The sequence below is a fragment of the Phaethon aethereus genome (genome assembly GCF_964289735.1).
Source record: "Phaethon aethereus genome assembly, chromosome: 21".
Taxonomy (NCBI): Eukaryota; Metazoa; Chordata; class Aves; order Phaethontiformes; family Phaethontidae; genus Phaethon; species Phaethon aethereus.
This window is the reverse complement of record NC_138597.1, coordinates 210,808-282,896: the sequence shown is the minus strand read 5'-3', so window position 1 is coordinate 282,896 and position 72,089 is coordinate 210,808. Positions and strand designations below refer to the sequence as shown.

At 42.8% G+C, this 72,089-nt stretch overlaps 1 protein-coding gene across 1 annotated transcript; it reads right to left on the bottom strand.

Annotated features, from left to right (window-relative positions):
• Positions 1-37,802: 37,802 nt before the first annotated feature.
• On the bottom strand, positions 37,803-40,924 carry GUCA2A (guanylate cyclase activator 2A; the record flags this gene model as incomplete). The annotated part of the gene is made up of 3 exons (XM_082009313.1): positions 37,803-37,870; positions 38,755-38,944; positions 40,850-40,924. 3 exons carry the CDS (start codon positions 40,922-40,924, stop codon positions 37,803-37,805), a joined length of 333 nt encoding a protein of 110 aa, XP_081865439.1.
• Between the last annotated feature and the right edge of the window lie 31,165 nt (positions 40,925-72,089).

The following is a 72,089-nucleotide window of genomic DNA, read 5'->3' as shown; positions in this document are numbered from 1 at the left end:
GTCCTTGACTTAGTATAAGCACTACAACTACCAGCCACAACTAAAACTTCAGTGTGTTATGAACATTATTCTCATATCAACTCCAAAGCACAGCACTATACCAACTATTGGGAAGAAAAAAAACAACTCCATCCCAGCTGAAACCAGGACAGGTGTGGAATAGATTAGACAATCCCAAGGCAGTTTTTAGGACCACCAAGGTGTAGCTGATCGCCTCTTTGTAGTAAGCACAAAATAAGGAATAGCAGTAATGACCCTGAGCTAAAATTACATTTCATTTTTATTTAGCAAGACGTTATAATCTCAACAAATGAACACATCTATGTGCAGTACATCTGCTCCAAAAAGTACAACTTGACAAAGTGGAGTGGTATCTCATCCTAAATTAAGGATTACTTGAAGCCACTGTGATGGGTTCATAAACAGACCATTTCCAGGTTATGCATATTCAACCCATTACCTTTTATGACAAACCATTTCTCCAGGTCCCCAAAGGTGAGAACAATTTCAGAGTTCTCAGCATTTCTGAAAATGTACTCAGACCTCTTTCTTTTTGAGAAGAGGCTACTGGGAATGATAATGATGGCACAGAAGCCAAAAAACAATGAGATGGCAATAGCTGTTTAATAGTATTTTATCATGCAAATAAAGTCAAGCTCTGCATCAAGAACTGAAAGTTCTAGACTATGTAACCGAATGTGCTGGAAAGGGAGCAATATCATCCAGCTTACCAATAACACTGTCTCCATGAAAATAGTAGCCAGATGGGATGGGAACCCTCTTCTGAAGTAGAAGGAGTGAAATTAATATTATTCTTCTGTACCCACTACATTCATATGATTGTACAGTGAAACGTGAAGGATTTCTATGTCATAGAATCATAGAATCTCTGGGTTGGAAGGGACATTTTAAGGTCATCTAGTCCAACTCCCCTGCAACGAGCAGGGACATCTTCAACTAGACCAGGTTGCTCAGAGCCCCATCCAAACTGGCCTTGAATGTTTCCAAGGATGGGATGTCTACTATCTCTCTGGGCAACCTGTGTCAGTGCTTCACCACCCTCATTGCAAAAAATTTCTTCCTTGTATCTAGTCTAAATCGCCCCTCTTTTAGTTTAAAACCACTACCCTTTGTCCTATTGCTAAAAAATGTCTCCCCATCTTTCTCAGAAGCCCCCTTTAAGTACTGGAAGGCTGCAGTAAGATTTCCACAAAGCCTTCTCTTCTCCAGGCTGAACAATCCCAACTCTCAGCCTTTCCTCATAGGAGAGGTGTTCCAACCCTCTGATCATTTTGGTGTCCCTCCTCTGGACCCTTTCCAACAGGTCCATTTCTTTCCTGTGCTGAGGGGTCTAGAGCTGGATGCAGTGATCTAGTGGGGTATCACCAGAGGAGAGTAGTGGGGCAGAATCATGTCCCTCAACCTGCTGGCCATGCTACTTTGGGTGCAGCCCAGGACACGGTTGGCCTTTTGGGCTATGAGTGCACATTGCCGGCTCATGTCCAGCTTTTCACCCACCAGAACCCCCAAGTCCTTCTCAGCAGGGCTGCTCTCCATCTCTTCATCCTCCAGCCTCTACTGATACAGGGGGTTCCCCAACCCAGGTGCAGGACTCTCCACTTGGCCTTGTTGAACCTCAGGAGGTTCACACAGGCCCATTCCTTGAGCTTGTCCAGGTCCCCCTGGATGGCATCCTGTCCCTGAGGCGTGTTAACCACACCACTCAGCTTGGTGTCGTCTGCAAACTTGCTGAGGGAGCCCTTGATCACACTGTCTATGTCATTGATGAAGATATTAAACAGTTCTGGTCCCCATACAGACCCCTGAGGGACACTGCTCATCACTGATCTCCATGTGGACATGAAGCCGTTGACCACTACCCTCTGGATGCGACTATCCAACCAATTCTTCATCCACCCAACAGTCCACCCATCAAATCCGTCTCTCTCCAATTTAGAGAGAAGGATGTTGTGGGGGACCGTGTCAAAGGCCTTACAGAAGTCCACATAGACAACATCAGTAGCTCTTCCCTTGTCCACCGCTGTGGTCACTCCATCATAAAAGGCCACTAGGTTGATCAGGCAGGACTTGCCCTTGGTGAAGCCATACTGACAGTCTCAAATAACCTCCCTGTCTTCCATGCACCTTAGCATAGCTTCTAGGAGAATCTGTTCCATGATCTTCCCAGGCACAGAGGAGAGGTTGATGGGTCAGTAGTTTGCAGGGTCCTCCTTGCTACCCTTTCTAAAAATAGGTGCAATGTTTCCCTTTTTCCAGTCACCAGGGACTTCGCCGTGACTTTTCAAATATCATGGAGAGTGGCTTGGCAACTACATCAGCCAATTCTCTCAGGACTCTGGGATGCATCTCATCAGGTCCCATCAACTTGTGCATGTTCAGATTCCTCAGGTGATCTTGAACCTGATCTTCTCTTACAGTGGGAGGGACTGTGCTCCTTCAGTCTCTGTCTTGAGTCAATCCCCTAGAGATGTGTGGGAGGAGACACTGCCAGTGAAGACTGAGGCAAAGAAGTCATTGAGTACCTCAGCCTTCTCCTGATCTGTTCTAACCAGTTTGCCAGTCGTGTTCATCATGGTGGTATGCTTTCTTTGACCTTCTTTTTCTGGATGACATACCTGTAGAACCCCTTATTATTCTTTGTATCCCTTGCCAAATTGAGCTCCAGCTGCACCTTAGTCCCCCTGACGTCATCCCTACAAAACCAGACAGTGTCCCTGTACTCTTCCCAGTACACTGCCTCTGCATTTCCTTTTTGCCCTTTGGTTTGCCCATCACATCTCCTCTCAGCCGTGCTGGTGTCTTGCCTTCCTTTCCTGATTTCTTACACCTGGGGATCAAGAGCTCTCGTGCTCTGTGGAAAGCATCCTTAAAGACCTGCCAGCTCTGTTCTGCTCCCTTGTCCCTGAGAGCAGTTTCCCAAGGGGTCCTATTGACCAACTCCCTGAAGAGCTGGCAGTTTGCTTTCCTAGGAGTCAGGGTCCTGACTTTACTCTTTGCCTGCCCCATATTCCCTCAGTCCTGCGAACTCCATCAGTGCATGATCACTGCAGCCCAGGCTGCCTCCAGTCTTGAGGTCGCCAATTAGCTCACATGCATTGGTGACCAACAGGTCCAGTGTGGCATCCCCTCTGGTAGGGATGTCTATTACCTGGCTTAGGAATTTATCCTCCATACACTCCAAGAGTCTCCTGGATTGCCTACAACTCACCGTGCTACTTTTCCAGAAGATGTTGGGGTGGTTGAAGTCCCCTATTAGGACAAGAGCCTGCGGGTGCAATGCCTCCTATAGCTGGGGTGAGAAGTCTTCATCAATAGACTTCCCTTGATCAGGCAGCCTGTAGTAGACACCAACCACAAGGTTTCCGTTGTTGCCTCGGTCCCTGATTCTTACTCATAAGCTTTTGACCTGCTTATGGCTATTCCTCAGAAAAAAACTCTTCACACTCTATCCATTTCTTGGTGTACATGGCAATGCCTCCACCCTTCCTTCCTCACCTGTCCCGTCTGAATGGTCTGTAGCCATTGATAACGACACTGCAGTCGTGGGAGTCTTCCCACCAAGTTTCAGTAATGGTGAACAGGTCATAGCTTTAAAGCAGCATGGTGGTTTCCAGCTCCTTCTTTTTGTTGCCCATGCTCCATGCATTGGTGTAGAGAATCCCCTTTACTTCCTTTGATGTCTTTCTCTGGTGCAACAAGCTGAGGGGCCTCGCCTTGTCCCTCTAACCTTGGTGTGTCTATGCACAGCTTATCATGGATGAGACTGGTATTATCACCCTCCCACTTCGAGTCTAGTTTAAAGCCCTGTCAATAAACCCAGCTGGCTTGTGAGCAAAGACCCTCTTCCCGCTTTGAGAAAGGTTGATCCCACCTGATGCCAGTGAGCCAGGTGTGGTGTAGGCCACACCACTATCAAAAAACCTGAAATTGTGGCAGTGGCAACATCATGGAGCCATGCTTTAATAGACTGAACCCATCTGCTTCTTCCTGTGTTTCTTCCCACAACTGGAAGGAGGGAGAAAAAAAACCCTGTGCTGCAGATTCCCTTGCCAACCATATATGGTTGGTATATGATGGTGAAGATGTCCTGGTTTCAGCTGGGTTAATTTTCTTCATAGTAGCTAGAATGGGGCTATGTTTTGGATTTGTGCTGAAAGCAGTGTTGATAATTCAGGGATGTTTTCAGTTGTTGCTAAGCAATCAAGGACTGTTCAGCTTCTCGTGCTGGCCTGCCAGCAGGTAGGCTGGGAGTGCACAGTTGGGAGGGGACACAGCTGGGACAGCTGACACCAACTGACCAAAGGAATATTCTGTACCATATGACGTGCTCAGCATCTAAAGCTGGGGGAAGAAGCAGGAAGGGGAGGACATTCAGAGTTACAGTGTTTGTCTTCCCAGGTAACCATAATGTGTGATGGAGCCCTGCTTTCCTGGAGATGGCTGAACACCTGCCTGCTGAGGGGAAGTGGTGAATTAACTCCTTGTTTTGCTTTGTTTACATGTGCAGCTTTTGCTTTACCTATTAAACTGTCTTTAACTCACCTCACAAGTTTTCTCACTTCTATTCTTCTGATTCTTTCCCCCATCCCGCCACAGGGGGAGTGAGCGAGGGGCTGCGTGGTGCTTGGTTGCTGGCTGGGGTTAGACCACAACAGAAGAGAACGTGGTGCCGTGGTTGGAACTGTTCCCTCAGCATGCTCGGCTAAAAAACACAAGCTGAAAGATCTCAGGCAACTAAAAGGGACTCTTGGTTGAAAGATAGCAATTCCATCTCACTCGGCCAGAAAAGAAAATAAATGAATCCTCGTAAAGCTGATGCAGTCCATATGGCACCTGACATAATACAGTTGGCAGCCCTGCTATAAGATGTCATCTATTTGCAGAAAAGGCAGCGTGACACACCAAGAGTCTCATCCAGATAGATCGTGAACTATTGTTAACTTTGGTAATACAGCTAATCATCCCAAAGGATCTTTTTATATCAATACAGCTTTCTTTCAAAACAAATGAGAGAAAGACAATGTGCTAAACAAATACCTGCTGGAGTGGTCCAATTTAAAGAATGTTTCTTACAACACCCCCTGCTTTCACAAGAGGATATTATGGTGGTGCTAAAATAACTTCGTAACATACCTCATAAGATCACTCATGTCCCAGCACCCACACCAGCTCCTGTTTCCATTTCCACATCTTTATGCCACATCCTTGAGCTTGTACTGATTTAGTCCCCTCTTGAATTGAAACAGAAGCTTTTCCTAAGATATTTAGACATACCAAGGCAAGAGATATTTAGGACACAAGTCCTAACATGGACAGAGCACTTTGAGGTCCCATGCCCACCACATACCTTTGCTTCTGAGGCATCTTCACTGACTTACTTGCACTAACAAAGGTCATGTCCTGATTCAAACTGGTTTTAGTAACAGTTACCTTCATTAGCAAGTTACAGGAAATGAGCAAGAAGAAACAATGTACTGTAATGCTTGTCTCACAGAAACCTTTTCTAGAAACAAAATTTTGTTCAGCTGGTGAACTATGCTGTTCTATACCAACAGATCTGAAAACCTAGACTGAAGGAAAAGAGCTTTTCTGCTCACAGTTAACACTGCCTTCTTCTCTAATACACTTAAGAATGTTAGTCACATTTAGGATTTAATTCTGTATTTCATAAACAAAAGTCTGTTAGGCAGAACCTGAGAAATAGGGATTCCTTCTGTCTCTTCAGGGACAGGCAGATATTTTGTTACTAATGCTTTTACACATCAAATCTTCCATTCTGTTTTCCTTTGTAATCCTGGAGAATTTATTGTTATTTTTTGTTCTGGCTTCATTCTTGATTGAAGCTAAACCTCACTTTAGACTGAACTATCTGAAAATATGCCATTTCTGTGCCTGCAACTTACATGGTTTGTATATATGCTGGTAAATCCATGAGTGCTTCTGAGCCTCTGGTCTTGCACTCCCTCTTCTCCCAGCCTTACATGTAGATAAGACCCAGAGAGTACATTATCATTCCTTATGTGTTTCTTTTCCAGTTGAGAAAAAGTATTTTCAAAGCAGATTTTAAAAGACCTATTTCTTAGAAGATGGTCATCCTTGGCTCTCATGGTTTTAGTCTATTCTCTGCAAAGATTCATTTCGGGGAAAGGCTCATGGTCTAGGTCATTAGATGGTGATTTTTACTTACCAGCTTAGTCCCTGGGAATTTTTTTGTGCCTGCATCATTTATGGATCTAAAGCTTTTGTTTTGCTTTCAGTGTAATTACATATATCTCAAATTATGCTCTTGTAACTTCATCTGAATAAGAACAAATGTACTTATGGCCAGAAACTCCTGTCCTTGGACCCTGGACTCTGGAGGGTGTGCTTGTTTATGATCTGCTTTGTTATTTACCTAGCTTTCATTCTATGTTGTCAGTCCCCATGCAAAACCAAGGTAACGATTGCAGCAGATTTCTCAACAGACAGAATTAAAGTTTTGTGAGTGTCATGGGAACAGGTCTGCACTTCATTCACTGGCAGTCTCTCCACTGCTGGTGAGTCTGAACTGCCTCTCAGAAACACAAAACAACTGTTTTGCAGCAGAGGGGTGGATTGCCAATCAGATATCAATACAGTCTTTCCAGTGGGATTCTTCCAGACAGTGCCATCACAATATAGTCCATCTGGAGAAAGAAGATAGTAACCAGGATGTTGAAAAACATTGTGGAAGTGGGGATGTGTTTGGTTAAGACATTTGAAAAGCAAACTGATGCATAAAGAAATGGAAAAAATAGGGCAAACATCCAGTGTTGTTCCTGTGATAACTCTGACAACAGAGTATGCATTTTGCTCAGTAGCATTCCGTGGACTGATCTTCCATGAGCTTTTTCATTCATTTTTTAAACTCATGTAAATATTTTCCATGCGTTGCTGCATGTGACAAGGAGGTCCACATGCCTTAATTATGCCTTGTGGGAAGAGAGAAACTCTTTTGCTTGTGTTCTGAACCTGCCACCCTGTAGTTTTATGTGGTGTTTCTTAGTTCTGTGTTAGAAGTGACATTGAGGTATTAAATCCTATCAGCCTTCTCCATACTGCACATTACTTTTCCTCCCTCTTTTCTATATCCCTTGGTCTTCTCTGTTCCAGGATGATGAGTCATTTCTTTAACTGTTTTGCAGAATTGCAGTAGGAAGGGACCTCTGGAGTCTCTGATCCAACCTCATGCTTGGAGCAGGACAATCTCAAACACTAGATCACAGAAGTCATGGCTTTGCTTAGGCCCATCTTGGAAAAATTCAAAGTCCATCAATCCACCACCACTCTGTTAATATGTCTCAGGGCTGCACCACCTTGTTGACTTACTTTTGTTGTTATTTTTCCTTTAGAAGTGAGCAAGCATGGATGCTACCTAAGACTTATCGCTTACATTAAAGCTTATCTTCTATCTGTCATCTGTTGCAACAGATTAATTCTGAAGTCAAAGCCAGAAATATCTCCTTGCTTCATCAGTTCCTTCATCAATCATCCCTGTATCAGCTGACATGCTATCTCTAGAACATACAGGGATCCTGTCTCTATAGTTCTCCAGCTCTGTTTTATCCCATTTATTGGGCATATAGATGGTGCTCACCTATCAAAACAAAAAGAAAGGTGGGTTATGGGGACAGAGTTCTAAGAATTAGTTGAAGTTTGGACACTTTACCTTAAGAATCTGTCTTTCATTTACTCAGGTGAATATTACGAAGTCAAAAGTCTTCACTGGGAGGTATTTCTAATAGGTGAGATTTCTTCAAAGCATCAGGAAAAAAAGTAAATGTTTGGTAAGTGGTTAAAAATTAATCTAAGCTTATTTATTCTATAAAGAATGTGAACAAAGGAAGATAACAGTGTACTTAGGGCACTTAGAGACATTTTTGTATTCTTACAAAAGAATACAAAAAAGTTGGTCCATTTGACATTGGAACAACTGATCGTGGATCACGGAATGCTCCTAGTTTAAATCACAGTTAAGCTTCTCTTTTACAGCACCTCAATTTAGCCATAAGTTTTTACTGAAGAGGGGAGTGACTGGGAAATATGCCTTCATTTTTGTATTATCTGGCAGGCCAGGTGGAAGGTCAGACCAGCAGAAGTAATCTGTTCATCTGTCTTTCTTCCCCCCAACATTTGACTATTCTGGTTCATTTCACCAGGAAAAGGTCTCACTGATGAGCTCCTATGAATTACCTCAAAATCAAAGGGAAACTGTAAAGACAGAATTTGTGTGCAACAAATCTATGGGGGAGTTTCAGAGAAAATTCATACCGTTTCAGACAACAGAAATTTATGTGCAAAGGAGACATTGAAAATTTCCTTGTCTGTGTAAGACAAGTCTTATGCAGAGCCCATTCTTCCTAGGCACAGGACAGGCATGGGAAAGCCCTGCATGAGAAACACCAGAGGAAGCATTAGCCAAAGCTCTACTTTCATGATGTATCAAGATTCATATTCTGGCTTTTAGTCTGAAGATTATGTTTTCTGTTTGTGTTTGGAGATGTAGCCATAGGCAACATTCCCTTTACAGCTTTTATTTCTATGCAACCTTAAGGACAAAAGAAAAACACAGATGCCCAGCCGGTTCCAAATAACTGCATGGAAGAACTTCATATCAATTTCAACTTTGCAGCTTTTAGTGGGCAATCTCCTTCTCCCTGGGAGAAGACTCTAGCTTATATACAGAGGTATTTCTATAATTCCCAGTCCATTTTCTGCATTGCATTATTGCACATCACATGTGTCTAGTGGAATGGGCATTTGGTGAATCAGCAGGTGATGGACTGTTTAGTTTCTTTCTTCCCAGTCTGTTGTATGTTACAGGATGTGCCTGAAAAGCCCAGTTCACCATCCTTCCAGTACCCACCCAAGCAGTTACCACCTTTGCTTTTTGAGGCACTGGGGAACTTGCAGGTGGTTCTGAATTTCACATTAACAGAGGCACATGTTCCAGCCCTAGATGGCTGCAAGTCAATTACTCTGAGAGAAGCTGATGCTTTAAAACTGACCTTTCCCAAAGGTCCCTATGTGCCATAAGAAGAGCTGACAGGGAAGGCGACCGGCCTGGCTGAACAGGGAGATTTTGGTGGGACTCAGGAGAAAAAGGAGAGTTTATCACCTCTGGAAGAAATGGAAGGAAGGCAACTCATGAAGAATACAAGGATCTCATTAGGTCAAGCAGGGACAAAATTAGAAAGGCAAAAGCCCAGCTAGAGCTCAGTCTGGCCACGGCCATAAAGAATAATAAAAAATGCTTCTACAAATATATTGACAACAAAAAGAGAGGCAAGGAGAATCTCCATCCCTTATTGGATGGGGGGGGGAACATTGTCACCAAGGACAAGGACAAGGTTGAGGTACTTAATGCCTTCTTTGCCTCAGTGTTTAATAGCCGGAACAGGTATCCACAGGGTATTCAGCCCTCTGAGCTGGAAGACAGGGACGGAAAGCAGAATAAACTCCCCATAATCCAGGAGGAAGCAGTTATGGACCTGTTAAGCCACCTGGACACCCACAAGTCTATGGGGCCTGATGGGATCCACCCGAGAGTACTGAGAGAGCTGGTGGAGGAGCTTGCCAAGCCACTCTCCATCATTTATCAGCAGTCCTGGCTAACAGGGGAGGTCCCAGAAGACTGGAGGCTTGCCAATGTGACACCCATCTACAGGAAAGGCCAGAAGGAGGATTCTGGGAACTACAGGACTGTCAGCCTGACCTCTGTACCGGGGAAGATTATGGAGCGGTTGGTCTTGAGAGTGCTCACAGGGCATGTGCAGGACAACCAAGGGATCAGGCCCAGCCAGCATGGGTTCATGAAAGGCAGGTCCTGCTTGACCAACCTTATTTCCTTCTATGACCAGGTGACCTGCCTAGTGGATGAGGGAAAGGCTGTGGATGTTGTCTACTTGGACGTTAGCAAAGCCTTTGACAGTGTCTCCCACAGCATTCTCCTGGAGAAACTGGCGGCTCGTGGCTTAGGCAGGTTTACTCTTCGCTGGGTAAAGAACTGGCTGGATGGCCAAGCCAGAGAGTCGTGGTGAATGGCGTTAAATCTGGCTGGCGGCTGGTCACAAGCGGTGTTCCCCAGGGTCTCAGTTCTGGGGTCGGTCTTTTTCAATATCTTTATCGGTGATCTGGATGAGGGAATTGAGTGCTCCCTCAGTAAGTTTGCAGATGACACCAAGCTGAGTGGGAGTGTTGATCTGCTGGAGGGTAGGAGGGCTCTGCAGAGGGATCTGGACAGGCTGGATCGATGGGCGGAGGTCAACTGTGTGAGGTTTAATAAGGCCAAGTGCTGGGTCCTGCACTTGGGTCACAACAACCCCATGCAACGCTACAGGCTTGGGGAGGAGTGGCTGGAGAGCTGCCTGGCGGAAAAGGACCTCAGGGTGCTGGTTGACAGCCGGCTGAACATGAGCCAGCAGTGTGCCCAGGTGGCCAAGAAGGCCAACAGCATCCTGGCCTGTATCAGAAATAGTGTGGCCAGCAGGAGCAGGGCAGGGATCGTGCCCCTGTACTCAGCACTGGTGAGGCTGTACCTTGAATATTGTGTTCAGTTTTGGGCCCCTCACTACAAGAAGGATGCTGAGGTGCTGGAGCGTGTCCAACGAAGGGCAACGAAGCTGGTGAGGGATCTGGAGCACAGGTCTTATGAGGAGTGGCTGAGGGAACTGGGATTGTTTAGTCTGGAGAAAAGGAGACTGAGGGAAGACCTTATTGCTCTTTACAACTACCTGAAAGGGGGTTGTGGCAACATGGGTGTTGGTCTCTTCTCCCAACTAACTAGTGATAGGACAAGAGGAAATGGCCTCAAGTTGTGCCAGGGGAGGTTTAGGTTGGGTATTAGGAAAAATTTCTTCACCAAGAGGGTGATCAAGCATTGGAACAGGCTGCCCAGGGAGGTGCTGGAGTCACCATCACTGGAAGTGTTCAAAAAACCTGTGGATGTGGCGCTTCAGGACATGGTTTAGGGGACACGGTGGCACTGGATTAATGGTTGGACTTGATGATCTTGTAGGTTCTTTCCAACCTTAGTGATTCTGTGATTCTGTGATTTTAGATTAAATCTTTCTTTAATTCATATTGAAGGAAGTAAGAAGACAGCAGTGAAAAACAAAAAAGTACAATAAGAGCACAAAGTCTTCTTCCTCCAGACTCCTGTGGTACACAAGTTGGCAGGTGCTTCTTGTCCCAGTATCTCTTTGTGCCAGTTTGCCCTTAGATGCCCCCTTGCTGTGCCAGCCTGTACAACAGATGGGAGCGCACTGTGCCCGTGCACAAAGCAGATTAAAAAAGTCTCATGAACATGCTGAGCAATACACAGAGCCTGTGCTAATTCACTTTCCTGGGAGGCAGAACAGATTAGTTTGATCTTCTCTACTCATGGTTTCCAGCTGGCCTATGTTGTGGCAGAGTGAGTTTGTGCCTGCCCAAAGTACCACACAAAAATGCGATCTCAGTGCTGGTGATTTAACCAGTAGCAATGTTTTTATCAATGCTTGTTTTGTGATTGCATCTTCCTCTTTTTTCTCTTCCTGAGCGATTATTTAAAATGTATTACTAGCCACACAGCTCAAGTTTTAATCTCCAAATGCTGAGTTATATTCCTGTCTGCCACTCCTGAAGACCCAAAGGATACTTGGGAAGCAGTCCCCTGGATCATCTGATTAAAGCCAGAGCATCATTGCAATGCAGAGGAGAGCAGCTAAGGGAAGGATAAAGAAAAGCAAGTCATGTGGTAGGCACAGTTACTTTATGCTCAGGAGTCTAAGGACTACAGGTGAAATCCTTTATAACTCTCACCAACCACTGCCCATTTGAAAGATTTCTTCCTGCTCTGGCAGTGTTTCTTTTTCTTACCCTATCAAAACTGGGTTTCAATGTGTTTTTGAAGGGACTCCGGATCAGGGGCAGGATGGGCGGTTCCTCATAGAGCTGATTTTCTCTCTGTCACCAAAGACCTGACAGTACACTTCTTTAAGAGCATTGAGACTACAGTCTCTGACTATGGAGGTACTTCTTTCTCTGTGGGCTCTCATACAAGTCGTGTCCTATAGAAAGAATACCCCCAGTGTGCCTCTTCTTCATGTAGGAACTGAGCCTCTCTTTGCTGCCCTGTCAATGGAGTGGGGTAACAATATTTTTGGCAGTAATATTAATTAGAACCTCTCACGTTATATCGTGGCACAGAGCTCACTTAATAGTTAAAGATACGAGTGCATTGAACCAGATGCTCAATGGCTGCTGGCAGTTGTTGCAACTGCAGGACTTCAACATAAGTTTCTGAGCTGAGTGTTTCCTTTGCACTTCGATGGCCTCAGGATCCTGTGATGAGCCTCTGCTTTAGACCCACTATGAACAATATCCAGGTTACCCACTTTAAAACCAGTGGTCTGCTTGTCTCAGTTTCTTTCCCAGCAGTAGCTGGGATTGAGACTTGAGTGTCAATCTCCAGTGTCACCAGACCTTACTTTATTCCCAGAGGTAGACTTAGCACTGTTTACTTTTGACTGAAACATGCTAAAGAAATCCTTTTCCAGGAGGTGAATTCTGCTTGTTCTCTGCATTCACTGTTCATGGTGAGAAGCGTATATTGCTCAGCTCAGTACTTACACCTGAAAAGATTTGTTTAGTTGGAACTTGGTGAGGCTTATAAGATGAAAGAAGCCACCAATTGCATTTGCTTGCTGGAAATAGGCTATTACAGGCTGCATTTACTGTCACAGAGGCTGGAAGTTTTAATTTGTTAAATCTCTGTGGCACAATAGGATTGTTTACCCCTTTTAACTCTGCCTGCTCTTGTAAAGATTGTTGTGAAGCACTTGCTGAAGAATGAGACATACAGAACAGCTGAACTGTAAGGTTTCTTGATACATACCAGAACTAAACTTGGGCCCATTTGTACTTAGGTCTCAGCAGATTTAGGCTCCATTGACACCGTCTTCTAGGTAGGAAATAATTGTTTTCATCATTCAATGGCTTCTGAAAAGAAAATGAGCCTGTGTATGAAATCTTTTTATTTCATAGTGTCAAAGGACATGGAAAAGACTGAGGTACTTAATGTTTTCATGCCTCCCTCAGTTTTCCCTGCTGAAATCTGCCCTGAAACAGTCCTGGCAGAATCTGTGTGAGTACAAGCAGAGTTCTGCAAGTTCCTCGCAGCAGAGAAAGATACAGTTAGGGATCTCTTCTGCTTGTTGGCCACACACAGGTCCATGAGATGGGAAGGGATGCACCCAAAGGCACAGAGAGAGCTGGCTGAAATTATTGCAAGACTGTTTTCTATCATCCCTGAAAGATCATGGTGAAGAAGGAGGTTCCTGATGCCTGGGAAAAAAACCCCAAACATCTCGCCCATCTTCCAGAGGAAAAAAAAGGGGAGTTTTGGGAATTACAAGCCAGTCAGCTTCACCTCAGTCCCTGGAAAGGTCATGGAAAAAAATCCACATGAAAGCTATTTCTAGCCATATGAAGGAACAGACTGGGAACAGACATCAGGAATTTATTAAGGGCAGATCATACCTAAGTAACCCAATTGCCTTCTATGATGAGATGACGGGTTCTATGAACATTGCATACCTTAGATTTAGCAAGGTCTTTGACATCGTCCCCTGTAACATCCTTAGAGCTAGATTAATGATATATGAACTGCACAGAAGGACTATTAAGTTAGGTGGAAAATTCACTGGCCTGTCAAACTCAGAAGGTGTTGATGAGTGGTACAAAATCCAACTGCCATCCAGCCACCAGTGGTGTCCCAATATTGAGGCCAATGCCATTAAATGCCTGTTATAATAATCTGGATGATGGGACAGAGCACACTTTCAGAAAATTCGCAGATTATACCAAAGTGGGCAGGGGGCACAGTCAATACACTGTAGTTAAGAGCTACAATTTGGAGGGTTCAGAACAGACTGGAAAAATAGGCTGACAGGAACAGCATGAAGTTCAATAAAGGCAAATACAAAGCACTGCATCTGATACAGAATAATCCTGTATTAGCTGCAAGTCAGGTAGGCAGCCATCTAGCTAGGAAGTAGCTTTGCAGAAAAGGAGCTTGGGGTTCCGGCTGACAACAAATTGAATTAAAGCCATCAGTGTGCCCTTACAGTGAAGAAGGGGAGCCACATCCTCAGCTGTATTAGCAGTAGCACTGCTGTCAGGGTGAGGAAAAGGATCGTCTTCATCTGTTTGGCACTTCTGAGATGATACCTGAATACCAAGTCCAGTTGGAGACTTCCCAATATAAGAAAGGCATTAGTACACTGGAGCAAGTTCAGCTGAAGACCACCAAGGTGACTGGGAGTTGGAGCACATGATGGGGAGAAGCTGAGGGAACTGGGGTTGTTCAGCCTGGAGAAGACAGGTACAAATACCTGGTGGAACAGTGTAGGAGAAGACAGAAGAGGGACTCCTCTCAGGGTGCATAGCACCCAGGGCTGGGATAAGAGGGAATAAGCACAATCTGGAAGAAGGAAATTTCAACTCAATTTAAGGAAAACCTTTTGTGTCATGAGCATGGTCAAATACTGGCACAGGGACCTTGAGAGGTGGCAGGGAAGGGTGGAAATCCTTTGAGTTGAAATTTCAATATGATTTGGGGTTGAAATGTGTGTGAGACAGCACAGTCAAATAAAAAAGATAAAAATGGAAGTCTGTTAGCATACAGTAAATGATACATTAAGTAAAATCTCTTGGAAGCATCTGTTACACACAAAGATATCTGGTCTCGGGGTGTTGTGCTAAGATCAACATCTGAGGTACAGAAGTAGAAAGGTTAAACCAGCTTTTAGGCCTGTGATTGTCAGCCTTCCCACTCTCACCAGCCCTCTCAGCATTTTTTTTCTGTTATGTTTATTATATTACCCTGACTCACCTCGGTTATGAGAACTGACATGGGCTTCTCATTGCTCACTGCTAAGACAGGGCAAGTCATTGCCCTACCAGTACACTTTTAAAGAAGGGAAAATTGTAACAAACACCTTTTGTTAGTACTTTCTTTCCAACTTTAACTTAAGTTCTGTCCTTTAATATATCTCAGTCGAAGAGGACTCTTTCTCTTTGTGCTCTCTGCTAGGAAATAGGAAATTGCTGTTCCTTAACCTTTGCCAGAGACCTCATTTCCCACAAATGACAGTATAAGGTTGCCCTCGTGTGGTTAACGAGAGAAATAAAGGCCGGAGGAGTGGGGAGGCAAACTAGTTTGGGAAAAAGAGGTTACTGCTGTCATTCTTATAGCCACTGTATCTTCCCAGCTCGTTTCAAAATGTGCAAAAAACCAGCTCGTCCTGAAGGATGTGTGCACTCTTCAGCCCTGCACATACATATGCCTAATGGTCCCTTAGCTTGCAGCATGCTTTATCTTAATTTAAGTATGTGTACTCTTGTTTTGGACCTTCAGATCTTCTTTGATTGCTCATATTCACAACTGAGACTGATGTACTCATAGTGGGACACGAGCTGGACATGAGCCAGCCAGGTCACTGTGTATGGAAAACAGCAAGAACAGCCTAGGATGTGAAGAATCATGACCCACAGAGTGTGTGGATTAACCTTTTACATTCATTTGGAGTTCTGCACTTCAGAGAAGATGTGGGCCAGTTAGTGTAACAGACACTGGCAGTCTTGGCAAAATATTATCTGAAAGTCAAGGTCATAATTATAAACTTCCAAACAAAATGTCACAGTCGGTCTGTTCTCACATAGCTGTTGCAGTTACAAAAAATTTCACAGACAAGTCCCATAAAGCATAAAATTCAAAGCTGAATCCTCAACAAGTCAAGACAATGTATAAAATGTTTCTGGAGCAAAAGCAGCTCTACCATGACTGAATAAAAGAAAAAGGCATAACCTGGGGATTTTGGGACCCATTCAATGCTGGAAGGCTAAATTAAAATTAAAGGAAACTGGGTACACAGACAGTATTTCAGGAAATACTAAAAATATCAATTATACTATTCTGTTGGAGATTATAACTTACAGGGCACATTCAGATTTTCACACCAGGTTTCATTCAGGTGCAAAATCCAAGGTCTGAGAATGAAAAGCATTCACTGAGCATGGCAGCTGGGATGTGAAATGTTGGAACTGGGATGTGCAGGAAACAAGCAGCACTTGTTGCATCCATTTTTCTTTTTACAATGGATATGTGTCTTTGTGGTCTCTGTCTGATTCTCTGCTCTAGCTCCTTCCTGCATCTCTTTAATCCTTCCTAGAGATAGTCACCTCCAGCTCTTTTTGGTGGACCATGGAACTCAAAGAGCTTCTTCTGTTCACTGTGTAGGCATCACGGCCTCTATGCAGTTTCTTGTCTGCAGAAACGTACAGAAATTTGATCCCTTCAGACCTCTAACTGATTCAAATTTTTTTCAATTTCAATTTACCAAGCTAAAAAGGTACGTAACATGGATAAATGGTGAGAGAATGTATGAATGGGTCTTTAGGAAGCCAGGGAAAAAATACAGTGTTGGATTAAAACTACAAAGCTCCATTGAGTCTCCTCCCTTGATATACAATGCCATTTTTGTTTGGTGCTGAATGTTTTAGTTTCCCAGCAGGTATTTGCCTGAATATTTCCATTTGTTAGAAAGGGCAATCTTGCAGTAAAGGCTGTGAATTATTATCTAGAGATCTATGAACAGCCCTTGGCTCTGAATATCAAAGCACTGGTGTCTATACAGAAATGACACCCTGCAAGCCCTTGAAAGATAAAGCTGTGCTGCCAAGTTAAAGAGCTGTGAGAGGAGGTGGGAAGCCTGCATATTATCAAGAAAGACGCAAAAAGTATTGGCTAGCTCTTTACTGATAACCAGAAGAGATAGGACCCTGAACCCTCCACTGGGATGAAGGATCAGCCAGAGTCTATGCTCAGCTGTGGGGCAAATGGAGACTCCCAAGACAGGGAAGACTGGAAGCTTGTTACTTCTGGCAATGGGAGGACGGGGCCTTTACCTGCAAAATAGGTTCAGGGCCCCGGTTACAAAAGCTATGTCTTGGGAAGCATCAGAGGCAGTTGGGCCTGAGCCATGAATCTACACATAGAAAAAGCAAGTGGTAGTGGTGGAAGGTGACCAGCTGCTGAGCTGAGTTACCATGTAGGGAGGTTTGTTGCCTGCTAGGGACTCAGGTGTGGCACACTGCAGAGATACTGCTTGAGGCTTGTCTGGGCCTTGGACTGCGACCACCGGCTCCTCATCTGCATGTGTATAAAAGAGAAGGTGCTGTGGAAGAGCCTGAATGCATCAGGAGTGACTACAGGGCTCTGGGAGTGAGAATTGAGGGTACGATCAACACCTTGTGCAGCTGCTGGTATTGTCAAGGTTTCAGCTTTTGCAACCATGGAACCTTCTTTTAGGAACAAGGATTGCTGTAGAAAGAGAAGATCCACCTCACAGAAAAGCAACTCTGCCAGCAGGTTGGCCATTATGGTGAGGAGATCTTTATACTAGGAATGACTGGGGATGGAGACTACAATCAAAGGGGAAGAGGGATAAAAAGCAGGGGATGCAGGTTGGTAGATACAAGACACCTTAGGAGTGATACAACAGGGCAAAAGGGGGCCTCTCTGAAGCGTCACAGACCTTGGGAGTTGAGCTGGAAGAACTAGAGTTCCAGCTGCAGTCACAGAGCTACAACATTATCGCAATAACTGGTGGCATTCGTAGCTCATGCAACTGGAGTGCTGCAACAGACGGATACAAGCCCTTAAGGAAAGAGGCATGGAAGACAGGCAGGAGAGGGTGCTGCCTTTTCAGGATAGTTTGTAGAGTCTTTGACACCTACATTTTCTTCAGGGAGAGGTAGCACTGATGTACACTCATGTCCAAAGTGGCAGGCTGCAGCCCTCTCTCAGTTCCTTCCAAACTTCCCCAGATATTCTCCACTTTCTATTTAGGTGTTCCCTACATAGGTCACCTCAGAGCTTTTGGGCATCTTTCTATGAAAAAGTATGACCTCTTTTATGTCTTGACCCCCTCACACACCCCAAATGATGATTTTGTAAGAAATTAGTGTAACAGGAACTCAGTGTGGTACCTTATGGAAGGGGAAAGTAATACTAATTTCCAAAATTTCTAAGGGAGGTGATTTAATTAAAACATATTCTCACATCCACATATTCACAAGAACCAAAATGCGTGTACCCCAGAGGTCTGGCCAAGACCACTTGGATGTAGCATTGATGATAAAGGACACAGGCTGTTGAGTTGCCATCACATCTCTAAGGCTTTTCTTGACTGGCAAAGACAAAGCAGGTTTTGGTCATATTTTCATTATGCTTCAGGTGTCCACTGTTACTATGGGACAGTCCTTTGGCAGAATCTGTCTTCTTGCTGGTCTCTAACAGAAAAAGGAATAGCATGCGTGATGGTCTATAAATGCATTGCTTTCCACTGATATTATCTATACTGTGAACTTATCAGGCTTCAGGCCTTCTGGGATTTCCAAAACCAGTATGTTCATCAGTTTTATTGCTGGAACCAGCACCCTCTGTTATCAGTACAAGCCGGTCTTTTGAGTGTTGTTCTGCTGTTCCTTTGTGTGCTTACTCAACCACATCTGTCCTTTCAGACTTAATTTGTACTAATCATAAAATGTCTGTTAGATGCTTTTACAGTCTGAGTCAACAAGATGGTCAAAGGTATAGAAGAGCTTTAGGGCACGAAAAAGGCTTGTATTATTATACAAGACAAAGGGGATTCAAAGAAGTAATCAGAGAATGGATTCAAAATAACCACAAATGCTCCTTTTTTTATCCACAAACAGTTAAACTGTGCACCACATGGACTTAGTACAAGCCTCAATAAGTACAAAAACATCTTCAACAGCTATTAAAAGCAAATGTAGCACTCTAGCTCATAAGCAAGGTGAGACACAGATCCTTGGAAGCATCAGAGAAGTATCATTAGATGTTCTTGTGCTTGTCTGAAGATGCCTCCAACAGGCTGCTGTTAAAGATTGGCCACTGAGAGAAATGGACTTCTGGGCAATTTGTATGTTTCTATGTCTTCTCTTTTTATAATTCTTTTTTTAATGAAGAACATGCTGAATATGCACCATGGGGATAATATCACCCAAGTACACAGTGGTTCCATGAATCCTAACCTAGTCTTCTACACATAGCCAAAAAGAGCTCAGGACAACAATTTGCCCTCCAGCTCTTTGCCCTCTCTTCCCTAGGCTGTGTGTCATCTACCTATACTCAGGACAAAGGCAGCCTAAGGGAGGCTCCTGGCATGAAATATAAGCCAAAATCCTTGCACAGGAAAATACTTATGTTAAAGAAAATAAGGTAGTGTTTCTGTTATAGAAATGTGTTCTCAATGCTGCTCTGGAGCATCTGTGCCATGTTGTTCATTTCTTCTTAAGTTTCTGCAGCTCTTCTGCCAGGAAGGATTCTGTGGTAACTCTTGCTCAGACAAATGAAAGCTCAGTTTTCCATACTCACTATCCAGAGATCTCAGCACAGGAATTTTCTCCCCCATCCAGTCTGGAGAGTGGCACCTGAAGAAGGCCAAGTACTGTAGACAGTGGGTGTCCACTCTTCCAAGATGCTTCAGTTCTTCTCTGAGGCAGCTTGGCTTCAGAAGTATGTCCTCTTTATAAGCTGTGACTGGAAAATCTATGGTGTTCAGAAATTAGGTGTTAGAAATCACTCAGCTCTTTCTCAAAAGAATGCCAGAATCCCAGTGGCACTGGTGGAAAGGACATCTGGGATCTCCCATCCAACCTCCTGCTCACAGCAGGACTATCAAAGCCCTAGATTAGGGCAGCTATGGTTTTGTCTAGCCAAGTTATGAAAGCTCCCAAAGTCAGAGACCCCCCACGCACCCAGTGAACTGCTACAGGCCTGCACCAACATTTGGGGAAGGAGCCTTTCCTAATGTGCAACTTTAACCTCCCAGGTGGCAATTTGTGGTGTTGCCTTTTCTTATATTTCTTGGTACCACTGGGAAGAGTTTCGTTCTTTTCTCTTTGTAACTGCCCTTCCAGTGAGTAACTTGTTGTCGCGTGATTGCCCTCACCTTTTCCTCTACTCTTTACCAGATTAAAAAGTTCATCTCCTTCCACAGGCCATGTGCCACAGATCCCTCACCACGTTGGTCACACTCCATTGTTTTTACCCAGGCATCACTTAGGAGATGGATTAGACATCTACCATTAGATATCAAGAAAAATCAGTTGCCTGGACTAAATCAACTGATTCGCCCAGCTGTGCAGAGACATCAAGCTGTGGTGTATTCACTATTTAAAGCAGATGAATGCCAAGCGGAATATCAGGATTCAGCGTATCCCCACATCCATTGGAACAGGAAAGTAGAAAAGGTGCTAATCTGGTCAAATAATATCTCACCATGACTGACTGAAAACAACAAAAAAAGACTTCCATCATCAATTCTGATTTCAGTGTCTGGTAGTGAAAATATCCCAGACAGAGGAGCCTGTTGGATTTGTCTTTCAGATTCCTGAAAGAGCAAGATAAGTCCCTGGAATTATCTAAGGGTGCTTCTATCTAGACCCTACTCTTTTTTATCAGAACCCATGGCAATTATACAAAATATTAAATGTAAATACTCCTTCATTATGCCATTGGGTTTATAGGCTTTTTATTGCTTATAAACCAAATCACGTCATCATTGGTACTTTATTTGACCCTTGTCATAGTTAAAATATTACTCAAAGGACAATCACACCTTTGTGTGTTCAGTGTTTGCTGAGCACTCATTCTGTATCCTTGCATTTGCATGATTGGTGGCAGCAACAGCACTACCCGGGGATAAGACCAATGCCATCAAAATTGCTTGCAGTTATTTTGCATTTTTTCTCAGCATAAGCTCTTGATGTTGAAATGTCATTTCCTCAGCAAAAGTTTCATTTTAAATTAACAAAAATTGTTCTTCTATTTCTAGGACAAAGCAAGACAGAAATTCGCTCATTAAAGAAAAAGACCTAAGAAATGGTTTTCAGCCCTCACATTTTTGAGCAGTTGAAAGGAAGGAAATGTTTTTGCTACTAAGACAGCTTTTTCTGTGCGTCTCAAATTTTGTCTGGCTTTGAACATAATAAAGCCTTTAGGGGGAAAAAAAAATGTTAACAGACATTCTGAAATATAAGAAGAACATGGGCAAACCAGGACATGAAAATGGGCAGATCGGTGGGAAGACAGAGGTTATGGGAATAGAAGCAGATAGGCACAAAATGTCTGGGTAGAAGGGATACAGGTATAAAACTAGAGGCTAGTGTGGGTAGGAATTGGGAAATAAATTATGAGATTATCATTTTAATAGAATCTGAAGCTGGTTGGTTGGGAACACTGGTAGTTAGAACCAGAGGAGAGACAAAACTATGAGAACTATGTAGAAATGGTTACCTTTTAAACTAAGAAAAATATTATCTTGGTACCCCAGAGAATTTTGAGCTTCAGCAGAATAGAAGGAGAAATGGGCAGGCAATTCACACAAACACCAAGAGAGTCTAGGAGCAGAAATTAAAGAAAAAGAATAATGGAAGTTTGGAAAAGAGCCACATTGCAGAATCTAGGACAAAAAAACAAAACCAAAAACCAAACCAGAAGTCCAAAAATGGCTACTGGGTGTCAGTAGGAAGGACCAGAATTGTCAGCCCTTGGAAGTCAATAAGTAGAGTAAAAGGGTATATCAGGCAAGGTCTGGAGACTGATGCAGAAATTTGGAAGAGCTAAGCAGAGTGATGAGAAGGGTAGGAGAAATTTTTTGGGAAAGACGAGGTAAATTTAAGGGAGAGCAGGTAATCAGCCAGCAAAAAATCCTGGTTTGGGAGTTACTGGTAAAGGAACAGGGGACACAAAAAAAACCCCATAAGTGAACCTTTGCATATATCCAGGGAACACTAAATTTTACTTTGCATTGTACCAAAGATAGAGACAAGATGACCAGTTACTTTACCTCATGCAGGGCCAGTAGTTCTGAGCAGAGCTTGAAAACATTTTACATGGTTGTAGCTTGACCACTAGCACCCTGGCCAAATCCTGGATCCACCAGACTCGGACATCTATGCAAGACTGTGATCACACATATTTAGCAGCCGGGAGAAGCGCCTTCATTCTGAAGCTGTTCTAGTAATACAACACAGAAGGGAAATCCTTCCCTTGAAGCACCTTAGTTCAGCAGTTAGAGCTGAAAGGAAGTTTTTAACTAAGCAGAGCGCTAATGATTATGAGCCTTATTATTGCTAGGGTGCAACACTGAAGGTTTTCAGGTCAATGCAGACCACACTTTCTTTCTTATGGCTCATAAGTGGGTGATGATTAGAAACAAGAATTCATAGATTCAAAAGCCTAAGAGACCACTCTGCATACATAGTCTGAATTTGAATTTAACATACACTAAAAGTATACCTGTGTTAAGGAAGAATACATATGCATTTAAGGAAGTGGATGCAAAGTATTGGTTTAAGAAAGATAATTCAGGCAATACTTTAAATAGCAATCTCCCTTGCAACCTGCTTCATTATTTAATTACACACCCTAAAAAGAAATTGCATCTAACTAGCATTTTGTTATACCGTTAACATGAAAACCTCATTTTTATCACTTAGCTTTCCCTCTGTGCAAATATCGATCTATGTTAGGAAGTCATCTCTGCTCCTTGATAAAGTTATAAAGTAATCACTATTGCGCACTTTCCATGTACAGGATCACCCTAGTAGGACCAGGTTTGGGAAGAATTGCAAGCTGTGGCAGCAGTAATGGGAATGCTGTAGTCTGTCAGAATTCTATGCAGTTGCCAAAAGCATTTTCTTCATGCTGCTACTCCATCCCCATGTATAGCCTCTTGCTTCTGCCTCTCTTTAGTGCTTGTGTAGCTACTCAGTGAGCTGCGCTTAGGAAACAAGTCCACAGAAAGTACATTTTTTGGTCAACTTCTCAGTGTATCCAGTCTCCTGCACAGCTCCGTAGGTTGGGATGGGAGTAGTTGGCTTTGTAACAATTTTCAAAAAGCCAATGCAAAAAAAAAAAATTAAAACATCAAAGCTATGGATGGATAAGCTTTTTTTAATGTTTCATTTGCTTAAGTTCTTCCCATGCTGAATGAGAAATATGTATGAAAGGTTAAACTTGTGGCCATGATTCTTCTGTGTATATGGTTTCTACTTAGCTAGCCCATAACTATGTCTGCAGATGAACTGCTTTACCAGCAGGATCAAAATGGAATCATAAGCTAGTGATGATGGGAGCTTGCTTACTTACACTTTTGTAGGCCATGTATGGATATCACTGGATGAAGTAGAACTTAGAGTCAACCCCACCAAATATAAGATAATGTATAGGGAGGACATGTATGTGAGTGTCTTCCCATAAGGGAAGGGGACCACAGACACATTTGGACATGAGAAGTCACAGTACATCAGAACGTGGTGTCCAAACAAATGTTTCATATTGTTAAAAAGGGGTCCTGACATGGAAAGCAGTGATCAATTCTTGCTCTACAGGAAAATGTACATTTTCATCACACAGAAAAACTTTTGGCTGACCCTTGGGAAGGCGTCCTTTGAGAAGCGTGGCACTCTTTCAGAGATTAGTTCCTGAAAAATATCCTTGTGGATGAACTGCTGTGAAGAACTTGGATGGAAAATGGATAATGCATGGGTTGCTGGACTATGTGACACAAGAAAGAAGAAACAAATAGGTAAGAAGTATGCATGAACCACATCTGGAAGGTTAAGGTACACAGCTAACAGAAAGGTGCTGGCTGTTGTGTTCTGGAGAAGGCTTTTACAATTCAAAAGGTAACTCAAAAAGAAGAATGTATCAATACAAAACTCTTGAGGTCAAATGGCAGAAATATGTGACCTGACAGGACCTTAAAGGAATTAACACCTCATTTTCCTTGGTGGGAGCCAGCCACTGATGCTATGGCTGGGCTTACTGATTGCCACACTGTCAGGAACTTTGCCCAGATCACCTGTGTTGTTCAGTTCCTGGTGTGTTATCCTTCCTCAACAGAAGAAACAGGTCTTACCTGATGCAGACCAAACTTCAACTCAGTTCAATAGCAGATCTTCTGATTTTACTCATGGTATTTCTTTCTCTTCAACCACTACGTTGTCAGCCACATCTCTGTCATGAATGAGAAAAACAGAGATTAGTCCTCTAGGATGCGCATTGTGTATGAAACCTTTTTTCTGCCTCCAAATGACTACCTGTTCTCCAATTCCTCTTGGTAGCTAGCCTGTACGTTGTCTACATGTGACATTCACCATCCCTGATTTGGGTGATGTAAATCACTTTGATGGCATGACCTTCACAGACATCTAATGACAAATCGCTATAGGACATGCGCTTTCTCTTTGTGGTCTCAATATGAAGGTCTAAAAGGCCACATTCATATAGAGAAGACATCCCTGTCTGATAGGTGTGATAAATTTGGGATACTCTTTTGGACACCATGAGGATCCTCACCATGAGGTGAGAATAGACTCGGCTGTCATGCTCTTACTAGGAGCTGTAGAGAAGCAAAAAAGAGGATCCCAAAAGCTTATATCTAAGGAAGCATCTCTGATCCTCCTACAAGAGAGGAATCCACATCAAGGTATGCCAGTGTCACTAGATATTATAGTCAAAAAAGAGAGAAGTAATCTCGCTGAAGAAGCCTGGGTTTAGAAGTCTCAAAGCAGGCAGGAGAGACAGTCACCACTGTCTTTTCATTACGAATAATCTCAGCTCTGAGCAGCATGCATGGTTTGTGCAATGAGGTTGCCCAGGACTCTGAACACAGGCTGGCTGAGCCCAAGGTGTGCCCGTGAACAGAAGGCACAGATAGCACAGAGGTAAACTGTGGGCTGTGGGCAAGTATATTGACTAAGGGAAACTGTTCAAGGAGTTGGTGCGGCAGAAAGAGGGGTTCAAGCTGTCTTCATAGGAAGAGCAGAGGATTTTGTTAAAAAAGGAATACCTGCCACCACAACCCCTACACAAACCCTTTGAAATCTTTATCCCATAGTCTTTCTTTGGGACTTAGCCCTAAATCTCCTTTCAATTTCCTACACCCTAATTTGTCTAAAGCCTTTGTTGCTTTTACTAGGAATAGGACAGTTTCAGTAACCAGCAGGAGGAGAGCAGAATGTTGCTTTATTTTTCAACTGTCCACTCTGCCTCCCTGCAGCCCTGCTTTATTGTGATCATATAAACATGCTTGGTTTGCATGTCTTCTCATGTATAAAGTGTACAGATAAATTTGTGCTGCTTAATGTGGACAGTGTTTTTTGCTTACCAAAAGCATCTTATAAATTGTCACAAATTTTCCCAAATCATTACAAAAGAAGTCACAAAAAATTATATATTAGTGTTTCCTGTTAAAATAACGTCAGTCCTTTAACAAGGGAGTGGAGATCATTCAATATACAGAGGTAGCAGTTATCTGCACATAAAAACGGCAGAATCCTAAACTTTGCCTAAAACTGTCTGAGGTCAGTACATGAAAGCCTGTAGTTTGCTTAAAACCTGATTACGGAACTGTCCTTCCGGGATTTTGGATGAACACTGAGAGCCAAGGCCATGGCAGCTACTTAGAAAATCTGTTATGTTGGGGCAATCTGCAAAGACTGAGTGTATACAAAGTTTGTTGCACTGACATCTTTCCTTACACAACAAGTGACAGACTTCACTACCACAGATGCACTGATGAGTACTGTCATCTATTCACTCGAAGTTGAACTTGGACATGCAAGTCCACCCAAGCAACACCTAACACTCAAGCAATATCTCCTTGCTGAGACATGGGAAAATTTCAATATAGAAAAACTGCTTCGTATTCACTTTGCTTAGGCTTCCACATAAACCTGATGAAGGTGACGGAGGAAATCTGGACACTGCTGCTGTCTTATACTCTCCAGAATACCCACTGGAGGTGTATTTCATCTGATTGACATCTATTTGCCCTCAAGGAGACATGAGAATGCATATAAAAGAAAGCTAATACGTGCAAAAAGGAAAAAGGGCAAAGAATTTCTGTGATCAGCTACAATGATTAAAATGTGATTGCACCAATATTCATGTTGTGTTACTCTTTTTTAAAAGTCCAGTCAGCAGAAGACTAGGCATTTCTGCTCGTGAACATATTTACTTTAGTGGCCATAGATTTAGTGACATGGACAATAAAGTGTGATTTATAGTGAAGTCATGGGTCCTTCTGATACTCTGGCTTTCATTATAATACTGATTAAACTCTGCCAACTCTTCCCAGGAAGCACTCACAAGACAAGGAAATTTGCTGGACATTTAGCACTGTGGGGAGGTCCCCAGTGATCCAACCTGTACTGTGGTTAGAGGTAGACAGCATGAAGCAGCATAGAAATACTGTATAGATCTTTTTTTAGGATCTGTTCACGGTACTCTGACATGGTTTCTTGCCTTATTCTGCCCTTTGCCCTCTTGCATACTTATGACGTAACATAGAAATATGATACATATTTTTCTAAAAAAGCGCTGAGCCAAAAGTTGATTGTCTGTAAAGCTTATATGAGGCGGAGAGAAAGATATCAACTGTAGGCCAAAGTTTATAATCTCATTAGTGACTAAACATTAATAGAAAATGCACGCAGATGCTGCCATTCTTTCATCCAGAAGTGCCTGGAAATGGCTGAGGTAGACATGCTGCTCTCTAATGGGGAGATGTGTCCTGAGAATTTGCTTCCTCAGCTGTCTGGAGTGGTTAAATGGTCCTATAAGGAATATGCTGGGTCCAAGATTTATCCAAAATCCCAGTTGTTACTGAACACACACACACAAAAAAAAAGATGGAGATGGGCACATCTTCCAGTATACATGTGATGATATAAAGAAAGATGTGGAGACAACTCCAAGTTGTAGTTATCAGCTGCAGATTTTAAAATCCATTCTCCATCCAAACTCCCTGTGTGACTTTTTGGCCTTGAAGCAAAAGGTTGTGCAAAAGGTAATATATGATATGACATTCTTATGCAATATGACATATTAGTTATGTAATAAAGGTATAATTGCTAATATAATATAATATAATATTTTATGCATTTATATAATTAATATATTATATATTTTATATTATATAATGTAATATATAATTATATAATTATATATTTTATATAATTAATTTTATAGATTATATACTTATATAGTATACATTATATAATAGTATATTTAGATATAAATAATATTATATTATATAATATATTGCAACATATAATATATAACAATATTACATATTTTTGTATAAAATATATAATTGCTTTCAGAATGCTTCTGTTGCAGCTTTATTAGATTTCAGAAAAGGCTTTCCTTCACCTCTCTCATATTTCCTTCACTAAGGAGCTGCCATTTATTTCTGTAATTTGAGTATCCCAGTCAGGAACATTTTGAAAAGTCACGGGTTCAGCTAGAGATAAGGAATTGAACAGGGAAGGGGTTTTACGTTCAGGTAGTTTCTATGTGTTTATGTTTGTTTATTCCCTTTGGTCACCTATTTGTCAAGGCTAGGTAGGAGCAAGAAGTTAACTCAATCACAGCCTTTCCAGTCACAACTTAAGACCACATCCTTCCAAGATCACATCTGTCCTCCGCCCATGGGCTCAGGTATGAGAAATAACTAGGGAAATTCTTACAAGTAAGTTTGCTTGTTGCTCAGACCAGCAGCAACAGAATTTATTGTTCTACAGTCTTCTGAATTTACACAAGAGGAAGTCTTTTTATGGCTGCTTCATTGCTGCTTGCTCATTATAGGAACTTACTTTACATGTTTAACTATCAGCAACTTCATAACTTTGCTTGCATCCTCCTGGGAAAATACTAACAATAAGGAAAAAGGAAGTAGATTGGATAAAAAACATGCTGATTTTTTTGAGAAGGGACCTTGTGAGGAGTAGCTAATATTTTGTTGCTGAAACGGCTACCATTTAGAAACATGGTGTTGAGCTGCTGTGTTATTTTTGGATGCCTCTGAACTATTATTTCCTTTGGCACCATATCATTGTGCACATGAGATATGAGGTGCTTAAGTTGTTTTATGCAGTAAAGGGGCTTTCTGTTCCCCAGGTACAGAGAGGCATTGAAATGTCAAGAAGTGCCTCAAGCTGATATGAGTCCACATCTGATTTGAAAGGGCATTTATGATTGGACGATATCTGCAAATCATGCATTGACTACATATGATATATCATATATGCTGTGTACACTAGGCTACAGTTTATCATATATATCACAAACTCATAGACAGACAAAATGATTGAGGGTACGAAGAGATATCTTGTTCAACACTCTTCCCCAAGGGGACCAACCCAGGAATATGGTGTATGAATATTTCCAAGGATGGAGAATCCACAATATCCCTGGGCAAACTGCTCAGTCACTCTCACAGTGCAAAAGCATTTTCTGATGTTCAAGGGAACCTCCTGTGTTGCAGTTGGTGTCCATCGCCTCTGGTTGTGTCACTGGCACCATGGAAAAGAGCCTGGCTTCGTCGTCTCTGCACCCTCCCTTCAGGTATTTATATACATAAGATCCCCTGAGCCTTCTCTTCTCCAGGCAGGTGAATGAATGTGACACTTGATCATGCGAGTGAGAGGTGTTTGTTGCTAGTTAAGCTTGATGCAGATGTAGAAAATCACTACCTCAACAAGAGGCTCCTCCACACACCCTGTACCAGAAGGAGATTCATGCAAAGCTTCTCAGTTTTTTCCCGCTGGGACAGGCCCCTCAGTACTCTCACGGAAGCATTTGCAGCGTGGAAGATGATGGCATTTAGTTTACCTGAAGTATCCATAGCCTTCCCAATAGCTGACAGAGACCAGTTTGACTTCAGTTCTGCAGTTCTGACCTAATTGTAGTCTTTGCCTAACATCTGCTATGGGAAAGAGTGACAAAGCCCAGTTACAGCATTCCCCACAGTGCAGTGGTCCTGTTTCTATGACGAAGAATGAGTCCAAGCATTTACAAACTAACAGTCTCTGCAAGAAAGAAAAATTAATTTTTTCTCATTTCCTTCACCCTAAGACTTCCAGAATGTGAACCCCTAAAGAAGACCTTGCTTTTTCTTCTTTTTATTGTTAAGTGATAGCAGGTAATTTTCATATAGCTGCCTCAAATGAACCAATTAAATTGTATCAGCTTAATGAACATATTAAACTGTCTGAACTCTCAAACTACATCGCACTAAGGCATTTTATGTGGCCTCAGTAACTTCCAGGATTGATCTCATCATTATACTGGAGAAGAATTCCTTCATCCCCTCATCCTCTTTTTCTTCTCCTTTCCACCTTTGTGGCACTTGATACCTTAAAGCATCTGATGGTATTTTATGGGGATGCCATATATAGTGAATGATCTTTACATGCAAGAACTACCACACCTCTGAAATCAATTCCAAGTCAGACTGTTTCTCAGCAGGATAGTGGTCATTATGGGAATCAGAAGTAAATCTGAATCTTCAGAGTTTTTAAATTTTGACTGTTTCCTAAGGGAGATTGAGTTACTGAGCCTTATGGTCATTTAAAAATATGCCGCTAGCCATCTTTCATCTGCACTACAAACTGAATACCCTCCATTCACAAGTGAAATGGTATATATTTACTTACATATACAACACAATAGATGCAAAAATGAGGAAAAAAAAATGTATTGCAGCACCTCAAGTTATTTTTGATCTGGTCATAGTTTCTTTTCAGAGTGTCCTATGGGCTTTTGACAAGGGCAATATAACTTACATGATGGTGGTCACTTGTTTAACACAGACACCATTTAAAAAGCACTTTGGAAGACTGTAGGCTACAGAGGACTGGTTTCAAAGATATTCTAAAGCAGCAATACCTGAGAAAGACCTTAAAAGTCCTTTGCATCACAAATGCTCTTTCGACTGTGGCTTTCTGCATATGCTCCTTGGCTGCTTGGTCTCACAGCCCATGTAAGAGTTTTCACTCATAGCCAGAGCCAACCCTCCCTCAGAGCCAACTGCTAGCATCATGCTGTGAGATCTTCTTCTTGACAGTGCATCACAATCGTTTATGAAGCAGGGAAGTATTCCTTTATCTCTGTTCACAAATATAAAGGACGTTTAGCTCAAGGCACAGCCTGCAGTCCAAATTTCCAAAGGTTAAAATGTCAGATTAGCCAATGAAAACCATTTTTTAAATGCAGAATCAAAAGTGTCTGGTTTTCTTGGGCAGTGTGTAGTCATAGAACCCCATCAGCTGAATCTCTGACTGAGTCTCAAGTGGTCAAACTGACCCTCCAGAATCTTCCCAGGATAAAATTTTACTGGATCTTTTCAATTTTAATTTCCATGCTTACCTCATGTTTGTGACTCTTGGGCTAGCTTGCATCCAGCATACTTGGTTCTTTCCAAAGCAGATACAGTCTGGGACATAGTAAAAGGAGTGTGCCTCCTCACCAGTGCAAGCCAGTGTGCTTGTTCCTGTGCAGCCCTCACTACAGCACAAGTGAACATATATTTCCTAGATCTCGTGCATGCTAGATACCTGGGTTATTTGATTAAGGAACAGTGACACCTGATTGTGTTTATGAAGCTTCTGTATGGCTAGTCAGGCTTCCAGCTTCAGTCTGTTACATGCTATGGCATAAAACCTTTTGGGAAGAAAAATAGGTCCGTTTGATGCCCTATTCTGCTTTTCTAGCCCACTTCATTGCCTTCAGCAGCTGTTTAGTAAAGGCAGATGATTCATCTAAAAGCCCTCTTCCTAATCCACTGGTTCCCCGTTTTTAGCTATATCTCCCAGGCATATTTGGACTACAGTCCTTTTCGGTACCAAACATAATTCCTTAACCCCAACTGTGGATGACTACCTTAAATAATGTGAAGCATTTATCATACCATAGAAAGCATATGGTGAGCTTCAGCTTAACCTGTGAAGCTCAGTTTGAGAAGTGCTAACTGGAGACAGGAATAGTCATAAAAAATTTCTCAGCTGAATGAAAGGCAGAAGTAATTTGAAAGAAAAGATACAGTGTGTCATGACAAGTTAAATAATTATTTTTATCTTCATAAAAAGAACATTTGTTTATCATTCATACAGAAGAAAACTCAATGAATAAGACAAGACAATTTTTTGTATCAGAAATCATTAACTTTTATCACATTGTAACTAGGAGGCAGGAAATGAAGGAAGCACGCAGACAATAAATGATAGCAAATGGCAGTCTTGACTTCTCCGAAGAGAATGATGTGTTATAAAGCTCAGTCTAATTTGCTTCTTAAGAAAACAGAGGACTATTTACGACAGAAAACAGAGAACTATTTACGACAGAAAACAGAGAACTTACAGAGGTGTTTCTGACTCACTGTAGCAGGCAGGGCCTGCTTCATGATGTGCAACTCCCTTCTGAACAGACCATATAAATGGATGAAGAGCACAAAGTATCTTCTGGGAAGGAAATGATAGGAACACATATGATATGACGGACATTGGATACACAGAAGTTGGCCAAAAAAATGAAGGTTGTTATGAATCTCTTTGAACTACCTGCAAGATGTTAGAACTGTAGAATAACAAGCTCTCCAGCTTGCAAAGTAGTATGGTGTGCCCTTGACCATGAAGAGGTTTCAGTAGTTTGAGGAATGAAAGTCCAAGGCTGACTGTATTTTCTTGAGACACTTACCTGTGTAATCTAAGCCTATATGTAAGGAGTAAAGTCTGTTCCTTTGCTTTGCCCCTTGCGCATCATATTTTCCAAGTGTTATTATTTAAAAAAAAAAAGTAAACTGTGAATTAAAGTATTTCTTTATGTGCGGAGAAGTGGCTGCATGATGCTCATGGCTAGGAACTGAGCTTCTGAATAGTTTTTCTGCAATGCTGACCTTTTTAATACAAAATCTCAGGTATGCTTGAGCTATTGAAGAGTGAGAAGAGTTGAGGCATTTAACAGCCATTTCTCCACTGCAAATGGGATAGTTCCTAGGTCCTGGAATCTGTGAAAAATTTGAATGTCCTTTTAGATCAAGAGGGTGTCTGGGCCCTGAGGGCATCAATAAGCCTTAATGGCCCTGAGCAGTCCCTCAGCTGGGTTCTCCACCCACAGCCTGCCCATGGACTTCAGACCAGGCCTGAGCTTTGTTTCCATCACAGCCACAGACATGTCTATGGCCATGAACCCAAACCCATGGTCTGATTTCCAGGCTCTTTTCCTTATGGACCTGCCTGGCAGTCATGGGGCAGTATCAGCTCCTGGTTACCATCATTGGACCTGAACCTGACCTGCACATTGACTTTCCAGATTGACCTCAGCCCTGCCTCGTCACCATAAACTCTTTAGATAATCTAGATCTAGTTGAGCTTGGCTGCCACCTCTGTGTCTGCCATGGTCGCCTCACCCAGGGGCCATGGGACTGTGCCATGGCTGGTGAGTCCTTTGCCCCGCAAGGCATGGGATCCCCCCTGGCTCCCCACTGCCAGAAAGCATTCTGGCTCAGGAGTCACTTGTAGAACAGAAGTGGAAGAAAAGAATGAACTTTATAATAGTCTGATTTTAAGGGAAAAACAATGGATTTGGAAACTAGACGTATGTGTTAGGTAATACAAGCCTAGTGCTTTGCTGAAAAATAAGGGAATCAACCTGATCTTTTCTCATAATACAAATTACTTAGTGGAATCACTAGTGAATCACTTAATTATACCTCATTTTTCATGGGCTGATGTCTTGAATAAAGGAATTTGAAGTGTGGCTTGATGCCCAGAAGTCGACTATGTCAAACATAGTTCTTTCTGATGTAGAAAGAACATTCAACTTAGCATTTGGGTTATAAACATAAACATCATGAAGCATTGTCAGAGTGAAGTGAGAGCCGTCTGCTCCCTAGGGCTAGAGAGCTGGGAGCCAAGGGGCAGTGGGGTAGTGGTCTCACCAGCCACAGCACAGTCCCACAGCACCTGGGTGAGATGATCAAGGCAGACCTAAAGACAGGGGTCAGGTTCAACAAAGAGTTCAAATTTTCAGGATTATTTATGGTGATGAGGCAGGTCTGAAGTTAATTTGGGAAGTCAATGTGCAGATCAGGACCAGATTTGGGGCCAGTGACAGTAAAGAGAATCAGACAGAGCACCATGATCAGCAGGCAGGTCTATAATGAAGAAACAGGTCCGAGCTCAGGCTAGGGTGTTGGTCTATGGGTTTGGGTCCTGATAATCAGGGTCCATGGCCAGGCACAGACACGTGGTGGAGACCAGTACTCCTACAATATAGCTCAGGCAGGCCCAGAGCTGGACTGAAATGAAAGACCATGGGCAGGGATTGTGGGTGGGGCCTCAGGTAACCTTGTCAGGGCTATTAAAGCCCTTAATGCCCTCAGAGGCATGACAGATGGCACCAAAAAGCCTTGAAAATGCAGTGCAGGATCTACTCTGTGCTCTTTGGAGGGAAGGAGTGCATGATAAGAGGCTTCTCTTTTTGAGCAGCCAGTCATCTTCATTGCCACTGCTTCATAGCTGACATGGTGTCCCCCTGCGATGTGATGACTTGCTGCTTTTGGCTTGTGCACCAGTCATCTCTGACATGGCTTGGTAATAGAAGCAGCAGATATGGAGCAATGCTTCTCTAGGTAACTTCCAAACTCCCAATGTCCCAACAGGGAATGTCTCCAGACCTTGCTAACCCCTGACAATAGTGTATGAAGTGGCAGCCAGGACTCTGGCTGCTTGTGGACTTTCAGCTGCTCTGACAGATTGCATTTCAGAGCAAGTACAGAGATGGCTTTCGTCCATCTTTGTGGAGTGAAGTGCATTTTGAGTTTAAGAGGATGTCTCCTGCAAGCATTCCTGGCCTTGCTCCTCCATGCAAAGGATATGCCATGGACAGAAGCGGGAGGCGAAACCTGTGGCTGCAAGGACTCAGGAGCATTTCTCTGTGTTTTCTTTCTTTATCTATGCTTCTCTTTCGCGAGAGGTTTCACCCTGATCAGACATGTGTGTTGTCTACTTTCTTCCCCTTTCAATTCGCTGAGAATTGGGTTCACATGTTCACAGGAGGAAGAGAGGAGGAGATTGGAGCTCAGCCCTTGGGGTGGGGGCTCTGCTCTCCACAATGCCTATGACAGAAATCCCCTATCGGGCTTCTGTGCTAGAAGAAAGGCCCATTTCAGTTCTGTCATCTTGGGGCTTTAGAAACTCTCTGGCAATCCAGATTTGTGCTTCTTTGGGGTGTGAAAAGCTCTAAACTAGGAAGCAGGTTCCAGCCAGTGTATGTATGTCCCGTGGTCTGACCAGGCTAGCCATGGTAATCAGTGTCTGGCATTTGTCTTCTGATGTATGCATTGAGGTGTCTGCCCTTGGAAGGTCATGTATCTAGACTCTCAAAAATCTTCAGCCTGGACCACCAGTTCTCAGCTTTTGTAATAAGTAAAATAATAGTAAAATTCTGACATTATTTGTGCTCCAATATGTGCTTAAGACACACCCTGAACTTTTCATTCCTATCCAAAGACCTTAAATCCATCACTTTTCTGTGTTTAAAACAAAGCAAAACTCTTCTGCAGTCCTGCAAAGTCCTGATCAGAATTAAATAGCATAGTAAAATTTGTTGTCAAAGGATGTGAACATGAAGCGAAAGTACAAGAAATGTTAGAAGAGCTCACCAGAAGAAATTAATGAGACAAATTCAGCTTTTAATAATGAGTTTCCATCTCCTGGTCTGATTACATATCTATTGGCATGACAGAGCGCAGAGCAAAAGCGACAATTTCAGTTTGCAATAAGAGCCATAAACCAGAAATGAACCATTGCATACTACTGATAAAATACACAGTGCAAAGGCAGCAGGTCCAGCCCTGTTACTCTGCTTATCAAGTGACTTATAGTGTATCTTTGTGTGACACTTGTATGAAATTGCCAACTAAAATATTTTCTAAAAGTCAAGAGTTTTGAATTGGGGTGGGGAAGTACTACAACTCGAGACTGAATTTGTGTAATAAACTTGCGTTGAACAGGAGTCATTCAACTCAATGAAGGAAAAAAGCCACACAGCATTTGAAAACAGTCCCAACTGTTTAGTCTTGAATCCATCTGACACTGCTTAATGAAGGACACCTTCCTTTATTTATCACTTGAATATTTTTAATTCTTATATGTTGGTTCTATTTACGGTCTCATATACATTTTAAATTGGTTTGTGCTAACGGCAATGATTCTGAAACATGGAAGTAGGGCTTTTGTTGTTGTTACACATCTACTTATTTCTTGGTGTGGACCAGGATACTGGGACCAGTTCATAGCATCATTGTCTACAATGTGTCTGTTTACAGACTTATATAAATAGAATCGAATGTCTGCTATGGCTCAGGACAAGGCGGGGAGCCGTAGAAGGAAGAGACTGTTTGCATGTATACCTGGTCACTAGGCATGCGGGGCTCTGTACACATACATCAACGAATAGTTTAAGTTAACTTGCCCTTGAACACCCTTTGAGGCGATGCGGTGTGAGGAAAAATAGCCTAAAAATATGTTGTTAAGCTCAGTGTATCTGACACTTTCCTGAGGGTACTACTTAAGGTTACAATCTTACGGTTCTCCTCATTACCTTTGAAAGGTGCAATTAGGTGAGATAACTGAGCTGAGCCAGCAATTTACCAGTTTTGATTAGATGAAGAATTTATCTTATATATGGCAATAAAGGCAATGAAAACTAGAGGACATTTCTTCTCTAATCTCGTTTTTCCTTCATTTCCTCTCTCATTAGTGTGTGTTTGGTATGCTGGCCTTGAAGACAATGCTGAGCATCAGAGGAGGACATAGCAGCTTTCCTGTGTGGAGAAGCAATTTTAGCATTTACTATAAAGGTTACTTCTTAAAGCAAATCAATCTTCTCCTTTTAAATAATAACACTCCACTAGTTAATATGCACACCTCCAGTGGCTAGTATGTCTCAACACAGCATCAGCAGTTCAACAAATCAGCTTGGGGTTTCTTTACAAGCAAGAAGCCTTCAGGATATTTCCCACAAACTGTATGCAGGTGACAGTAGGTCAGTGGCTAAGCTGGTAACCCAGCCTAATGAAGTCTTTGCTTAGCTTAGCTCTGTGTATGCTGTGCCTACAGTCCCAGAGGCTGTTGAGAAATAGTAGTTCTCTAAAATTTGGTTTCTATAGTGGGCTTTCTACAGCCTGCTACAAAACTGGAACTCCACTCCTGGCTGTTGATTCTTGGCTTGCTTTGTTTGTTTCGATTGCGTGCCCTCCTCTCTTCCCTCCTAGTGACACAACCCTCCTTTATAATCCCCCAATGCATAGTGTGTTCTCTCTATGTGAGCCATTCCAAGCTGTTGTGCTTCATTTGTTATGTTATTTTTAACAGAAAATAATAAGCCATATTTCTATGTGCAGAGAAATAACTTCAGGGTTAAAATAAGGCAAGGCAGTGTTTTGAGTTCGGAAATCCAGTGTGACACTCTGTTCTGCATTTGCAAATTTGCAAAACATTTGGATGTTTTTTGTACTGGAATAGTCAACATACTGGATGTGAGGAATTATTTTCTGCACCCGCATGCTCTTCTGTTAAATGAAACAGGAATTTATACACCTAATATTATTTTTTAAAAAACATGGATTTAGTTCTGGATTTAGACTCCTAGTTCCTGGCTTAAATGTTTAGCTTTCTAGCTTTGGCAGTATTTTGAAAACTTATTTACTGAGTTCAGGGCCCCATATATATATATGAAATTGAGATAATAGTTCAACAGTTAAAAGTAAGAAGGAATAATTTAAAAGCTGTGATGTAGTCTTATATTACCATGATCCATATAAGGACCACAAATTGTTTCAAGTTCAGGAAAATATTAACAAGATATCTTTTATTCCAGTGAAGACCCAGACACGAAAGATCTTATACAGGAGAAAAGCAAGTAGGCAAGCAGACTATAACAAAAAAAAACCACCTCAAAACCTAGCAAAAAGATAAACACCCCAAAATTATTAGTAGCTCTTATTTCATATACAGCATATAAACATGGGCAGATCCTTTCTTCACAACCTTGCCATCAATAAGAAAAAAAACAAGGCAATGTTTTAATTTCAAAGTGATTCCCATATTTCAGTTTGGCCTTCCTTTCTCTTAAATAAAGCTTAACGAACATGAATATCTCAAAAGGAGGGAACGCCCATACAACTTTGTAGAAACTGTTCCTGTGTCTTCTACATCCATTTCCTAAGCTGGCAATGATTAGTACAAGTAACAGACTGGTAATTTGCTGGCTGTGAAAGTGTTGTTAAACACCAATAATTTGTTCCCACGTTACTTGCTGCAATTCTCTTACAAAAATGTGCATGTCACATGCAGCTCTAAAGGTAGAGGTATAGTTAATCAAACACACTGGAAAGCATGGGCTGGAAAAGATGATAACCTAGTGCTGCTGGGTGTGATGTGTAGGGGAGGCTAAATCACAGGCAGATTTAGATATTGAAAAGACTGCAGGAGGCTGCTGATTTTTTACTTTCACCCATTATGCTCCAATCCAGACAAAATAGTGGAAAATGAGTCTGTGCCCAGGACATTTTCTTTCTAGTGTGACACAACTCTTGCAGAACGGAAACCTATCAGGATGAGGTTTACAGTCTCATCGTTGCCAAAAGTGAACTAATGGTGGTATTTGATCTGCCTTCTTCAGGACTATCCCTGTATGTCTCTATGAGCTAGCACCTCCAGTTTGACTGTAGTGGAGATGGAGCCAAAATATTGATTTGTGAAAGTATGTGATCTTGAAATGTGAATGCACAAACTTCCTAGCTTGACATATCTTCTTTGGATTGTTTCATCCTTATTCAAAAGCAGCCAGCACAAGCAGCATTGGCACAGATTTCGCACAAATCAGCTTCTTGGACAGCCAGTTCTGTTGGAGAGAACAGGAAGGGTTTCAATGATATGGAATGAGAACTTCTTGGAGAGCACAGCTAAATATCAAGGGGTTTGGAGACTACATTCCATCACTGCTTTATGAGTTTTAAAGTTTCTTGATGTTATTACTGGTATAAGTAAAATTAGTTCTTGCAAATATCCGACTGAGAGAATGAAATCAAACCTGAATTCATTGGGAAACAATGGGAAAATGTGGAGGCAAGAGAACAACAGGACATCTTTGTGGGATGTTGGTGAGCATGTGGCTTGTAGAATCACAACATTGGTTATATTAGTAGTATACCTTCCTAAAGTGTCCATTGTGTTGTTCAGTAGATAAATGCAACATAATAAAATAAAAAACAAGACATTGTACCACCCAGCTGAAGAATGACTGTGTCTCCAAGACAGATTGTGACCAAGAGTGATTCATGTCCTTTACATGTCACATCTTTTTTAGGCTACCTGGAGAAACACCTTTTACACTAATTAGAGCAATTAGATCTGCTCACAACGTGTAGGTAGCTAGAACTGAGCAATATAACCCTGCTTTATCCCTTAAACCAGAGGTGATCATGGGCTCTCTCACATGTCATCTAAGTTACTGTGCAGCTACTTGGAGGAAATTTTTTAATGGTTACAGCAACCTGATCTGTACAAGCTACAACTAAGCTCAGCACAGCAGGAATTTTCTTGTAGGGGGGTCACAGCTAGTGTAGATGAACTCTTGTAGGAGGGGTAGTAGAAAGGCAGCACAGACTCTCTCATTTGCTTTAGAATTGACAGAACAGTAATTATGTTTCTTTGCCTGCTGCTATTTGAATATTGAAGGTTGAAATGTGTGATAAAAAAGGCAACTATACAATATGAGTTACATACTCAGCCTCTCAAAAATCATTGATGCATCTTCTCTTTTGCACACAGATTGGAACTCCTCAGGGAGATCTTTTTCATCACAAGGAGAATAGCTAGCCATTGAAGGCACCATGCGAGGGTTAATGTGTCTGTTCTCATCCATAAGCTCCTTTAGTTTCTTCACGGAGTCAAGGGAGAATTTCAAGTCTCCATCCTATGTAGACAGAAACAGAAAAAAAGGCGCCAGGAAGTCAATCCTTAGGCAAATCCATTCCATTTCAACCATGAGCTCTCCCAAAAACTCTAAGATGGGAAGACAGTTTTGAAACAAAGCCTCGATAAAGTCGGTGCTGGCTGAAGGCAAAATGATCAGCTCTTCAAGTCAAAGACCTTTCAGAGAAGCAGTGAGACCTGGCTGACTAGTCAGAGTGTTCATTATATATTACCATGGATGGAGAATTAGTGCATTTCTCACTCCCATGAGAGAGAACCATTAAATCTGGGCTTGAAAGACACAGGCTGGGAATCTGCAGAGACATGACTGTGTAATATGTAGCAGAGATTTACAAAATCATGAATAGAATGGGGCAAAAGGGAATTTATTCTGTTCACTCTTTCTTCTAATACACCAGTAGAGAACTTTAAGCATTGGCTGTCACGTGGCAAGCTCTAACCTCAGAAAAGGAGCTGTTGCTTCATGTTAAACATTGTTAAGAGCAGAAATCTCTCACCCCAAGGTACTGTGACATTAATTTAAAACCTGTCCATACAGTCAATTGAACACAAGCTATTGGCAGCATAAATATGACACTTCTGATTCAAAGCTCATACCAAAAGCTTCAGGAGGCCAGGATAGTATTCTGAGAAATATTACTCCATGGTTTAGATTGCTAGGCCCTGTGCATCTGTTAATGGTCATTCCCTCAGTTTCAAGTGATTTCCGCCGTTCAGGTCATAAACTTGCAGAGTACACTACAGATATATTGAGGGAAATACAGATCTAATGATTAATGAGATAAAAATTCAACTACAAAGATAAGCTAAAATTACAGAGCTGCACTTTCCACACTTAAAAAAGTGTAGAATCCAACCTAGGATATGTAGAATATATGTATGTAGAATATATGTGTGTAGAATAAATCCAACCTAGAAAGAGCTATTCTCATTTACCTACTTTTTTATGCCTCCAAGTGGAAAATTGAGGGTTTTTTCATTAAGTAGAAAGGGATCTGTTTCCCTGGTGACTGTAAATGTTAAAAAATGGTTTGGAAAAAAGGAATAGCTTAAACTTGCTATCTCTGGATATATCTGACATACAAAGGAGAAAAAGGTGATATTTCAAGACAGAAAGATAGTACCTGATCCCTGGTAACCTACTGTGCTCATATGAGTCAACAATTGTTTAAAAAATATTAGCTCTCTTGGTAGTCTGAGGATGTTACCTACATTGCAGTCAAACTGAAACATCACAATCTATTTCTAAGGATGAGTGTGGACACATCCAACACACTCCCCAGTACAGACAAGAGCACGGAAGTACCTTCTTAGCTGCTTCTATGTTACATGTAATATCAGTCATAGGTGCCGTGTATTTTGGAAAATTTTATATCGCCTCCTCTAATAGCTTATCTGCCCATTAATATTTCATTGTATCCAGTTAAGCAATTGTTTCACTTTTTTTTATATGTAACAGTGTGTAGGCTCCATCACATATCATTTTCATAAAGAATTTCCTGCCCAGAAGCACACAAGACAAGATAATTTCTCTTTTGTCACGTCTTGTTTACATCGTTCTGTAAAGTAAGAGTTGTCCCCAGTTCTTGCAGCTTCACATGTGTGGTTATGTGCAAAATATAACTGGAAATGCAATGCCTCAGTCAGCAGTGATATGATTGGTGAAGTTAATTAAATGGCAGCAGCATGTTAGTAATACCCAAAGCATTTTAGAGAAAGAAAAACTGAACCACAGGGAAATGAAGTTGGATAGCAAGCCAGCGCAAAGCAAAATTTCAGGTCTATTAGTTTAGTATTAGCTTAGCTCAAGATGCCTGTTGCAGCCACAACACTTCACATAATATCAGTACTTTAATACCAACAATTTAAAGAGCAGAAAACTCACCTGAACGTATACTGCTTGGGAGTTGTGCACCACTAAAAGGACTACAAGGACTGTAAAGGAAAAAAAGCCTTTCATAGTGCCTGCAAAGTGTAACCTTTCCTAACCTGAATATATTTTATTTTCTCTGGCTTTAGTCTTTCCCTGTCTGTCTTTTCTGCCTCTCAGACTTCCTCTCTTCTTAGCACTCAGACTGCCTAGCAGTCAAAGTTCTATGCACCCAGAGCAAAGCTGAACCTTATAAAGACTTCACAGAGCATTTACTTGGTAATCCATTAATGTAAACTCTTTATTGACATATAATAAACCCTCGGTGGACTATCAGTTATCTATGCATTAGCAGAGTAGGCTAGTCACACCCAGAGAGACCCTGGGGTTAATGAGTCTCTCTTGCTTTGAGAAACTGGCCATGACGCAGGCAGGCAAAACATTCAACATTCCAGACTACAGTAAAGAAACGGTAGATGTTGAACTACACAACATCTGAATTTCAGACTCCATATGGGGAAAGTATGTCAGGTTTCTAGCCACTTCCTGCAGAGCTGTGAGAAAGAAAGAGATTTGGAAGGAGATGACAGAAAAAAAAAATGGCCTCCTGAACTGATTGCTGGCTAATCAGTTCCCTCTTCTGGGGATTACAGGTACTAAGACAGGAGCAATGGACCAAAACAGATGAACACAGGCTCTGCTGGAATATGACCAGATATAAAATGTCATCTTGTTGCTGTTTTTTTCAGCAGCAAATTAAAATGCACAGGGATTGTCATTAAGCATAAAGGCTGCCATGAATCAAATGTATTTCTCTGTGACTTTCACTTTTATCCAGTGTCCTGGTTTCAGCTGGGATAGAGTTAGTTTTCTTCATAGGAGCTAGTGCAAGACTATGTTTTGGATCTGGGATGAGAAAATATTAATAACGTAGTGATGTTTTGGGTTGTTGCTAAGCAGTCAAGGACTTCTCAGCTTTCCGTGCTCTGGCCAGCTAGCGAGAAGGTGGGGGGGGTGTGGGAACCCGGGAGGGGACACAGCCAGAACACCTGACCCAAACTGGCTGAAGAGATACTCCATACCATATGACACCGTGCTCAGTATATAAACTGGAGGAGTTGGCTGAGGGGGCACTGCCGCTCAGGAACTAACTGGGCATCGGTCAGCGGGTGGTGAGCAATTATGCTGTGCATCGCTTGTTTTGTATATTCTTTTTTTTTTTTTTTCCCCCTGTCCTATTGAACTGTCTTTATCTCAGCCCATGAGTTTTACCCTTTTCCTTTCCTGACTTTCTTCCCCACACTGTTGGGAGGGGGGAAGGTGAGTGAACGGCTGTGTGGTTGTTTTGGCTACCTGCTGGGTTAAACCACAAAATCCAGAAACACATCGGTAATGTTACACAGATGGAGAAGCATCAACATGCCTCCCTCAGCTCAGTTCTTCCCATCAAGCTCAGGTCCTTTAATCTGTAAATGATTTCTAGCATATTGTGTCTTTGGAGTAACACTCAAACCATCTTCCTGACAACTGGCAGAACGGAGGAGGGCAACACTAAGCCACTTTCTGAAATGTCAACAATGTTTTACACTGGCAAAGGCTCTAATTACTTCTTACTGTATTCCAATCCATTGCTAAGATTACAGCGAAAACTACGATGCTGCGTAGAATAAAAATTCCAGAAACTAAAGCAGCCAGGAGTTCCCAGGCAGTGGCTTTGTAGGGAGGGAATGGGACTTCTGTGGTATACCCCAAAAATTTCGATAAAGCTGAAGCTACCCCTCAGCTGATAATGCTGACTGCTTACTGATAATCTGTTTCTCTCATCTCCAGCAGTCCAGTCTGCTCCTCATCCATCAACTTGAATCTCTAAAAGCATCTTCATTACCACAAAATGAGCTTGCTTTCTCTGCTGCTATGCTGTCTCTGCTTTCTGCGCTGCCATACCCAACAGCTAACACCATTTGCCACTCCAGGACAACTCACGCCTGTGCCCTTAATTACGCTAATGTTGGTCAAGGGTGTAACAAGCAGAGGGTGTAGCAACAACCTTTTCCTAAAAGCTTTAGAGAGGTGTCACAAGAGACAGACACGCCTGGAACGCAACTAGGTGAAGCGCGGGTAAGCAAGCAATTAAATGTAAGGAATAAAAACGTATATTGAGAGGCATGAAAGGGATGATTCAAACCTTACCTCCCGTTACATACTTGGTTCCCAAAACTGCTCAGTCAGGACACCTGTCAGACCATGGACTACCACTTCTCATCAGTGTCATGCTTGACATACTGATGGTGCATGATAGTAGGAAGTTCCCATGCTTCTGCTGTAACTGCTTTTCTGACAGTCAAGAGGTACACACTCTTGCCACCATCTTCTTTTAAAAAAACCTGCAAAGACAGTTATGGCTGGCTTACAGTTTTTTGAATAGTTTATCTAAGAGTTAAGTCAAGCACTGATATAGGTTTTGGTCCCCTCATTTCTGTCTTGTTTAGACAATATTAAGACAATACCAGTTAAGTTAAACCTCTGAGTGGCACTGTTGTCTGGATTCATCCAGTCCACCTATAAACTTATATAAAAAAACCCAAAAGTTTTTCCAAGCACCTGGGAAAAAAGGACTCCCTGCCAAAAGTCAGACTATGTGCTTCCCCTGGTTGGTATCCTGTATCTTATTGATGGGAATCACTTATGTTTTAGTTGTCAAATGCCTTCTTCTGGAATCTTAAGAGGGTTTCGATATGGTGTCCACCCCAGGCACAGGCAGGGATGATGGGAGCACATATCTAAGCAGATAGGATTTTTTAAGAAGAAACTGGGATGCACCTAACACATTGTCACCTCCATGAATGATTTTTTTTAGGTTGTGCCTTTGAATTAAAAGGTTGATAGTAAGCGTAAATCTGTAACTAGGCCCCTAAATGCCTTTTGTGTTCAATCTGTAGCCAGAATGATTTTAGCAATGAGAAGGGTGAGAGCTGAAGAGAAAGAGCTACAGGTATATTTCTGATAACAGGTGGATCTTTAAGTATGTTGAAAAGACAAAACAGTATGTCTACATCTTTCGTTTTTTACTGGAGACCCACCCTGACGTGTGGAAAACAGACTCCACAATCTGTAAGATTGTGGAGTAGGTATGTTTATTCAGTGCTGGGAAGCACAGGGAAGCAGTCCCACCAAAAACCGTGCGCACCCCAACGCGGCACTTACTTCAAATATATACAGCAAAGTGTTGCATATACATAAAGTTTCACAATATGCCTATAGATATGCATGATCTGTCCCCGCTTCGTACTGAAATGAGTTCCAAGATGTTATTTCCATGAACTCCTCCCATCTGCGCTTGCGCATTGTCTCCTAGTGGTGGTCGTCAGGGGTCGTGGGGATGAAGGTTGGTGGTTCCTCTTCATCACCACTCTAACCTTTTGTCCCTGTGCAGACTCGGTTGTTCCTTGGTTCGTACTCAAACCGCAGGGTCGATTTTAGCTAGTTTCTTGAGGCAAGTTCCTAATTCTTATCAGGGACTGTCCTTGTGAGGAGCCACAAATCTTCTTGCTCCTGTTAGTTGATCAGGAACTGTCTTTGTAAGGAACTACAGAGCTCCTGCTTTAGTTACTTTATGCAATAGCTAACAAGATTTCAAACCTTATCTACTAATTAACTGCTAAGATTCCCTTAACCCCTTCTCTCACCACCCCCACCCCCCCCGCCTTCCCCAATGGACCCAGCAGTGCAGACATGGCCTCACCAGTACTGAGCAGAAGGGAGGGATCACCTACTCCAACATACTGGCCAAGCTCTTCCTTGGCCTTCCCTGTCACAAGAGCTTGTTGACAGCTCATGTTCATCCTGAGACCAACCAAGACCTAGCTGCTGTAAAGATACTGTTCAGCCTTTACTGGTGTATGGGGCTGCTCATCGCCAGGAGCAGGACTTTGTATTTCCTTTCATTGAAGAGCACAAGACTTCTAGCAGCCCATCTTTCCAGTCTGAGCACTCCTCAAGGCCCAGACCTGCTGGGGGCTATGCCATGCCCCAGCCTCGCACACTGGAGGGGCTTTGCTTTGCTGTCTGGGAGGACAAGCACAGGCAGACGCACTCTACACTGCCCTGCCCTGGTGTTAGTTCCCTGTACCTTGGACAAACTGCCCTGCAACCCACTTTGCCTGACTAACCCCCACCATGGTTGGGGACCGCCACCACTACTGCTTACAGTGGCTCCCTTGTCCCAGCCACCCCTGGATCCCCATAGAACAGACTTTGCCCCATCACCCACTCCCCTAGGACCCAGTCCCAGCTTCCCACATGCTTGAGTGGCAGGGGGACACATCAGGAGCACAGACACAGCAGAAACTCCTCATGCCCTGCTCCCAGCCCACCAAGACAAGAGGACAAATGCCTCCTCTCTGGCAGCCATTTCCAGCTCTCCTTCCCTCAGCACTTACTGACCACCTCCCCAGTCCAGATAGGTGACCCAGAGAAGGCTCCAAGGGTCCCCAGGGACCAGCAAAGCCACAGCTGGAGCCCCCTTAGCACCTCTTCCAGTTCCATTAGATCCCCGTGGGCCTTTGAGCACTGGAAAGGGGGCAGCTAGCTTGGCAAAGTGGAACCCAGCAAGAGACAAACTCCTTGTGGGACTTGTGGAAGCTGCTGGGGGGGCTGTGGGGCAACCATGGGGCTGTGCGGTCCGCATGAAGTGGGGCTGGGGATGGATTCTCCATTCTAGGCTGAGTGTGAGTAGTTGCTCTGTGGTGACGGCTGTTCTGGGTTGGGGGCTTAGTTCGAAACTACTTTGCAGTGGCGTGGGACAGATTGGGGGGCAGTCTACAGTGGGGCAGTGTTTGGAGTGGTTTCTGGTCTGTGGGGCCAATCGTCAATGGGGTTGGGGTAAGGGGCAGTTTCAGGTCGAGGTGCAGCTCTGGGAAAAAGGCTGTGGTGATGGCGGGGTTGTGAGGCTGTAGTTTCACAGTGGAGCAGTGGCCACCTCCGCCTCATGCCTGGGGTTGAGCCATGGCTACAGGGGTGCAAGGGGGCATCAGCCTTTCCATGAAACCAAACACTGTCATAGCTGCTCCTGTGGATGAGGGCCAGGATACCTCAGCTTCCAGCTCTGTAACTCCCAGCAGCTGGGTATAACCCAAGGCACTTGCAGGGTTCAGGGGCACAACCAACGGCAAACCAAAGGCAAACCAAAGGTTTCTGGACGGCAGAGTCTCATGTGATACACTCAGGGAGACTTCAAATGAAAACAAAGGAGTTCCCCAGGCACATAAATGCACACAGAGGGCTTATGGAAGCATCGAAACAAAGATCTCTGAGGTGCCCCGAGCTGCACAAATGGCTCCTGGGTAGGGGGGTAATAGCTTTCTGAGTGCTCAAATGGAAATGGAAGACTGGGAGAAGGCAACAAAGCACATATGGAAGTTCCCAGGCCTCACCCCAGGAGAAACAACCCAAAGACTTGGAGTAGGGGGACAATGACCTAGGGACTGCACTTACCTCCAACCTAAGATCAGGCATCAGCGGTAGCAGGAAGACGCGGACCTCAGGGCGGGGCTCAGCCTGCCATGTCCCCTCCCTGCTCCCAAAGACATCCCATCCCATGCAGCTGGTCCTACCTGCCTGGCCAGGAAAGGCTGCCTGTCTGCAGGGCTGAGGTGAGTCCTCTGCCAAAAGGATGGTAATCAAACATCCTTGTGGTGGGTTTGACATTGGCTGGCTGCCAGACCCCACCCAAGCCACTCTTTCACTCTACCCTCCTCAACCGGGAAGGGGGTTATAATGTGATGAAAAAGACCATGGATTGCAATAAAGACAGGGAGATAACTTACAATTATCATCATGGACAAAACAGACTCAACTTGGGGAAAGTTAATTTAATTTATTGCCAATTAAAAATATGGTGGGAAAGAAAGATAAAACTAAAACAATCTTCCCCCACCTGCCCTGTTCTCTGGCTGAACTCTTCCTTCCTGAATCTTCTACCTGTTCCACCAGCCCTGAGTGGCACAGGGCGATGGGGAATAGTGGGTCACAGTCTGGTCAGACCAGTTCTCTGCTGCTCCTTCCTCCTCACACTTTCCTACTGCGGTCTTTCTCCGTGCGGTAGAGTCCCTCAGGCAGAGCCTGTTCCAGCACGGGCCCTCCACAATGATGCAGCTTCCTTCAGGGCATATCTACCTGTCATGGCATGGAGTCCTCCGTTGGTAGCAGTGTGGCTTTCTGTTCCACCATGGTCATCTTAATGGGCTGCAGGGGAATCTCTGGTCCAGTGCAAGATCATTTTGATGTTGAATAACTGTGGCTGCATCAGGATTTTTTTCATTGGTATAGAAAAATCATCTTTAACCCCCTGCCAGGGAAGAAACTGCCACTGGAGACTGAACCTTAAAAAACGCTCTCTATATAAGCAGTTACAAATATGAAGGAAACAGGTGAAGTCTCATATTTCTTTTTTCTCTAGGCACTGTATCTGATAGGTATGAATGGGACACCAGGGCTGCAGAACCCCAAGCGACTGTCCACTGAATTTCATGACTTTCTGAACTGCTGCCTGGAGGTGGATGTGGACAGGCGAGGGTCTGCCAAGGACCTTCTCCAGACAAAATGGGAAGCAGCTGCAAATGAAACAGCTGTACTATGTAATGGTTTTCTGATCAGCTAAACTCAAAGGCATCAGATGGACCCTCATCATATTAGTCTTCAGTCTTGGTGCTTTTCAAATTAAAAATAAGTGGAATCATAGAATGGTTTGTGTTGGTGGGGATCTTTAAAGGTTATATAGTGAAACCCCACTGCAATGAGCAGGGACATCTTCAACTAGACCAGGTTGCTCAGACCCCTGTCCAACCCGACCTGGAATGTTTCCAGGAAAGGGGCATCTACCACATCTCTGGGTGACCTGTGCCAGTGTTTCACCACTTTCATCGTAAAAAATTTCTTCCTTGTATGTAGTCTGAATCTGCCCTCTTTTAGTTCAAAACCATTACCTCTTGTCATTTTGCCACAGGCTCTGCTAAAAAGTCTGTCCCCATCTTTCTTAGAAGACTCTTTAAGTTCTGGAAAGCTGCAATAAGATCTCCCCAGAACCTTCTCTTTTCCAGGCTGAACAACCACAACTCTCTCAGCCTGTCCTCATAGGAGAGGTGTTCCATTCCTCTGATCATTTTGGTGGACCATCTCCAACAGGTCCATGTCTTTCCTGTGCTGAGGGGTCCAGAGCTGGACACTAGCACTGCTGGTAGGGTCTCACCAGAGCTGAATAGAAGGACAGAATCACCTCCCTCGACCTGCTGGCCATGCTGCTTTTGATGCAGCCCAAGATACGATTGACCTTCTGGGTTGCAAGCACATGTTGCTTGCTCATGTCCAGCTTTTCATCCACCAGTACGCCCCAGTCCTTCTCAGCAGGGCTGCTCTCGATCCCTTCATCCCCCAGCCTCTACTGATACAGGGGCTTGCCCCAACCCAGGTGCAGGACCCTGCACTTGGCCTTGCTGAATCTCAACAGGATGGAAGGTAGCATCTTTCTCTGTCCTCCAGTGCTCTGCCACTGGTAGCAGCTTCTGTGTGAGGCAAACAAAGAGGAGACATCTCAGACTTTTTTGTCTTTCTCCAACCAAGGCAACATTAATGGCTCTGATCCACAGCAAATGAAGGCAATGGAGAGTTTCGTTTCCTCCTCTCTACCCCAAAGTGCTTGGCAGTGACCCCTCTACTTCCTACAGAAATCTAGACATATCTCTCCCTCCCTGTTGAGAGCAGGCAGTCTAGCTTCAGGAGTTTCCTTCCACTCAACGTCTGCCCTTTTTTGCAGAGCACCCCGCAATTAATGGCAGAACACTGCAAATACACCACATAAGGACTTTGTCAGGGGACTGTGGGAGCATTTTCTCCTGTGTCTTCCCAAAACACCTGCTACCCACCCAGCAGGAAAAGCTAAATACTCACCACATGTGCTCATAACTGCTCTGCACGTGGCCAAGGGCAACAGCTCCTTCACACTTGTCCAAGAGCACAGGGTTACAGAAAGCCATGTCTCCAAGACTCTCACCTACCTCTCCACATTCCAGTCTCAGCCTTTTTCCTTTGTTCTCCTGTCACCTCCACATCACCTATACAAATTGGAGAAAGATGCCCATCAGAAAGGAAATGTCAGCCAGAAAACCCCATGAAGAAGAAAAAGAGGAAGCTGCTCAAAACTGTGTCTCTGGAACATTTTGGACATGAAGGATGTGCTTCCTTTCCAACCCTTGTCCCTTGCCCTGAGGGCTGTGCTGCTCTCAGAGTGTTGCTGTCTCACTGCTTCCTTTCAGAAAAAGGGGGGGATGCTGGGAGACATTGCGGGCTTGAGAGGAGATTCGCTTTGTCTTGGAGGATGTCAGTCCCTAGGAGGGGGAATGTATGCAGAGGTGCCTGGGGCTCATCACTGAATCTGCACCTTGTAGCTGTCTCACAAGTTTCCAGTGTTTGTAGGTAAGCGTTTTCAAGCAATGTTTCTGACTTCTCACCTATGTGCAAAAAGCTGGAAAGAAGAAGGTGAAGGCACAGGAGAAGTTTGAAGTTTGAATAAGGCACAGGAGAAGTTTGAAGAAGGCACAGCACAGTCCATTGTAGCCTCTAGAAAGAAGCTCTTCGCAGTCATCCAGTTTTGCAAAGGAGAAGACCTAACAGCTTGGCAACACACAGGAGAAGACCGAATGGCACAACAGTCCATTGCCAGCATAGGTAGATTAGCCTCTATCCATAGGTCTCCTCTTAATGGGTTCTGGGATCCACCTTGTCAGAGATGGTTTACAAGGGAAAACAAAAATGTAGCAACTGAGAACATCCTGGGTGTTGGAAGCTGTTTCTTCTCAGTCTCTCGAAGGAAAGGGAAGGAGCCAATGAAGGTCTCCGCACAATGGTACTTAATTGAATCTCCAGGGCAGTTCCCACACAGGGTGTGGAGGTAAACATGGACGTAAACAACTCCATGGTGTCACCTTCACTGTTGCAGCAGTCACGGGACATTTTGAATTTTGCTGCTTGTCTGCGTCTATAGTGCCAGTTTGTGTAGTGGTATTGGAGGCTACAGATGCAGAGAGCGCAAGAGCTGGTTTGCCTGTTGAAAGAGTTGCAAAGGGAAGGTGAAGACAAGCAAGAGAATTCTATCCTGGCACCTTCCGAGTGGTGGAGCAATCACAGGATATTTTGAATTTTGCTGCTTTTATGCTTCCATAGAGCTAGTGTGTAGTTCTAATTTGTGTTTGGAAGCTATGGAAGCAGAGTCCACAAGAGCTGGTTTGGATGTGAAAATGCCCCAAATGCAAGGGGAAGTCAAGCGAGTGAATTCGCTGTTGGCACTTTGCATCTGGGAGCAGTGGCTGTACCTATACTCTGGCTTAGGTCAGAGATGGAGAGTGTGAGAACTGAGTGTATGTACCACATTATAGCTAGACAGGGCAGAGCCCTGGGCTGTGAAAGTGCTGCATAGGGATGGTGAAGGCAAGGTGGATTGATTGTTGAAAAAATTCCAAAGGGAAGGTGAATCAAAGCAAGAGAATTCTATCCTGGCACCTTCAGTGTGGTGGAGCAGCCACAGGACTTTTCAATATCCAGCTTGTCTGCTTCCATAATACCAGTTTGTGTAGTGGTAGTTTGGAGGCTACGGAAGCAGACAGCGCAAGAGCTGGTTTGGCTGTGAAAAAGCTCCAAGGAGAAGGAGAAGTCAAGAGAGAGTATTCCATCCTGGCACCTTCACTGTTGGAGCAGTCATGGGACATCGTGAATTTCCCTGCTTCTCTGCTTTTATAGTGCCAGTTTGTGTAGTGCCAGTTTGTGTAGTGCAAGTTTGCAGGCTCTGGAAGCAAAGACAGTGAGAGCTGGTTTTGTTGAGAAATGCTGCAAAGGGAAGGTGAATCAAAGCAAGACAATTCTATCCTGGCACCTTGGTGTGGTGCAGCAGTCACAGGACATTTTCGATTTTGCAGCTTGTCTGCGTCAATACTGCCAGTTTCTGTAGTGCTACTTTGGACCCTACAGATACAGAGAGTAGAAGGGCTGGTTTGACTGTTGAAGAAGCTGCAAAGGGAAGGTGAGTCAAAGCAAGAGAATTCTATCCTGGCACTTTACATGTGGTGGAGCAGTCACAGGACATTTTCAATTGTGCAGCTTGCCTTAGTCAATATTGCCAGTTTGTGTAGTGGTAGTTTGGAGGCTATGGAAGCAGAGAGCGCAAGAGCTGGTTTGCATGTGAAGGTGCTGCAAATGGAAGGTGAATGAAAGGAAGAGAATTCTATCCTGGCACCTTCTGTGTGGTGGAGCAGTCACAGGACATTTTGAATTTTGCAGGTTGTCTGCTTCAATAGTGCCAGTTTGTGTAGTGGTAGTTCGGAGGCTATGGATGCGGAGAGCATGAGAGCTGCTTTGCCTGTGAAAATGCTGCAAAGGGAAGGTTAAGTCAAGCAAGAGAATTTGTTCCTGGCACCTTCCTTGAGGGAACAATCACTGGACATACATACTCACCTTTGTAGCTTGACTGCGTCAATGCTGAAATTTCTGTCGTGGTAGTTTGCAGGCTACAGAAGCAGAGAGCACGATATCTGGTTTGCATTGAAAAAGCTCCAAGGAGAAGGAGAAGCCAAGCAAGAGAATTCCATCCTGACACCTTCACTGTAGTAAGCAATCATGGGACATTTTCAATTTTACATCTTGTCTGTGTCTATAGTGACAATTTGTGTAGTAGTAGTTTGGAGGCTACAGAAGCAGAGAGTGTGAGAGCTGCTTTGCCTGTGAAAATGCTGCAAAGGGAAGGTTAAGTCAAGCAAGAGAATTCATTCCTGGCACTTTTCATCTGGGAGCAGTGGCTGTACCTATTCTCTGATTTAAGTCTTAGATGCAGAGAGTGAGAACCGAGTGTATTTATGTACCGCATTACAAGTGATAAGGGAAGGCCCCACTCTTCCTGGCCTGTGAAAGTGGTCAAAGGGAAGGTGAAGGCAAGAAATAGCATCTGTTCCTGGCACCTTCCTTGTGGTACCAGTGTATATGGAGGAGTTAAAAGATGGACTTTTGGTCCATGGATGGACACTGGGTAAGAAGTAGATAGCCAAGAAAACTGCAGCGGAGGGGTTTAACAGGTGGAATTTTCGTCTGTGAGAAAACCACAGCACAGGAGAAAACGGATGGCTGGATGAGAAATAGATACTAGGCTGGGTGAGAGAAAACAGCCCACAGAGATAAGAAAGTTGATCAAGGCTAGGGGAGGATGTGGAAGACAGTAATGGAGGAATATAAAGCACAATTCACAATTTTGTTTGCCTTGCAACATTCTGCTATTGGCTTGAGCATGGTTGATATGTGACTGCTGGATTATGGTAATATGCCACGTGAACAAAGCCTACGAACCAATAGATGGGATGGCTGTGGCGCATGCAGCGTGCCTGGCCAGCGGGCATGTACGCCATAGGCTCCCTATGCTGAGAGGTGGCAACTGAGGCATGTTCCGATACTCGCTGACCACGTATGTCAAAACCCATCCCTCTGCAAATGTATAAATACTGGGATTCCACGAAAAGCAGTGGGCCAGTGTACAGCGAGGCCACCGTTGCCTCCATGGGGGCACCCATGTAAAGCTGGCAGCTACCAACTGCTGGGCTGGGCTCGTGGCGCAAGATGACACAAGAATGTCTAGATGGTTCATCTTCCTCACAGTCCTCGGGTTGGTAAGACAATTGCTTTGCAAAACACCTTTAGTGTAATGCATGTCTGTAGTTAATAAAACACTTGCTTTTTTCCCCTTGTAGTCTGTGTATATGTGTTTACCCTTCTCAGGAATCCTCAAAACCACCCTAAAACATACCAGTCACTGGACATACTCAACTTTGCACCTTGGCTGCGTCAAGGGTTATAGTTTTGTAGTGGTAGAGGCTACAGATGCAAAGGGAACGAGACTTAGTTTGGCTCTGAAAATGTAACAAAGGGAAGGGGAACTCAAGGAGAACAATTCCATGCTGGCACCTTCAATGAAGGAGCAGTCACAGGACATTTTCAAATTTGCAGCTTGTTTGCATTTATAGTGCCAGTTTGAGTAGTGGTAGTTTGTAAGCTACGGAAGCAGAGAGCGCGAGAGGTGCTTTGGCTCTGCAAAGGGAAAGTGAAGCAAAGCAAGAGAATTCCATGCTGGAACCTGCATTGTGGGAGCAGTTACTGGACATTTTCAATTTTGCATCTTCTTTGCGTCAATAGTGCCAGTTTGTGTAGTGGTATTTTGGAGGCTATGCCAGCAGAGAGAGCAAGAGCTGGTTTGGCTGTTGAAAGAGCTCCAAGGAGAAGGAGACATCAAGCGGGAATATTGTACCCTTACACCTTCACTGTGGGAGCTGTTTGGAGGCTACAGAAGCAGAGAGCGCAAGGGCTGGTTTGGCTGTGAAAATGCTGCAAAGGGATGGTGAAGCAAAGCAAGAGAATTCTATCCTGGCACCTTTAGTGTGGTGGCACAGTCACAATACATATTCAATTTTGCAGCTTGTCAGCATCAGTAGTGCCAGTTTGTGTAGTGGTAGTTTGGAGGCTACGGCAGCAGAGAGCGTGAGAGCTGGTTTGGCTGTGAAAATGCTACAAAGGGAAGGTGAAGTCCAGCAAGTGAATTCGTTGCTGGCACTTTTCATCTGAGAGTAGTGCCTGTACCTATAGTCTCGTTTAGGTCGGATAGGCTGAGAGTGAGAATGAGTGTAGGCACCACTTTATAACTTAGAAGGGCAGAGCTCCACTCTTCCTGGGCCATGAAAATGCTGCATAGGGGTAGTGAAGGCAAGCAATAGCATTTGTTCCTGCCTCTTCTTCTCTGGGAGGAGTTGCTGTGCCTAATCTCTAGTTTAGGTCTGAGACTCAGAGTGTGACAAATGAGTTGTATGTACCACTTTACAGCTAGTAAAGGCAGACCCCCACTATTCCTGGGCTGTGAAAGTGGTCAAAAGGAAGGTGAAGGTAAGCACCAGCAGTCGTTCCCAGCACCTTCCTTGAGGGAGCTGTCACTGGACATATTCAATTCTGCAACTTGGCTGAGTCGATGCTGAAAGTTCTGTAGTGGTAGTATGGAAGCTAGGGAAGCAGAGAGAGCAAGAGCTGGTTTTGCCCTGAAAATGCTGCAAAGGGAAGGTGAGTTCAAGCACAACAATTCCATGGTGGCACCTTCACTGTGGGAGCAGTCACAGGACATTTTGAAATTTGCGTCTTGTCTCCTTCAATATTGCCAGTTTGTGTAGTGGTATTTTGGAGGTTATGGAAGCAGAGAGTGCGGGAGCTGGTTTGGATGTGAAAAAGCTGCAAAGTGAAGGTGAAGACAAGTTAGAGAATTCCACCCTGGCAACTTCTTTGTGGGAGCAGTCACTGGACATACTCTATTTTGGAGCTTCTCTGCATCAATAGTTCCAGTTTGTGTAGTGGTCATTTGGCAACTATGTAAGGAGAGAGTGCGAGAGCTACTTTCGGCATGAAAAAGCTGAAAGGCGAAGGTGGAGTCTTGAATTACTTGTGTAATTAAAACATGTAAATATTCAATACATGGGGTCAGCAGAAACAACTTGGAATTATACGAAATACTAAAAACCGAGAACTATCATTAAAAAGAGTTAAAAGCAGAAAAAATTCCAGTAATATTGAAATATATAAAAAGATGCATAAAAGTCCACCAACAAAGATCTGTGGACATATTTAATGTCCATGACCTAGAAAAAGGAAAATGTAACATTTATATCTCCAGGTTTCACTTGAATTTTGCAGGGCTTTGCAACATTGCCATATAACCTCTGTATTTCCCCCCCTCCGAGAAACAAGTCTTAGCATGAGTAGTCATGTATTTGTTACGTAACTGCCAAGGTACAAACAATTAAAATCTAAGTAACAGCAGAAGCCACAGTCTTACCCCCTTTGTCAGGCAGTTTTTTATATAGTGGCCAGGTTTTCCACAATGAAATCAAGTGTATGATGGTGGAGGTGGACCCAAGAGTTTCTTCATGTAACTGAAAATGATTTGGAAAAAAAAGAAAAAAGGAGGCATGTGTCTCTCTTGTTAAAACAAACACCTCTACAATTTCTCCATAGTCTTCATAGAACAGATGTGACATTATCAACACTTACTTGATTGGATTATATTCATGGCAAAACTGGATTATCATGGCTTTTATTTTATCTTCTTTGTAAGCATTGGCTTCAGCCAGATTAGCATTCTGTTTAACAGGTAATTATTTGACACACACATTAGAAACACATTTAAGCCCACACAGCCGAAGACAACACCACTCACCCAATCCTGTAGAGCAGCACAACGCTGGCTGAGGTTGTGTGAAAAGAGTTGCTTATGGAAAAGCAGTCGTCCTGAAGATCTTCCAGGAGTCCTTACACCATCATCATTACATGATGTTCACGTGCCTGTTAACCTACTTGAAAGAGAACTCTTGGGCACTCAAAACATTAGGCTCAGTTTGTACCTTACATAAAGACTTGTGTAACCAATCCAATTTTCTTCCAACTGGACTGAAGCTATGTGTAGAAAAAATTATGCTATCCAGTAGTTTTAAACTGATTTTTAAGCTCCAGGCTACTTGAAGGAGAAGATATCCGCTGCACATTTTATTGAGAAAGATGTATCCAAGTACCATTATTTACATTTTGCAGCATTAAAAGGACACACAACTTCAGAGTTGGGGAAGTCGGTTTTGCTTGCTGAAAATCAGCTTCAGACACAGAAGCATTAGAAGAAATCAAGCGTTTTAGAGTCCCTCAGCAAGACAAGAGATTCTTTTCAGTAGAAGCTTGACCATCATGTGCTGTAGGCAGTCTAAACTGTATATTTGCCTCCTGCTAACTTCTTCATATTAAGTGATTTAACTAGAGTAAGCAAAACCTGCATTTTTTTTCCGGTTAACTGTGTCCTTTTAGCATACAAATTGTAATAGAAACCTTATGGAGAACTGGATCTTCAAATTATTGAAGCCAGGGGATTTTTTTTTAAGTAGCGTTTCTTCAAATGTTTTTTGACTGTTAATGATTCGCACCTCCAAGCACCTATCATTCAGATCAACCACTCATGCTTTTGTTTTTATATGATTTCATTCACAAAAGCAACCAACTAGCTTCAACATTTTATTAAATGGTTGTTTCACACGCACGTTTTTTTCTCAACAGTAACATAATCTAGATAGACATCTATGAAATTATTTCCATTAGCATTTACAGAAAAGTTTACAGATACTTAATTAATTTGTTTGAACCCAAACTATCTACAAAACACATCCAAAACCCACAAAACATTACTAGGAATATACCAAAATTCAAATATGGCATTTCATACATAGCAATAATGAAACAGAAAACTTCTTACAACACATTGCCTCCACGCTAGTGCAGTCTGCACTAAAGAGGTTAGAGTAAGTAACAGTCTTGAGACACTTTATATTATTCTTGTATTTTTCTGAATTCTTACATTTTCTCGAAAGCCTACATGTATACACCACTTGGATAGTTTTTCACATTTTAGAGTAAAACTTCACATGAGTTTACAAAACCAAGGACATGTTTAGGGACAATTGGAGACCAATTTAAGGACAATGCAGACCAATTTCTTTTGGTGGCTACCTTCCAAATGGATGATTTTTTTTTTTTTCCCCCAAATTTGCACAATTTAATTTCTGCAGTGAGAGAGAGAAGAAGTTACCAGTGGGAAGAGATTTCTCTTTCTTGGAAATGAATCCCAGCCTTTCTTTTCAGAAGACAGAACTAGCTCCTCTGCACTAGGCCCTGCCTTCTCTGAGCTTTGTAACTGGAAAGATTAGTAATTCAATTGGCTAGCACTGAGCCTTTTCACAAAGTGCAATCACTAGCTCTTTCCCAAAGTTACACATTGTTGAGCAACACACGCAGGCAGTTGCATAGGATAACATGGCATTACAACAGTTTTAGAAGGTCACATCTGCTAATATGCCACACATGCACATTAGTATATTCCTATAAACAATTAGGTATATTTACACAATTTACAGAGTCTGCATTCTAACAGTGCTCTCCAGTGTATATATGCTACAATTATGAAATTGTGCAACATTCCAAGAATGGATCTATAACTATAATGACTAGGAAATCAAAAATAGCCATGCAGTTGTCCATGTTACAGAAACACTTCTACTTTGACTGTTGCAAATCTCCCTGAAATGTCCATATCATCCAGATAAATTCTTCTGTAAAACTGCGTTAGTTTCCCACACAAAATTAATGAAATGTATGGAAAATGTTAAACAGCTTCGGAAGGGCTTCTGCTTTGTGTCCTGAAATGCGTAATACCGCAACATTATATTGAGGCTGATAAGGTACTCCCCTTCTATCTTCCCAAAGTGGGGACTACTCTTTACAGGATACTAAAGTTAAAATAACTACTTTAAATTAATAAAAAATAAAATTTTGTTTACGTTACAAAAATTATCCAGCTATAGAACACAGTGTAAGTTTTAAAAATACAAGCAAACACTTTTTTTATTTTTAGTCTTTGACAAGAGTGTATATATGTATACCTTAATAAGCTTGTTATAAATGATTTAGTCCTAAACAGGATTCCAATTCAAATTTACAATTTATTAAGCGAATAGAGGCAAGCAAACAGCGCTGGGTGCGCCAGGAGTCTCTGCTCCACCAAGACGCACGCGGTTCAGTTCCTGTTCCTGGTTTATATCCTGTCCGTTAATACATATTCATGAATAGGCATGTCTTCTTCGGCGCATGCCTTCATCTCCTTCTAGAATCTTCTCGACTCTTCCTCAGCGTGATCCTGTTCGCTAATACATATTCATGAATAGGCGTGTCTTCTAATACATATTAATGAACAGGCGTGTCTTCTTCAGCGCATGCCCTCTTCTCCTGCTAGAGTCTTCTCGAATCTTCCTCGGCGTGCCCCCAGGATGACCCCAAACCTTATGCATGCACTTCCTTTACACAATACTATGCGGTCAGTGGTCAAACTTGTTTGAGCTGATATACCAGCAAAGTAGTTTAACTTTCTCCTGTAAAATACCCCTTTCTATGGTGCAGGAGAAATCCATGAAAGTACAGAAGATTACACTTCATCACACGAATCAGATAAATATATTTCACCATCCCCCATCTTTTTCTTTATAGTATTGATTCGTGTTTTCATTTCCAATTGAGTATAACCGAGTAGATTAATCTAGTAACAATCCCCCACATATCCTCAATACAACTATCCCCATTTTAGTAAGCCGATCACGACCCATAAAATCTCCCCAAAATCCTATTCCATTCCAAGTTTGTCTCTCAGGAGGCCATTCGTTCTCCCTAATTTACGGGTAACAGGAAAAAACTAGGTTTTATTGTTCATTACAGGTATGCGCTGTACAATTAGAAAAGGTCCTCACTTTTTCCATTTTTCTGGAGTAAACCCCAGCTCGACTTGTTAGTCGGAGTCAAGAAACTCACCCCACGTAGAACTAGAAGAGGTCCGGTCAGGGCCATAGTGATCGGCAGTCACAGCCCGAAGGGGTTGCAGCCCTTGGCAGACCCTTTTTAAGCCGCAACACCAGTTCCCCTCTGGTCTTGCCCTCTTCTTTCCTTTAAGGGGGTGCTTTCTTAGTACCCAAATTAATTGAGCACTGCTTGTGAAGGCCAGAGCTTTGATAGATCAGTGGTTTGTCCAGACCTGAGCACTTGCCCGAGCCTGGCGATCCTCTTTATTTGCAAGGCTTTATGGCTACAGAAAACTGCCAGTTAGCCTGCAACACTAATCTTACAAATACACACCACCTTCTACACCAAGGACAAATTCTAGTTCCAGCTCCTTTTTCCTGTTCTTCTTTTGCCAACAACTCCTTCCAATTATACTCGTTTGGAGTACAGATTGTTGTTTCCTATTACCCTTTCCCATTGTTTTCCAGACTTGGGGATTACTTATATTGCTCCCCATATCTTCCCATGGGCATCGTTCACCTTGATTTGTTCCACCACAAACATAACAATTAGTTATATTCAATGACTTTACAAATAGATTTTTAGCAACTGTGGGAATTTCATGTTTCACTCTTGTTTCATTACAGGAGTAGCCGCAATAAAATTCCCACAGCAATTTAGTCAGATGTGACCTTCCACTCCTTCACTGGACCTTTCACTCGTGACACATGTGTCCATCCTTTTTCAGCAGTTCTCACAGCTGTTTCTGTAGTTAATAAAACAAGGAAAAGTCCTTCCCAGAGGGGAGATAAGTTTCCTTCTTTCCATGTTTTTATCAGAAATTTATCTCCTGGTTCTAACTGATGAATTGCAAATCCTAAAGGTGGTGTTTGGGCCACCATCCCAATCTCTCTTAATTCTTTTAAACTTTTTCCAATGGTAATTATATATTGTTGGAAACTATGATCCTCAATTACATTGTTCCCCAGAGGCATTCCTTGAAAATAAGGCATGCCATATAACATTTCATATGGCAATAATCCAGTCTCACTGTATGGTTTCGTTCTTATGTTTAAAATGTGTGCCCTGGTCAGAATCAATGTACTGGATTATCCCATATCTAGGTATCAAATGTTCCAATAAAATTTTTACCACCATCTGTGCCGTAGCTCGTGCTACAGGGTACGCTTCTACCCACTGTGTTAAATGATCTACTATTACCAATAAATATTTTATCCTCCCTACCTTAGGCAATTCAGTGAAATCGACTTGTAAATATAGTCCCACTTCTTCCTTTTAATAATTCCAGGGCCCTACATAGGGCATACAGCTCACAAGCCTGAGCTGACCATGATGGACTCAGAGGTCCTGATTCCACAAGTTCCAAGTCCTTATTAATTACTGCATAACCTGATTTTCCCTTCCCTTCTACCACTCTGGAGGAGCCATCTATACTCTGTAAACCCTTGTGGTAACACAGTCCATCTTAATTGTTGTTTTCGTCCTGTTTCGGGGTCCTCCCACTCAAAGGCAAAATAATCTCTGGATCCCTCATCCAGAGGACTTTATCACTATAAATTTCAAGCCATGGTAAACAGCGCTTCTCCATTTTCCAACTCAGCATCTCTTAAATCTGGTCTCACCTTAGTCTGGGTCTCAATTACCTCTAAACAGTTATGTTGTAATTCCTCTGATGGTTCTCCAAACAAAAATTGTGCTGGACTCTGAGCAGAAGTCACCCTCAGTTCTCAGTCAGGGGAGTCTATTAGTATTTCTTCATACTTTAGGATCCGGCTCTCCGTTAACCATTTTTCCGCTTTTTGTTGTGAAACATTTCTGACATTGTGTGGGGTATACACTTTTAAAGGAGCACTAAAGGTAATCTTCCTAACTTCCTCTATTAATAATGCTGTAGCAACCAAAGCTTGGAGACAAGCAGGCCATCCTCTGCTTACCGGATCAAGTAACTTAGAACAATACCCCACGGGTTTTTTGATTCCTGCCCAGTCTTGAGTAAGAACTCCATATGCTGTCTGGCTTGATGTATTCACAAAGAGACAGAAAGGTTTTTCTAGATCTGGGAGGCTCAATACAGGTGCTCGTATTAATGCCTTTTTTACTTCCTCAAATCTCTGATCATCTTCAATAAACCACTTAAGTTGGTTATTAGTTAATTTTTCATATAAGAATTTTACTTTTTCACTATAATTTTCAAGCCATGGTCTACCATATCCTAATAATCCCAGTATTTGCCTAATTTCCGTTTTAGTTTGTGGGGGTAATCCCAGATACCTTATCAGGATCTAACTTCTTCCTTCCCTTACTCAGCCAATGTCCTAAGTATTTTACTTCTTGTTCTACAAACTGTAGCTTTGATCGGGACACCTTTAATCCCTTTTCCCCTAGAAAATGTAACAATTTAATGGTGGCTTTTCGGGTCCCCTCTTCAGTTTCGCTGCTACTAATAGATTGTCCACATATTGCAATAATTTTGCCTCCGTGTGTATTGTGATTTGGTGACTCCATAAACCCTTGTGGTAACACAGTCCATCTTAATTGTTGTTTTCGTCCTGTTTCGGGGTCCTCCCACTCAAAGGCAAAATAATCTCTGGATCCCTCATCCAGAGGACAGGCCCAAAAAGCATCTTTCAAATCTATTACACTATACCAAGTATGTTTGGGAGATATATGACTCAATAAAGTATAAGGATTTGCCACCACAGGGAATTTAGTGATTGTTCGCTGATTTACAGCTCTTAAGTCCTGGACCATCCTGTATGACCCATCCGGTTTCTTTACGGGAAGAATGGGCGTGTTATGAGGTGACATACATGGTTCTAGGGTTCCTTTTTCCAAAAGTCTGTCAACTACAGGTTTTAATCCTTTTCGACCTTCCATAGGTATAGGGTATTGCTTGATTCTAATTGGGCGGTGCGGATCTATTATTTGAACGCTTATGGGGTCCATTTTTATCTTTCCAGTTTCCCCTTCCTTATACCACACTGAGGGGTTAATAGCTTCTTCATCCTCTTGTGTTAAAGTGTATAATTTAATCTGCAATTTGTCCCCTTGACTCTGAATGCTCAAGTTTAACTTCAAAATCAAATCGCTTCCTAATAAATTGTATTCCGCTTCAGGGAGCAAAAGTAAATCATTAAGACAAGTTTTCTTTTCCGTTTCTACCGCTACATCTTTCAATATACTTACTTTAAAAGGCTCTCCTTTTGCTCCTACTACTGACATATAACTCTTCCCTTTTTCCATTCCTTTTGGAAGTTTTTGAATGGTTGACTTTTCGGCCCCTGTATCCACTAAAAATAAAACTTCCTCTTTATGGGGACCAATTAATAATTTTATCAAGGGCTCTGTTGATGTTGAAGTCCCCAGAAGATAGAGCCCCTGACACCCCTCGTCTTCTTTGAACATCTTCTCATCTTGTTCCCGCTTACGGCAGTTCTTCCGAACATGTCCCCTCTTGTTACAGTAGTAACAGACGGGAATTGTAAATCTTTCTCGATAAGGCTGTCTCCGGGGTGTCTGCTCTATTCTTTTTTCCCTTTTCTCTCCAGACGGAGTCTTATTTTTCTGACTTTCCCTTACTGCTGCTACAAAAATTTTTGCTTTTGCTTTTTGTTTTTCTTCGTCCCTCCTAACATAGATTTTCTGGGCTTCTCTAAGTAACTCCTCTAATCCTCTTTCTTGCCAATCTTCCAATTTTTCTAATTTCCTTCTTATATTCCCCCAGGATTTAGCTACAAATTGTGTTCTAAGGAGTGCGGTCCCAGCCACTGTATTCGGATCAATTCCAGAATACATTTGTAGGTTTTTCCTCAACCTCTCCAACCATTCTGTTGGAGACTCATCTTTCCCTTGTTGTTCATTAAATGCTTTAGTAATGTTTTGCCCTCGGGGAATCGCTTCCCTTATTCCCTGTATGGTTAACGTTCTCAAATCCCTCATATTTTGTCTTCCTTGGGGTTGTTGACGATCCCAGTGGGGATCCACATTTGGCCATTTCTGATCTCCCGGGGGTCCTGCCTGATTCTGTCTTTCCCAAATTCTCATTCCAGCTTGTCTAATCATTCTCCTTTCCTCAACAGTGAACAGGATCCCTAAAATGGACTGTATTTCTTCCCAGGTATAAGTGTTGGGGCCTAGGAATTGGTCCAATTTTTCAGCTACTCCGAGAGGATCATCCTATTAGGGTCCCCATTTCTTTCTTGAAATTTCTTACATATCACGGGTGAATAAGGCCCGCTATGTCTGCTGTTTTTATCATCTTTTTCCTTTTCACTTTTCCCCTCTTCTTCTTCCTCAAACTTTTCATCTGTTTTTAATGTAAGTATTGAGGCTGGAAAAGAACGTAAAGTTCTGTCCCATAATCCTGCATAATCACTTTCCTCCTGACTAAAAGGGTTCCTTTGAATTAACATATATATTTAGGGCCTGGCAGACCCAGTCTTCAAAAGATCCAAAAACAGGCCAAAAGACATGTGGTCTCAAAGGTTCTTTTGGCCATTCTACCATACAATATTGAACTAATTTTAATTTACTTTTTCCTTTTCCGGGGCCCCTATCATTCCAATTTTCAATCATTACTCCTAATGGACTCTCCGGAGGTATTTCTAGTAATTCGCTCCCTTTCTTCTGGTCCTGGGTTCTCGATTTCGTCTGACCCATCTAGGAATTTTTACTGTGGCAATTCCTACAGCCCTTGGCTACCAGTAAGAGTGTCTTGCAGGGGGTTTAGGACCTATCACCCATCCACGAATCCTATAAGAATCGCTTCGGTCCTTCACCGGCCAAGTCCCTCGCGGGAGATTGGAATTGCGGTTAGAAGACCTCCACAATCGCTTCAGAACTAGGTTCCGTCTCAGTCACACTCTTACAGACACAGGCAACCGAATCCTACCCAACCGAACGGTATACACCTTAAATACTTACGAACCCGTCGTCTTCGTTCGGATCTTCGCGCGCAGAATTACGGGTAAAATAAACTGCTGCAGCCGGCAAGGGAGCTCATAAAAAAATCAAATTCTTTGCTTGCCCCTAATCAGGTACAGGATGGCGTTAGTCCCGACCTGACCCGATCAGGAGCCACCAAATGGTGGGGCGCCCCTCCTAGATCAAGTCAGAATTCAGGAACCAAGACCATCCCGGACGAGCCCCCAGTTGTGATAAATGATTTAGTCCCAAACAGGATTCCAATTCAAGTTTACAATTTATTAAGCGAATAGAGGCAAGCAAACAGCGCTGGGTGTGCCGGGAGTCTCCGCTCCACCAAGACGCACGCGGTTCAGTTCCTGTTCCTGGTTTATAACCTGTCCGTTAATACATATTCATGAATAGGCATGTCGTCTTTGGCACATGCCCTCATCTCCTTCTAGAATCTTCTCGACTCTTCCTCAGCGTGATCCTGTTCGCTAATACATATTCATGAATAGGCGTGTCTTCTAATACATATTAATGAACAGGCATGTCTTCTTCAGCGCATGCCCTCTTCTCCTGCTAGAGTCTTCTCGAATCTTCCTCGGCGTGCCCCCAGGATGACCCCAAACCTTATGCATGCACTTCCTTTACACAATACTATGCGGTCAGTGGTCAAACTTGTTTGAGCTGATATACCAGCAAAGTAGTTTAACTTTCTCCTGTAAAATACCCCTTTCTATGGTGCAGGAGAAATCCATGAAAGTACAGAAGATTACACTTCATCACACGAATCAGACAAACATATTTCACAAGCTGGGCCAGAGAAATAGGTGCAGAAGAATCATGAATCTGTTCACAAAAAATTAAACACATATTCAAGTTTTACAATCAAAACATAGCAATAGTTAATCTCTACTGTAGTCTGAAAGTCTGCACTATATCCTCTGAGCGTCACTGAAAGAGGCATTTCCAACCTAGCGTCATTTGCCTTTGTTCAAAACAAGGTCCAAACCTATGACAGCTTAAGAGTGCCTATGTGGTTAATGAGAAGAAACTAAAACAACCAAAGCTGCTTGAGATCAACTTACTGCTCCAGAATATCTCAGAGAGGGGCCCATTGTCAAATGCTCACAACTGCTTAAAAGTCAAAGGGGTAAGGAAGCTGTCAACTGTCAGCTAAAAAGGATTTTAAAAAAATATTTGAGTTTCTTGGAGAAAGAAGCATCAGTACAGGAAAATTATTTTCAGTGTAGTTTGTAAATCAATCAGTTAATGTCTCATCATTTATAAATGCACATGGTTTTGCTTTTATGAACACAGTCTAGTTGCCTGTCAAAAATCAAGCACAGACACATCAGCCCTGAAACATAAACTCTGCCTCTCCTGCGCAGAAGTTTAAAAATGCCAAACTCACCATACCCCACAAAAACCAAATGAAAACCTATTTAGCCACGAAAGTGCCAAAATACTAAACATGTAACATGTGCAGTATTGACTAAACATAGTAGAAATGTCACCTGAAGGCAGTTCCTAGGATTTTGTGAGATTTAGGAGCCCTGTGGAGAAAAAAAAGGTCTTAACTGCCAGAATTTCCTTTAAGATAATCTTGAAAATGCTACAATATTTTAGGAAATAAAATATGCCAGATTTGGGGCATAAGAACACCTGCCATATGCCGCTCACCCCCACAAATGCAAGAAATAGACTGATTCACAGAAACACTGAGAATCAGACTCTTCTGAGATGGGAACAAGTTCTAAGTTTACACTACCATGTGCCATCTGTCTGTAGTCTAAAAGCAAGACAACCAAACACATATAACAAGGAATCTCTTCACGTAGAGGAAACAGCATCTACAACTTGTCTCTCAGAAAAAACATCCCCAAGAACAAACCCAATAGAATCATCTTAAAAGTTACCATTTTTGGAGTTTCAACCCTGTTTGCCAACAGGCCTACAAATGTAAGTCTACTTTGGGACAGACACATTAAAATCTACACCATTACAACAAAAATTAACAGCAGCTTTAACAAGATACAATCTGAGTGCCTCTGGAAACGAATATCAATTAGAAAAGGTAACACACTGAAACCCCTAACAAAGAATACAGTGCTCTACAGGTACCTACAGAACATATCTTTTGCTGGTAGCTTTAACTCCTCTAACAGGGATTCTTCTCACAATTACCGATGAGTTCTTAGGAATCAGGGCATTAGCCTCCATGTATTCTGAAAACAACATAAATGCAGAAAAAAACATTAGTAAATTCATAAGGATGTATATTAATATGTAATTACACAGCGCTGCAGAGAAGTCCTTTACAGATATAAAAGAAATTTCATACATAATGTTGCACACACTAGCAGTACATTCCAAGAAATTTTCAAGTCTGAGAATCAAACACAAGCAGAAAAATCCTTTTAATTTTTTTAAGATAGTCTGCTCTCAAAATGCTCTCAAAAGTCACTAAAGGCGAGTCTAGCAGCTCATGAGGTTCTTTCCTGATCTAGCTTAAGTGGCTTTTGCTTCTGTTAGGCTACAAACCTAATAGATCTTTGGAGAAAAACAAACCACAGCCAAGTGTCACCAGCATAAACCAGATCTAAAGTTGGACGAGCTTGCTCTGCAACAAAACAGGCCCTTAGCTAAAGCATGAAATCTCTGTGCCATTGCTTTCATAGCTGTTCACTAAAAGCGATTCAGCCACGCTGCTGGTGCTCAAGACTGACAGAACACAGAATAAAGCCGGCCACCTCTGCCTGTTTCTTGCACCTTAATCCACCAACAACCCACACTTCTCAGCTGCTCGGTGTTTTACATTTAAATGGCAATGAAACTGGCAGTGCTAGAATTTAGATTACAGACATTCTGGGGTTTTTTTTGAGCTTGCTTTCACAAGGGCAGAATTGGCTCCAACTAAAATGGGATGTCCCCTCTTAAACTAATCATCTAGTTTGAATTAACCAAAGGGACGTGAATTCTTTTGATTCACTTTTTGCAGAGCAGAGAGACTCCAATGAAATTATTGATGAAGACAGCCTTTAAAAGCCATGTGAAACCAGTGTGTGCCCAAAGCTATCCATGCTTTGCCTTGGCTTACACCACGTTAGTCTTATGAAGAAGAGGAAAGCCTTCTGACTTTTTATGTAAGGCCTAAACAAAAAAAGCTACCTGAGACACTTTGACTGAGTAAGATTAACATGCAAAGATCTCTCCATGAGAATGTTTTTTATATTGTACTTACACAAGCTGGATATGCCTAAATCTTTTAAAGCACTAGGACATTACAGGGCAGCCATGCCCTGTAATCTGACTACAGTTTTAAATTTTAAAAGCCCTTACCTTTGCAGACTGAATCATAACAATGGTCTGAAAACCAAAGATGCTGTCTATCTGATGACAGTCAAGCTCTGTCAGGGTGGTTTTGCTCAGTGATCGCACAGAAAATGGACTATTTCACGTTTTAGGCTCCATTTTTCAGTAGATTATTCCCACAGGCAGGAACCTCTCAGGCCAAAACACACCTACCACCAGACATTATTTCAACCATGAAATGAAAATTTTACTTCTATTTCCAAATGACAGAATGCTTCTTCAGAAAACTGAGAAAGCATTTAGCCAAAACTAACTCCTGATCTTCCCCCCAGGGAACTGAACAGCAAGCTTCCTCTGGACTTCAGAGTAGTTTCAAACTGTAGGAGAAAGGACTAGTAGTGACAAAACCTCTTACACAAGTCATATCCTGAAACCAACCCCTAGAGCTCTTCTCAAAAGGAAAATCCAACCAGTACACAGCCACCTGTCCCTGCACTGGGACCTGTTAATGGAGAAGGAGCTCAAAGAGTACTGAGGCCCAGACAAACAATTGGGACATCACACCAGCCGCAGTTCTAGAAGGCCAAAGCAGCTGCTTCTGCCTGCAGGACAGAGTCATACAGAGTATTCTTTCTGGTCCAGATGACAAACCACTGGACTGAGATTTCAGAGATCTGGGCTAAGCAACAGCGGCTCCACAAAAAGGCAGGAGTTTGCTACGCCCGTGCCAAACTGAGGATTGTGGTAGTTCTGCAGAAGGTTACAAGTGGCAGCACCTCCTGTGATATGCTTGTCTACAGTCTGCTTGTTCAGTGCAGAGTGAAGAGAGCTCCAGCCATCTAAGAGCAGATTGATACGAACAGGAATTCACCTTACAAGTCAATCAGTACACATTTAAAGGGACCAGCTGAAGAGGGACAATAACTTGGTGAAGTAAAGGCTTTCTTTGTACAGGACACTTATCACAGCACATACTTGTATTTGGTATTTGAAGTACCCTGCTAGCTTGGTCACCGTGTTAGAGAATTTGTGGACGAGTACATTGCTGAGTTAGTTCTGTGAAGGGACATGGTACTAGCTGGCTTTAATACACTTCTTTTTCCTTCACCTCAGTTAATAGAATTCATTTTGGTGATGGAATTTTATTAAAGGTGAAGTCAAAAAACGTAGACTAAAAAGTTAACTTTTGTTTTTTAAATAGGAAAGGACGAAAGCTGGAGCACTATTCCTGAAGTGCCTGGAAATTTTTGTTTCCCCGATTAGAGTTTAACAGATGCCAGCTTAGTCTAACAGCTCTCAGACAAAACTGGCATCTCGCAGCAGGAACCTGTTCCCTGCAGGCAGCAACATCCCTGAGCAGAGACTTGGCAGCTACCAGGACCTGCAAAGTAGTGTCACTTTGCCTCACTGCATGACTCCACATCTGCAAAGGGAGCAGTGACATGATGCTCAACAAGGCTACTTTTCACACTCATCCAAGCAGAGTCCAGTAGAAATGTTCAACATAGCTGGAGGTAGCCGCATTATTGATTCCTATTCCCATAGAAGCACAAAACTTGTTTTACTGCCAGCGATGGCCAGTTAAGTGGATATTGGGCTTTTGTCAATCTGAACTGTGATAAAAAATAAGGATGCAATGTTGGGATCACTCTGCACGGCTCGACCTTAAGGAGAAGGAGCTGTGGCATTGAGAAGCTGGTAAACAGCTGGACATCTGCACGGCTCGGTCTTGAGGAGAAGGAGCTGTGGAAAACAACTAAGAAGAAGCAAGGAAAACAGGAACACCTGCAGGCAGTGAATCCTGACTGTGTGAGAGGCGCGTGGACAGCGCGTGATACCTTGTATATAGCCAATTGCAATAATGTGTGTAACAAGCTGTAACCAATCATGAGTGTGTGTGCAGTGACTAAGCGAAAGTTATGATATATATTGGAGTCAGACAAGACAATAAACAGCATTGACCTGATCATATTGGTCGCACGCGTTGTGTCCGAGACTTCCGCGTCAGGTGGCGCCCGAACAGGGACCCTCTCGTCGATGCTTCCCAGAGCAGAAGAGACAGCAAAGGGGGTGCAGAAGCCAGCCGTAACAGGCACTGCCCTGCTGCCTGGAAGTCGCTAGCGCAACTGAGGAAACTGTTGGAATCTCACCCTGATCAGGTGAGTGGCTGGGGAGGAGATGGGGTCAACGCTAACAAAAGAGGAAGAAGCAGTGGTTAAGCTCCTCCAACTAATCCCCTCCAAGAGAGATGTACAGTATGAGGAAGCCGGCCTAAAAAGATTATTGGTATGGGCATGGCAAAAAGGACTAATCCCCTCAGTAAGTGAGGCTTTTGAGATTCCGATTTGGGAAGGAATTGGTGCAGCACTGAGGAATGAAGTCAGCACAGGCAACAAAGACAGTATAAAGTTTCCAACGCTCTGGAGGTTGATCCTAGAGACATTAAAAGAACTAAAGGCAGAACGCATCGCATGAAGAAGGGGCGATGGTCAGACTCCTGCCGCATATGCTCTCTAAGAGAGGACTGAAATATGATGAATATACACTTAGAAGGCTTCTAATTTGGAGCCGAAAGAAAGGGTACCCCCCCGATCCATCTGTGGTGTTTAAGGCAGAGACGTGGGAGGAGATAGGAAAAATGTTATGGGAACATATTGAGAAAACCGCCGCAGTTAGTGACAGCGTGGAAGTTGATATTAACCACATTAAAAGCCTTAAAGGCAGAGAGAAAAGCTGCAGCTGATATGGAGGAGGCTGTTAAACCGCCTTCAACCAATCCCTTTTTAACCGAGTCAGAAGGTCCAGGACCTTCAGCGACTCCGACTGCACCTCCTGAGGTGCCAGATGCACCAGGTGAACCGGCTGCATTAGCTAAGTTGGTTCCATATTCCCATAACAGATGCTAGGGGCACTGTTCAGTCTTGTCCCAGCTGTCAGAAAGCAGGAATGGGCATTGGTATAGGGGTTAATCCCAGAGGGCTCCAGTTGTTACAGTTACGGCAGATGGATGTGACACATGTTCCGGAATTTGGAATAATTAAATATGTCTATATCTCGATAGACACCTTTTCGCATGCCATTTGGGCTACCACACAAGGCGGAGAAACAGCGTGACATGTTATCAGGCATATGCATGCTGCTATTATGGCCTTAGGAGTACCTTTACAGGGCAGAAGGAGAAACATGAAAAAGGAATGACAGGAAGTCTGTTTGAGTTAACACAACATGTGCAAGTAAAAGTTACAAATTTGGAAAAGAATGTATGGGAAGGACCTTTTCAACTGCTAACCTGGGGACGAGGTTATGCTTGTGTCATTACAGATTCTGGAACTCATTAGGTACCCGCAAAATGGGTAAAACCATGGGTGAAACAGTCGCCATTGTCATTGTCGGACACATCTTGACACTATCAGGTGTCATCGCAATCTGGATGCCACCTCAGCCAAAAGAAAATGTATGGGTAAATCACACTGAAATTAGCAGTATCATTAGAGGAACATGGAAAGCTTTTAAGACAAAGTGCTCTATAACTACAAATCCTTTGGTAAGATATAATATTGGTTTTCACAGCTTTGTGCAGGTGCTTTTTGCATCGCTAGGAGTAGTTTCCGTCGCTAGGAGTAGTACAGCTAGAATTGTTTGCCTTGTAACATTCTGCTATTGACTTAAGCATAGTTGATATGTGACTGCTGGATTATGGTAAGATGCCGTGTGAACAAGGCCTACGAACCAATAGACGGGATGGCTGTGGCGCGTGCAGCACGTCTGGCCAGCGGGCGCATATGCCATAGGCTCTCTGTGTTAAAAGGTGACAACTGAGGCATGTTCCGACACTCACTGGCTACGTGTATCGAAACTCGTTCCTCTGCAAATGTATAAATACCAGGATTTCCTGAAGGGCAGTGGGCCAGTGTACAGCAAGGCCACCATTGCCTCCGTGGGGACGCCCACGTAAAGCTGGCACCTACCGACTGCTGGGCTGAGTTCGCGGCACAGGAAGATACAAGAATGTACAGATGGTTCATCTTCCTCACAGTCCTTGGGTTGCGAATGATCCATCAGGTTTTGTTTATACAAAAACAAAAAGGGGGAGATGTTGGGATCACTCTGCACAGCTCGACCTTAAGGAGAAGGAGCTGTGGCATTGAGAAGCTGGTAAACAGCTGGACATCTGCACGGCTCAGTCTTGAGGAAAGGGAGCTGTGGTAAACAACTAAGAAGAAGCAAGGAAAACAGGAACACCTGCAAGCAGCGAATCCTAACTGTGTGAGAGGCGCATGGACAGTGCGTGATACCTTGTATATAGCCAATTGCAATAATGTGTGTAACAAGCTGTAACCAATCATGAGTGTGTGCGCAGTGACTAAGTGAAAATTATGATATATATTGGAGTCAGAGAAGACAATAAACGGCATTGACGTGATCATATTGGTCGTATGCGTCGTGTCCGAGACTTCTGCGTCAATGCAATTAACTCAGAAAGCTTGCAATAGCAAAGGAAGATTTGGATGTTATAATAAAGTCAAAAGCAGATGAGACATCGCAGTCTAAAACTTGCTACCTATTCTACCAGAAAAGAGTAGGCTTGAAAGAGTCAAGGGAAAGAAGTATTTCAAGGAATGAACTGAGGCAGAAAAGTGAAACAATAGACACTTTGATTGCTCCCTCATATGCTCTTCAAAATCTTAAATCAACGATTGCATTAGTGTCCACAAGCTTCTTCCCACACAAAAGTACAAACAGCTCAGGTCATGCTTTGAAGTTCATACTGCTTCACGTTAATGTAAAATTTAAAAACCCCATTTTAAAATTCATCTATAATTCTGAAAATCTGCTAGTTTCAATCATTTGTGTCATATGTAGGCTATCAACAAGTTACTGAAAAAAGTTCCTACTGTTGTTATGGCCTGCTTTAATGCACCATTCTGAGTCTGCCAGCCTTGCAAAAGCATCTCTCTGAGCACTACCCAGAGAATTATTTTCTCTCAGATAAAGTACAGAAGCTCATCAGAACAGAAGTCATCAGAAGGCAAGCCTATAAGTGAAACGAAAAAGAAAAGCCTTCATTAGGCTTAGGTGCCTTGCTAACCAGCTGTTATGCTACTGGGGGCAGGATTTGCAGAGTAAGAGATAAAAAGGACTACTACCATGTCAGACTGTCTACCAGAAAACAGGGTAACTCCCAAGAACACATTTTATGCATATAAAACAAAAATTTGGCAGTCATATACATTATGTGGAAATGTATTCTCTGGCTTTGCTCTGAAAACCATTGGGGGATTTTTGCGTTTTCACATGGAAAACACCCTTACGAAAGCTTCAATAAGCATCTGTGCCACTAAAACCAAGTTTTTCTTCTACAGCTTTGCAGGTTCCACACCTGCTGTAGCAGAAGCCATGTGTTTGGCATATTTCAAAGCATTTTTTCTTCTGGTGATAATCATTGGGCTCCATCACAGTTAATTACCATCCAATATTCTAATTTTAAGGCTCTGTTTTACACAGGCCAAATGGTTACAGGAGTGACATCAGCCAGTTGGACTTTCAGCCTGCTAGCATTTGTGAAGCTGAAAGTACATTAGCA